The sequence below is a fragment of the Lytechinus pictus genome, chromosome 19 (genome assembly GCF_037042905.1).
Source record: "Lytechinus pictus isolate F3 Inbred chromosome 19, Lp3.0, whole genome shotgun sequence".
NCBI classification, from domain to species: domain Eukaryota; kingdom Metazoa; phylum Echinodermata; class Echinoidea; order Temnopleuroida; family Toxopneustidae; genus Lytechinus; species Lytechinus pictus.
In genome coordinates, this window is record NC_087263.1 from 8881651 (window position 1) to 8953739 (window position 72089).

At 36.3% G+C, this 72089-nt stretch overlaps 2 protein-coding genes across 3 annotated transcripts; both read left to right on the plus strand.

Annotated features, from left to right (window-relative positions):
• Nucleotides 1–9532: 9532 nt before the first annotated feature.
• LOC135157666 (uncharacterized) lies at nt 9533–20428 on the plus strand. Its single transcript, XM_064114062.1, has 2 exons — nt 9533–9676; nt 20201–20428. The coding sequence occupies exons 1-2, from the start codon at nt 9533–9535 to the stop codon at nt 20426–20428; spliced, it is 372 nt and encodes a 123-aa protein (XP_063970132.1).
• A 10239-nt stretch (nt 20429–30667) lies between these two features.
• LOC129282405 (lengsin-like) lies at nt 30668–44006 on the plus strand. 2 transcript variants are annotated; one of them, XM_064113921.1, is made up of 3 exons: nt 30668–31121; nt 39990–40105; nt 41215–44006. In XM_064113921.1, exons 2-3 carry the CDS (start codon nt 40012–40014, stop codon nt 42537–42539), a joined length of 1419 nt encoding a protein of 472 aa, XP_063969991.1. In that variant the 5' UTR covers nt 30668–31121; nt 39990–40011; the 3' UTR covers nt 42540–44006. The 2 variants fall into 2 exon arrangements, with proteins under 2 accessions (XP_063969991.1, XP_054774276.2); XM_054918301.2 differs by having other exon boundaries at nt 30668–31067; nt 39992–40105.
• Nucleotides 44007–72089: the final 28083 nt, after the last annotated feature.

The following is a 72089-nucleotide window of genomic DNA, read 5'->3' on the forward strand; positions in this document are numbered from 1 at the left end:
ATTAGATTAAAAAACAATAAACTGAACGAAACTGTAATCTTCCTCGGATGAGACCGCTGGCAAAAACCAGGAAACTAGATGTATATTCAGGGCAAGATGAAACTAGAAAAAACCCTTTTCATTTTTTTTTTTTTTATTTATAAAATGCATCCTGATGACTAGGTGGGAAGATATCCATTTGTCTGATATTGCTTTTGGATTAAAGCCTAAGTGTTATTTCAACTGACTAGGGTTATCTTTCCATTAATATAGCTCTGCTGATTAATCTCGAAACCGTTCCTCCATTCAGTCCTATTATTCTTTTTTCTCTTAACCCCCTTTCTCCATCTCTCTCTCTCTCTCTATCTCTCATTTTCTCTTTCTATATCCTCTTTCCTACTATTCCTCTATATCAATTTACATTTTACTCTCTTTCGCTGACTCGCCTGTGTCTTTCTGGGTATAAAGGGCTTTTCTGTTGTCCAAATTAACTTCGTTTTTCTTAGTTAACTTGACATTTGGGAAATCTCTGTTCCATTTCATAAAAGTCTGTGTAATCTTTGAAATTACTTCGTTCTACTTCACGTGGGAAATCATTCCCTTTAGAATAAAAACAACACCTTGGTTTCATAGGCGACCATAGACCACAACCCATCTGTCCGAGCCCCCTCCCCCGTTCTCACCCTTACATCATGAAAATCCCTCTTTACATTTGTTTCCCCCTCTTACTTCTTTTTTACCAATTCAGGCTAATAACTGCCTCAATACATTTCAACCTTGTAAAAAGTATGAATTTTCGTTTCTTCTTGCATTTACATGAAGCCCCGGCCAAAGCCCACGCTGCGGTGATAGTTCCTGTTCACTACTCCACACGAACCATCAGGTTGATTCTATACAAATTGTACCGTATTCACGGCATAAAGATGAAAATAATTCGTATAATATTTTTTTCATTCAAATCACCCGGTATTTTTAACATTATGCGAACGATCAGCAACTAGTTCACTTCTTTTCTATGCTTCTATCAGTCTCAAAATCGATGATTTCTTCACGCGGATCGCAAGTAACGTCGCGTTCACGCACACTTGCCATTGCGATGTTTTGCGATCGGGTGAAGAAACTCGCCCGATATCCCTTTTCCCCCCAGTTACTACTTAGAAATGCATACACTTGCATTTTCTTCAAGTTCATTGAATTGCTGAATTTGAGTTAGTCACGATATATCCATATACCCAGGGCATTCGTATAATTAGATAGGTCGCCCGATTGTCACCCAAACTGCGTCCAAATTGATATATCTGTATATATTACAAACAACCGTAATTTCCTCTGGATTGTGGGAGTCACATTAACAAACTTATCTTCTTTTTTTTTAATCTCGCGAGCTCCCTGAAAAAAGCTGACAATTCCCTGATACAAATTATTTTGGTTACCTAAATTACCTAAATACGCACCGGAAACAACATCCTCATTGCAAAAGCCACACACCAGCTCCTTACTTTGCTTGGTCCTTCAATATGATTTCCACTACTCTCATCCTACCTCTGCCAAAGAAACAACCATTTCTTTCTTTTTTTCTCACGGGTTACTGCTGTCACAGGGGAAATACAATAAAGGGGTCGTTTTTAATCAAACTCGCAACTTCTTTGACTACAATTATAAACAGCCTCGTTTTCTTTTTAGAGCTATCTCTCTCTCTTTCTCCCTATTTATATTAATCTATTTATTTGTTTTACATCATCTCTCTCTCTCTCTTTCTATTTCGGGGTATCATATTTTCTTGTCTAAACTTTCATCTAATATTCTTTTCGGCTTCCATGTTTAGATATTCCTTTTCACCATTTCCCGCCTTGGACAAAGTCGGACTCGTCTCTGGAGAGTCAACACATGCTTCTCTATCCCTACTTAACCCCAGGCCATCCGTGTCGCATGCATTTACGGATCCCATTATGTAATTAAGCAGTCTGCTGGCCGGCGGTGGGGTACAGATTGCGCTGCCATGGCAACGCCTCCCCTCCATCCTATTGTTCTCCGGTCGGTATCTGAGAGTGATGACCGAAGAGGAGCACAAAGTCATCAGGTAATCTATCACTGATCGCCGCCTTGAGTGAAGGGAGCAAATAGCCGCTGATTGTCCTCAAATTGAATGCACTTAGGCAACCTGTAAGCCAGTGTGTATTTTAATTGGGCTTGTATCGGCTACATGCGGACTTGATGATTTTTCAAATCACCGCCACTTGAACTAACAGATCTACAGGACATTCTACTGAGATACTTAGATTAATAACGAGTAGTTAAACGATGTAATAACATAAGGGTAACTGAAACTCGTGATGTAAACACAGTAAACAAGTCTGAACCCAAAGTCGGAAGAAGGGGGTCCGCCTATAAAACGAGTTTGGAATTATGTGGGTGTATATTTCTACCTTTTTCGCATTCGAAATCAATTTAGGCCAACTTGACCAGAATTATAAATCGGTTGCGCTGATTTGTTGTATTTGCTTTGAGAGCAACTCTTTAAGTAGCGCTAACGTTGGGAATACTGTCAAACAAGGATGTTTCCTTTGTGTGATCAATCACATTATCAACTTTGTTTATTATCATTTGTCCACGCAGAGATTAAAAAAAAAAAACTCTGCGTGGACGAATGAAAATAAACAAAGTTGATATTACAAAAGCATGACTGTAACAAAATTAATATGTAAGACAAAAAGGAAAGCATTTTTAGCAAACTGGAAATGTTCTGCAATTTAGTATTTGTCTATGCATCACTAAGCTTCTAGCACACAGGAAAGGTTCGTACTATCGCATCATTATACCAGGGAAGTTCCCTGATTATACGAACCTCACTGTTCATAAGGATTCTTGAGCTCGTAGAGATTTTTTTCGTAAGAATACCTTATGATACGCTTTCGTCACACGTTAGGTCATGTTACGACTTCTTTGTTCGTAAGATGGTCATTAACTGCGACACACAGTGCCCTCAAGTCATATTTTACTCAACAGTTGCGATTTTTTATTTCCCTACGGCTTACAAATCCCTTTCAAACTCCTCACAAACGCAATGAGTAGTTCGCATGAACAACTTAATGCGTTATTGCGATCATCGTACGACCTTCCTGAGAACATCTTCCAAAATGGTCTAAACTTATTTGCGCGGCGTTCGTGGGAGTTCCTAGTGGTTTTGTGACCGATTTATTATACGATTGACAAACATCAGCACACGATTTCCTCTTCCGAAAGTTCGGATAAACTTTTCTACAAATTTTCTGCAAATTTTATACAGTCAATTAGCAAAACTATACGACTGGTCAACAATCTCCCTGGTATACATGTTGTAACATATTTGATAAAATATTCTTTGAAAAAAAAAGATTTGTGGTAAGTTGCAACCTTTCTTTTTTGCAGTTTTTTCACTATCGTATAAAATGAAACCTTATTTTCTTCCTTTATTCCATCTACTTACATGACTAAATGACAAATCCTCGCTTCCTCATCATCAATCATGTCAATAGCGTGTATCTGCCCAACTGATTATTCTGTTCCACCGCGACATTTACCATAGTGACCACAAGCTACTGGCGTTCAGAGGAAATACAAGGGTAGCGTCTCAAGAAGCGATTTGCTACTGATTTAAACTGATGAATTTAATAATAAGCTACTGAAATCAGTGCATCTGATTGGCTGAGAAAAAATCATGTTAGATAAATCACTGACAGGACACATTGTGAAAATTAACCCTGAAAATAAAGGTTGCAAGGAAATGAAGAAAGGTTCGGTTTCGGCGAACAGCTTCGTCTGTATATCTTTCCCCACGATGTCATGAAATCCTGTTGACATGGTTGAAGCAATAAACCCGTTGCAGAAGAGGACTCCTGAAAAGTGACTGCTAGTACGTTCTGGCCAATGGCACAGATATTCAGATATACTTCCTTATGCGAATATATTGACATTTCTTAACAGTATAAATATGATCTACGCTGGGAGAAGTCAAGAAATAGGAATGGCACTTAAAAAAGTCTAAGTCCGGTATTCCGAAGTACGGTTTAACTTTGATCACGGTTACTCAGTTCAACTTATAAGAAGCCAAACAATTAAACGCATTTACGCAATATGTTTCCTATCTTTACCTGGCTCTTTCATCCTGTTTAATAATGGTAAGAAACATTTCAGTAATAATTCCCAAACAGTTATAAATAATGTGGGTGTCACATGAGATGACATATTAGCTGGCACTGTAAGAGTAACCTGTCACATATACATGGTTAAACCACAATTTAAAACCATAATTTGAATTAAACCCGAGTACAGATTGCGGCCCTATGGCTCGACCTGTACGCCTGCGAGTGGAAGAATCACTGCACAAACCTTTGAGGCATTTTTTGGCATGCTTAGATTGTTTTGTTTCAAGCAAGTAACGTATTCAATAAATCATTATCTCACAAGGGCACTTCCCCAAAGCTGCCTCAACCATTATTGCAACCCCGTTCATAATAATCACACCAAAGTCCAGCATGTCCAATGGGACTTCAATTAGCGAAACACATGTATTTCTTAATGGGGATTACCACTTCCCAGCCATCATGACCATGTGTTACGATTGTCCATTGTTGGAATATCAGGGTGCCGAGCAGAAGCGTAATGAACCAAAAAACTCGAAGGAGTCAGATTTGGCAGATAGACCGAAAGATATAAAATTTAAAAAAAGATGCGAGCGAGCGAAACTACCGATCCAGATTTTGATGTTTTTAATACAAACATATTATTTGGGGTTTAATTGGGACATAAGAAGCAGAGGATAATATAGCATGTCTCTCTTTCCATTTCCCTTCCTTTTTTGTCTCCATTATGTTTCGGGTCATGAAACATTTGGTCTCTATATTATTCGATATACTGTAGTATATTTTCGCCATCTTCTTCTTCATCTACTCCTCCTCAATTCCCCATTTTCTCCTTAAATCTCCCTTTTGTCATAAACTTATTCTGATTATTCTTTTTTTGTATTCGTCTTCTCCAGATTCCGCTAAAATATATATTTTTGTCACCTCTACCATCAGCCTTGCACCTCCCCTTTTTTACCATATTGAATATATATTGTGTAACATGATATGCAAGCTACTTATGCAGATTCATATTGCTAAAATAATTTCACCGGATGCATTTTACAGTTCATCTTATTCTAATTTCATTTCAAACGTTACGTATCGTATACAAGATTGTTCAAATATAACCATTATCCTGAAAGTATCATTGTAGATGCCGATTTCTTCCTTGTTGACTTATTGATGTCTATATTTTGTTATTAACTTGTAAATTGAACATTATTTAGCGTGCTGGTTACCATAATTTCCTTCTCCTCCCCCCCCCCCCCCCCTCCTTATTCTTCCATCCTCATCCGCCCATCTTGTTCTTCTTCGTGTTTCTTCTTTCTCTCCTTGTACAAATCGTAGATATAATCTTTTTCAAACTCATCCCTGAAACTCCTTCTTCTCGAATACACTATCCATCAGTCCATAGTCATTTGAAACCCGCCATGACTGTATATAATATATATTCAAAACACATTTGGGATTTCCAAGTTTTCGTGGCCGTCGACTGCACTGCACCTAGTGTATTGGGAAGTGATTTCGAGGGGCCTCCATGATCTCCATTAAGGTTTCTGAAAATTTGAGAACACTGTAAGATATCCAATCTAAATGATTTAGATCACCAGTAACAGACTTGATCTCTTTAAGTGGAGGATGGTTAATCACAGGAGACAGTCGAGATGTGAACGGGTAAATTAAAAGTGCCACGTTGGAAACATTCGGAGATGAGAAATGCGTGCTACCGAGTAAGGTGATGTAATCAAAGCAAGTCATATAGTAATTAATTCAAGAAAAGAGAGACAAGTCTTGAAGTTTAAAGAGACACTTAAGAAGGTATAACTATTGGTTTATAGTGCTAAGGAGTAAGCCCAAACATTTCTTAGTATGGTTAATAAAATGCAAGCTATTTTTCGAACCAATTATCATGTTTACAATAAAATTAATGCACTGCTTATCGATGAGAAATTAAAAGCGGCATAAAGCTGAATGCCTAGATATTTATATATAAAACATAATATATATTAATATAGTAATATATTATATATTAAACATATTTAATGCATTATTTATTAAACATATTTAATGTATGAAATATCAAACATGTCTAATGTATCATATGTTATACATATAACGTATATATAAAAGAAAATAAAATTTGGAAAAGTAACAACTCAACGGGTTGGAATTCATGTCATTTCAGAGGTTCTTTGTGAATTAATGTTGTTATTTTTCCTGGCATTTATTCGAAACTAATACAGTGATAAATATTTTATGTTATAGTTTAACAGGAAAAGTTATTAAAATTATTAGCAAGAGGAAAGAGATAACGGTTGTTTGTATAATTCATATGAACGATCTTCATCTCTTTCCTCTTTCTAATAGTGTTTTAATAATTTGTCTTGTTCTTTTTTTGTTCTACCGACTTTAACTTGTCAGTCACGAATGTCGTTAGCTATGTGTGTTTGTTATTATCGAATCGTTTTCTTTTGGTAAGAATTAAGATATTGTGATTGGAGGAGTAAATCAATAAATACACTGTAAAAAAAGGATTGGGTAAAATTTTAACTAGCACGGGGGTAATTATGTGTCTAGTCAATTTGGTGCAGTATGTTTAAATACCCAATGCGGGAAGCATATTGTCCACTAAGGTTAAAAAAATAAGCAGCAATTACTTTAGAATGGGCAAACTTTTCTTCATACCGGATAAATAAAAATGCCCAAAATAAATACCCAATGTTGGTTGGACACATAATTATCCTCATGGAGCAGTTTTACCCGATATTTTTTAGAGTGCGCATTCGTGTTTCAGAACCTTTTGTTTTGTTGTTCTCTCTCAATAAGAGATGAGCAACCATTTATAACGAAACTCTAAATCAAAATACTATACTTTATAACACGGTGTCACAACGAGGGATAAAATATGATATTAAATTAAAGAGTTAAGTGATTCTATAATCTGGCAGAAATTTAATTACCTTTCAAGAAAAAATAGAATTTGAAGATTACGCCCCATCCGCCCCCTTCCTCAAGAAAACGAAAATACTAAAAGCATAATATGTACTTACAACTTAATTTTATAACAAAAATTACATATCTCAAAATATATATACATAATCATTTTGTGCAACAGCATGCCAATATCAATTACTTTTGATGATACCATGTCAATTAAAAAGCACAGTTTTCTGTCACCTTTGTCGTACTTTTTTCCTGAATCGATTTTCTGCACTCTAATCAGATCAAATGCTGTTCGATTATTGTTCCCATATATGCATAATTCATGTCAAATCATATCCTCGAGCTACATGTAGCACAATACAGATCGATGTCATGACATCATTTCTAGACAATGTCCCAAACATATTCATCAAAAGTTACCCATATAATCAGACTAGTACATCAGCCGAGTTATATCAAATGAAATTAGCTCATGTAGACATATTTTGAGTAATGTACAGAGTAGACGGAAATATTACAATGTACACCCCCGCCCCCACAAAAAAGATGAATAACTTGATAAATCGAATGGGAAGAAAATCAATGCAATAATACATTAAACATGATTGATAGATAATAATTTTATGAATAACTGTCATAAACAATCTACTTTTTATGAAAGCTTACCTTTAGCAAGTTTACATCTAGTGAAGATGAATGGTGTTTTTCTTCAGTTGCTGATAGATAAACTTACTTGGCTAAGCAGATCCACGTTAAAACATTTTGTTTGAAATTTGATAACCAAGTAGCATTCCGTTAAATTAAACTTCTGTCAGCATAACATCTTTTCACACGTTCCTCCCGAAAATTCGGAAAGTTCAAGATCGTCAGGTGTCTCCAACTGCACGCTGTTCAAACTAGACAGACAATTAGTTGTGTTTAGTAAGTGCCTGCGAGTGCGTGTCTAAACAGCACTGAGTGTGCTCGACGGTCTGCCAACAACCAGACGGAGGAGATTGATTTAGGGACGGTGCGCGCCACACGAACGAGCGATGTTTCGACTCGATGTCAACCGCCCAGCGAGCGACGATCGCGTTACAATGCTGATAGTCGGAAACTCTACCGTCTCTACGCCAACTACGAACATATTCACATTTTCCGAATCGGCATTTGAACGCCACCGCACACACACTGCAAAATCACTCCAACCTTAGCGCAAGAGGGGTGGACATCCGTGTATTTGCGCAGGTTCGCAATGCGCGTGCAAATGTACGACCTGCGCTGTGTCGGTACGGCGCTTTCAAAGGGTGATCGCGGGTTGTTTGAACTGATTTCAATCTCGGATAATTAATTGCTGGCCATGCTCATCGCGCAGCAGTTTTCTCTAGTCATCTAGTCATCAAGAATGCTGAAGTGCGATGCTTTTTCCCCGGGAACGTAACTTAAGTTTCAAAATGTTCTCGGCGGTGGGGAGACGCTGTGGTTGTGGGAATCGCCATTTGATAATCATAATGATGAAACGCGAATACGGAAAGTATTATCAAAGGGGTGATTAGGGTGGGGTCACGTTGTGAAATGGATAGCCGGAAGAGGACTATCAAAGTAAAAGAGAGAATACACTAGAGATGGCGAGAATAATCCACGAGAGTGATCTCCTAAACTAATATGCCCTGGATACTTGACAGAGAATCGCCTTCGCCGTTCTTTTTACATCATCAGTTTCTTGATAATAGACGGGTTCAGTGTTTGTGGCGGGTAGAGCAATAATATGATTTCTTTGGGATTGCCGGCTTCATGTCGATATAATTGTATACAAAACACGGTATAATTACTTTAGGGCAGTACTTGGTCACTGTATGGATACAATCATTCAGCTTCTTGCAATCATTGTTTAACTTGAATCCAAGACAAGCGGTATATAGTGATAATGATAATAGTTATAATAATAATGATAATATTAATAATCTTTATATATAGCGCAAATCACAGTTAAGCCTCTTAGCGCTCTAAAAAGATTGAGAAAGAAAATAAAAAATTATCGTATTGAACTTAAATATATCATTATACAAATTTGAGACTGAACTTAGAGAATATGGAACTAAATATAATGTACCAATATCAAGAAAATCAATCTTTTTCTCTGGTAACCGATGTAAATTGCGAAGTAAAGGAGAAACAGATTTTCGAGACCGTGTATTAGTGATAACCCTTGTAGCAGAATTCTGTATGCGCTGCAGTGTACTGATCAGTGTGTCGGACAAGCCATACAGTAGGCCATTACAATTATCAATATGGCTAATTACAAATGCATGAATAGGTCTTGCTTTACGTATCCTGATTAAAGTGACACCTAATTTTCCAATTTTGTGTAAACCATAAGAACTGATAATCAACATCTTGTTTATATGACTAGACAAGCTTTCATATGGACCTAGCGAGTCCCCCCCCCCCCGGGTTCAAGTGAGGAATGGCCAACCTGGCAATGTCTTAATCGCCTACGGTCTGGGACAGGACGGTGCAAAGTTCTTATGCAGAAATGGGGATACAGCATAGATGGGGACATTGCTTCCGAGTGTGGGGAGGATCAGACGATGCAACACCTTCAGGTCTGCCCCTCCTACATTGTACCAGAGTCGTGCACTGCCGAAGATCTGGAGTCCTTTAACCCCAAAGTCAGATCTTGTACCCTCCACTGGACAGGTCTTATATAGTGACCCGAGAAGAATAAGAATGACTAGACATTGTCAATTGATTATAAATCCTGGCTTCATTGCACTCTTTGATGGTTGCAGACTGAATCGAGTGTAAGAGACAGAAGAAAGCGAACTTCTTATTTGATGACGGGAAGACAAGTGAAAAAGTTCAGTTTTTCCTTCATTGATTGGAAGTCCATTTTCAAATGACCATGCTGATATTTCCTGCAGGCACAATTCTAGTTTATGAATCATATTCCACCAGTCATAACGATTAACTATGGCATAAAGCCGAGTGTCGTCAGCAAACATAGCATGATCAAATCCATGTGCCCTGATGATAATCTTCGTGGGGTGAGGAGCACATCGTAAAAAGAAAGGGGGCCAACACTGTACCTTGCGGCACTCCTCGTAGCAGTACTTGGCTGGCAGATTTCTTGTCTCCAATGACAAAAGACTGAAAACAACCAGTGATGTATGATTCAATCAAATTAAGCAGCACCTGCCAGTGAATCAAAATCTGCTGCGCAGCCGACGGAGAAGGATACCATGAGATGACGTGTCAAAGGCTGCCGAGTTATCCAACATTAGAAGAACTGCCTCTTAGCCACAGTCTAATCGAAGGAGGAGATCATTGCAAACCTTTAACAAAGCTGTTTTACAACTATTGTTTTTGCGATATGCGGATTGCATGTTATGATTCAAGTAGTTCAATGACAGATAAGACTGTATCTATCACATCCAATGGCTTTAGATGGGAAATTTAGATTAGCAATTGGTCCGTAAATATTCAGTTCATCAGCCAGCATTCAATTCACTTTTCTTCATAAGTAGTTTGTCCTGAGCATGCTTCAAGGAATCGGGAAGCAATGCTTGGTCAAACGATAAATTGGACCGAGCACATCCTTGCACTGCTTTAGAAGTTGGGTGGGGATTGGAGCAAGTTCTCGAGTTGACGAGGGAGAAGCACTAAAGGAATTCAAATTACGATATCAGACATCAGATTATGCTTTTGTTAATCTTAACAAAGTTATGACTTCTAACCCCCCCCCCCTCCCTCCCCCCCCCCCCACAAAATTGCATGAACGATGCCAGGATGCTTACAGGGCAGTTGCCTTGGCGTGTATCAATATTTTATTTTTCTTTATTCTCGGCTCTGTCATTTTTTTTTCATTAAAACGATGTACAAACTTAGTGGACCGTGGACGGCTTCTCCCTGCACCCTAAAAATCAATGACGTTTGTATGGGGATCATGACTATATATTAAACATACAAAATCGGCAAAGAAAGTGGTCTACAGATGTCAAAAATGGGAGGCCTTGAAAAAAAAGCCGTAAAGGACCATTCTCATAAAGATATGAGAAAAGTAATATTTGATCCCGGGGCCCTGGCCTGCATGACATGTGCCTTTCCTAACATGCTAACTGAGCTTTCAGGGCTACCGATATCGAGGCATTGTTACCACTTTTAACCGTCGGCGTAGCGCATGCTTTGGCTTTTCATTGAGACAGATCATTCTCCCAAAGCCGGACAACGGATTTCTTCTTTGGAAAAAAAATGGGTAATATTTCAAGGATTTTTAAAAAAACAGGAAGGGGGAAAAAAATATTTTGACTGTTTTGGGACATAATTATAGCATATAATTTTGAGTTTATCTTATTTGCTGATGACACCACAATTATTGCATCAGTTCATAATCTTTTTAATTTAATAAACAAAACAAATAGTGAACTGATTAAAATTACTAACTGGTTTAATGCAAACAAACTAATTGTCAACTATGAAAAAACAATTTTTTTATATTTCTCAAACAAAAATACTGTTCATAATCAATTGAATATTTCCTTAATTATGAATAATGTCAATCTTACAATGACCAGAAATGTTAAATTTCTTGGAGTCACCCTTGATGATAAGATTAATTTCAGTGAGCATAGATTGGAAATATGTAGGAAAGTATCAAAAAGTATAGGCATTTTATTTAAACTTCAATCTATTCTTCCCGAAAAAAAATATCTGATAATGCTATACAATTCTTTAATCCTTCCTTATTTACAATACTGTAATATAGCATGGAGAGGGACAGGTTCAACAAAACTTGAACCCTTGCACACACTTCAGAAAAAGGCTTTACGAATTTGTACATCTTCTCATTTCCTTGCCCATTCTCAACCAATATTTTTTAGACTTAAAACGTTGAATATTTTTGATATTCATACTTGCCAAACTGCTATTCTAATGTTCAAACTAAAAAAAACAATATTACCTAGCAATATCTCTTCATTTTTTCAACAAAATAAGCATATTCATTCTTACATTACCCGACAAAGTTCAAAATTACACTATTCAAAAGTAGAAAATGATCGCTCGCTGAGATTAATCCGTCATCAAGGTCCTCGGATATGGAATACTCTGAATGTGAATGTTACATCATGCAGCTATTTAAACTCTTTTAAACAAAAATGTAAATCAAGCTTGCTATCTACTTATAGTCACTAAATATATTTTTTTTCCTCTCTAATAATTGGATAATATGTATGTACATTGTGCTTTACCGGTATTTGATGCGTCTCACTCTTTTTTTTTTTCATTTACAAATTTTAGAGTGACTTGTTCCAGGCACAATTGACTAGGCACAAATACCTCCCCCCATGCCTGTGTGATTGACTGTGTGGTGTGGATGTGTTTGTTTTGTTTTTGCTTTGTTACTCTGTTTAAACGCTTTTTTTATCATCTTCTTTGTGTACACAATCTACAAATTTTTTTTTCCTGGGGGGAACATTTAACCCACAAGCTTTGCTTTTTAGTTCCCCCCTTTTTCCTCATCTACTATATTATTGTACATGAATTATGAAATGCATTTTTTCTGCTCTCTTTATGTATGTAAATATTTAATGACTAGAAATGCATTTATAATGTTATGTGTTGTAAATATGAATTTGATTTTTTTACTAATATGGAAATAAAGACATTGAATTGAATTGAATTGAATTGAAATTGAATTGAATTATTTTAATTCTTTTTTGGAGTTGGAACATGTAATTCCCATTGCCTTTAAAGTGACGTTTACGTGTCCATGCATACATACGTTGAATAACATGTACTTTCAACAGACGATTCTAATATAAAAACTCAGATTTAACTGTTGCAGGAACTCAAAACCTCGATCGTGTTCCTATTCGTTATATAAACACTACATTACGGATTGCCAAATCACTACTCAAAAGGAAACTCGACGATTGCCAATTTTTATCGTACAATCGGTGTTCATCACGCGGGCAGTCACCTGTATGCTGGTGAAAGGGAAAGGGAAACTAATCATGAACAGGCTTCAACCACCCCCCCCCCCCTTCCTAGAAAGAATTTGATGCCATTTTCTTGATCATCGAATAGATCATGCTTGGTAGTACACTTGGATATCGCAAAGCAGATTGTTGTTATATTTTTTATAGAATCTGATAAGATCTAAAGAGCCCTTACATCATCGTCTTCATTACAATAGCCTTCCCTGTTGGCCTACCTTTATCCAAAGTTATGTCACTTCTGGTTACTGAACCACGCTAAATTGTTAGTTACGTAAGTGACCAATTAGTTCTGGGGGAGTATTCCTGTGTAATTAAAATATTATTATTTGGAATGATGAATGTTCGTGAACAAAAATAGTATAAAAAGCACATTGGATCCCCCACGTATAGGTATTCCAACAATATCGTAATTAGGTGACCTGAGCCCCGTTGCAGAAAAGTTACCCTATCAGTAAATTTGCTATCCAATGGTAACTTGCATGGAATCCTTGATTCTGATTGGCTGTTGGTCATCGTTACCATAGTGGTTACCATTGGATGGCAAAGTATATTAGTAACTTTTATGCAACGGGGCCCAGACATAGCTCAGGTAGTAAATTTTCTACCAAGCTGCTAGAGAACACGTTAAGACCCTTCTAGATCGAATTCTGTGAAAGATATGGTATTGAGGTAAATGTGTCGCATTTAATCCCTTTCCCCTCCTTTTTTTGGGGGGAGGATCTCCTGCATTTTCATATGTCGTGAATTCCCCCCCCCCCTCATCATCTGTACGACATTGCACTATCAAACTAGATGCACGTCCCATAGACGAAACCGACTTTAGGCCTGTATGGAGTCGGTTTCGTTGTTATGACTGTATCATATTACACACAAATTACAACAGTCACCAGGGCTCCGTAACACAACGGTTAGCGCTTACTCGCTAATTTGAAAGAGCAATTCTGATTGGTTCCTGGTCAGTCTACTGAGCGAAATGCGCATGCAACGATGGTCCTGATAGGTCAATTTATTTAGCGATTGAGACTTACCTTTTTTGTTACGGGACCCTGGGGAGACGCACTTTTTACTTGTGACACGGCAAATAATTGCTTTCACTGACACCAGCATCTTGTGCAAACCATTTTTATCTTGTTAATAACTTCGAAACATCACCAGATACTTCAGCTGTAGTAAAGGATATTATGCAGCATAGACCCTCAAAATCCTGCCGTTCTCTTTTCCCCCCGCTCCTTTTTTTTATATTTCGTAAGATAGAGCAAATTCCCCACACATTGGTAATTGTTCTAATTACAAATCATTCCCGAGGGGTAGCTTCTCATCATGCTATAAAGCACTGATATGGCAAGCAAGGCCCAAAAAAATCAGTACACAAAATGAGCAGTATTTCGTTAGGTAAATTAATAACTACATATGCCAACCTTTGCAGTTAACTTTCCGAATTGGAGTTTTGCATGCATTAGGGTTAGTTCAAATATGTATGTAGACAACAGAACACTTTATGCTCACGTTTTAATCCCGCAGTATATTTTGGACGTATATCATATACATGTATTTGGTTGAGTATTTAATACATTTAAAATTGAGAGCGGGTATAGAAAAAAATGTAATTTGACATGCCAGGCATCTAGATGGAAATCTCGCCAAGATTTTAAAGAAAAAATGTGATGGCTGTTTTGGTTAACTATTGGTATGATTATTTTAAATGCTTTAATTATGATTTTTTTTCCGATGCTGGAGCCGGGTCTGTCTTCTAATAACGCACTTTCCTCCAATGTAGCGTTAAAATACCTCTGCACCAAGAGTGATGGCCTGAAATCGATTAAGCTATTAATGGCATATTTTGCCTGCCATACAGCTGTGACATTTATTCTGCATGGTCAGTCTCTTTTCACATTATGTACCTGACATGTGCTGCATCCTGAAGAAATAGAGCATGCTTTTAATGGGGCTCTCCCATTGGGGCTCGCGGTGCTGATTTTTTTTCGGTTGATTTCAGTTGAGATTTATCGTTTGTTCATCTTCTGTCAGCCAACAGAGGGCGTTAATATCCCCCGGAGAGCACCGTGTTTTTTTTTTTTTTTTTTTTTTTTTTAATGAATTGCCCAAGTTGAGTGAAGAAAATAAGGATTTTTGTGAAGGGCCAATATCATTTGAAGAATGCTATAAAGCGGTAAAGGAAATGAAATGGAATAAGTCACCAGGTAATGATGGTTTTACAGCTGAATTCTATTTTACGTTTTGGCCAATTTTAGGGAAATTTATTGTTGAAGCATTTAATGAAAGTTTTGATACAGAAATGTTATCAAACTCGCAGAGACAGGGAGTAATTACCCTAATTGAAAAGGATGGAAAAGATCATTTGTATATGAAAAACTACAGACCAATAACACTTCTTAATGTAGACTACAAAATATTGTCAAAAGTTTTAGCTAAAAGGGTAAAAGAGGTACTAGGGGACATTATTCATTTTGACCAAGTAGGGTATGTTAAAGATAGGAATATTGGAGAGGCAGTGAGGTTAATAGACGATGTATTCTTTCAATCCTTGTATCAGCCAGTAGGATTTGTAATTGCTGTAGATTTCGAAAAAGCATTTGATTGTATATCACATAGACTTCTATTTAAAGCATTGGAATCTTTTGGTTTTGGTAAAGTATTGTGCTCTTGGGTTAGAATTCTTTATAATGATGTTAGTAGCTGTGTGATGAATGGGGGACACTCAACTGGATATTTTGAGGTTAAAAGAGGAGTAAGACAAGGAGATCCCCTCTCTCCTTATTTATTTATTATAGCTATTGAATTACTTGCTAATTCTATTCGAAATGATCCGGGTATTGAAGGGATTGGGTTTGGTGAAAGAAAAATAAAACAAGTATTGTACGCAGATGATTGTACATTGTTTCTAAAAGACACGTACTCAGTTAATAGGGTGAAGAAAGTCTTCGGAGAGTTTGAGAAATTGAGTGGTTTGAAAATAAACATGGATAAGACAAATTTTATGTGGTTGGGGGAAGAATGTGATAGGCCGGTTTTACCTCTGTTTGGACATAGAATGCAATATATACAAATTTTAGGGGTATATTTTTCACGAGACTCCAAAATAAAAGATGACCTAAATTATAAAGAAATTTTGAGTAAAATCAAAAGATTAATTGGATGGTGGATGCAACGAGATCTGACAATGTTTGGTAAAATTAGATTGTTAAAAATGCATGTATTTTCAAAATTAAATTATGTTTCTTCTCTTATTTCAGTTCCTCAAAATATCTTTAAAGAAATTGAAAAGATTTCTTTTAATTTCATTTGGGGTGGAAATGACAGAATAAAACGGAAAATTCTATATCAAGATTATTGTGCAGGGGGACTCAAAGTAACTAATTTTGAAGTTTTCATTAAAACTCAGAGAATTATGTGGATTAAAAGGCTGCTATACGGTGAGAAATATTTAGGTTGGAAAGTAACCTTTGACTACTTCTTTAGATTATTGGGAGGCCGGAGTATATTTCTTTGTAATTATGATGCAAATAAAATAGACTTACAAGGTATACCAATATTTTATAAAGATATGTTGAAAGCATGGCAAGATTTGGATCAATGTAGAAACTTTGAGGAAAACAAGATCAATCCTGTGATTTTTAACAACAGATTTATATGTCTTCATAATAAACCGTTTTTTTGATGTTGAACTCTTTCGGAAAGGTATATTTCAAGCATCAGATATTATTGTAGGAGGTCAACTAAGACCAGTCTCATATTTCCATAACCGGGGTTACACTGCTGATAATCTGCTGATGATTCAAAGAATTTTTTCTGTGATTAAAAAAGAATGGATACAAAGTGATTTTATAGTTATAGATAGTGAAAATTTTCAAATAGAACTGAAGATCTTTGGTTACCTACATAAATTTATGGATTTAAAAGCCAGATATATATATAATTACTTTATTGAGCAATTTCAAAAAGAGTACACTCTAAAGGTTTATGATGGACATTGTGAATATGATCTTGGAATAGGGGAGTTGAAAGAAACCTTTACAAGATTGAAGAATGCTTTTATATGTAGTAAACAAAGGGAGTTTCAGTACAAACTATTACATGGGGTAGTGTATACAAAAGAAAAGCTCTTCCAATTTGGTTTTGAGTCAGACAATTTTTGTTCTTTTTGTAAACAACAGGTAGAAACATACCAACATTTATTTTTAGATTGTTTAAAGGTTAAACAGTTATGGAAGGAGGTCATCAAAAAGCTTCATTTAAAGGAAGTTAGGATTGATGATTGGAAAACAATTTTCATCGGTCTATCTGGTAAATGTGTGAGAATACATGCAATAAACTGTATAATCTTTCTGCTAAAACATATAATTTTTATTTCCAGAGAAAAGGGCGAACCACCGTCCGTACAAAAAACAACAGATATGATTAAAGGTTACAGAAAAGAAGAATATAATATAGCCAAGAAAACAGGGAATTTGGGAGTACACTTAAGAAAATGGGAACAAATTGGTGCATTTCTTTGACTTATCATTTATCGTATTCTATTTTATTTTATTATTTTTTTTTTCTCAATGATACAAAGTTACAGATCGACAGACCAGAACGGATGTGCTACCTGTTGTATGATGTGTGTGCGTGAGGGTTTTTGTGTGCGTGTATGTGTGTGAGGGTGCGTGGGTGAGTGAAAGATTATATATATTTAATCTTCCTCTTAAAGGAGCATAGAGTTTCATGAAAAAAGTAGTTTATTTGACTTGACATAATTTTAAAATAAAAAATATTGAAATAATTTTATGCTATATTATGTACTTTTGGGGGGAAAAAAAATGTTTCACATTGTCATAGAAGAGAAATTTGGCAGTTTAATTTCATTTGTAATAATTTTTAAAAATATTTGTAATCTCATTGATATTGATATATTTATTTGTTTGATTGTTTATTGATTGTATAGATGCAAAGAATATTTATTTATATGAATTGTGATTGTCAACTTATTGATTTGAAAGAGGAAGAAAATAAAATATCATTCAAAACAAAAAAAAGTGTTTCGACCGCGTGGGCGCACGCCTCTAATTAACCCTCCGTTCAATTTATTTTATTCTCATTTTCAGAGAGTGAATATAACAACAAGCATATGCATAATATACTAAGCAGAATATAACGTCATCATAGATACTTCAGTTACAAATAATACACAAAAGTGATCGGTAAATAAATAAGTCGTAGTCCCAAAACACATTTTGATAATCAAATAATTGAAAATTACAAGTCATAGTTGACATATATGAAAATGAAAATGACGGACTTAAAAAAGCAAAGTTTGTATCGGTAAGCCCCTCAAAAACAGATCATATGTTGAAAATATCCGATCAAGATGGTAGCCTCTCATTAATGGTGTTTTTGTGAGTGATCGGCATGTGACGAAAAGGAACCTCTGATCCAGGTATATGATATACCCTGAGGAACCAGTAAGCATTAGCCATCATTCTGGTTAATAAAGAGAGCATTCATATACAATGGTGCTAAAAATTAAGTAAATCCACCAGAAATTGAAATATATAAAAGTGTTCAAATTTTGAAGTTTAATGGTGAAGTGAGGTGATAACATATTACATCCAGTATAGTTTGATTTTCTGGGCTCGCCAGACATTGTACATGTACATTAATTTTTAGCATTGTTGTCTACATTCAACATTCAGCATGAACTAGTGCATTACAATCACTAGCGTACCTAAGGCGTACCAGGGGGGCAGACTGCCCCCCCCCCTGACGAGTCACAACTCATGCAGGGGACGTATCCCTGCCCCCCCCCCTGACGAGTCACAACTGATCCAGGGGACGTGCCCTCCCCCCTTTTGAGAAGCCAAATTAATAATTTATAATGTAAAAATGCAATGAAAACAGACGTGTACCCCCTCTACTGAACCTGAAGACTTTTTTTTTTTTTTTTGCTTGTCAATTTTTTTCTGGTAAGAAATCCTTTTTTTTGGTTGAAAACCTTTTTTTTTTTTTGCTTGACAAATTTTTTTGTGGTAAGAAATCCTTTATTTGTGGTTGAAGACCTTTTTTTTTTTTTTTTTTGCTTGTCAAATTTGTTTGTGGTAAGAAATCCTTTATTTGTGGTTGAAGTCCTTTTTTTTTTTGCTTGTCAAATTTTTTCGCGGACGAAATATCCTCCAAAAAATTTGCCCCCCTTTTGGAAAATCCTAGGTACGCCAGTGATTACCATGGACCTTTACGTCCATTGGTTCAATAACCTTTTAGCATCCTCGAAGATTCCAATATATAGATCCATGAATGTCATTACATTTACCTCAAGAAAATGAAATTTCTGCTAGATACGGCAAAGGATCGTAAATATGGATCATGGGATTGGCTTGTTTTGACAGATGGCGCTATAAAGATCCGGGCTGAAAGAGGAGAAGCGGAGAAAATTCGTTGCTGTTGTTGTTCTTGATCCTGCGGTTCATGTTTTTGTCAAAAATAGATAAAGGAATAGAATGAAACAGTCATGAAAGGAAAAAAGGTGATTGATTTGTTTCGTTCTCATCCATGTTTATCTACATATAGCAATTTCATTTCATTTATTCATTGAAATACTACGAACATTCATCAATCTTCCTGTTGGAAAATGATATAGCAATCCGTCGAAATTTGGCTGTTAGTTTGATGAAGTAATCACTGACATTACTGAGGGAGTCTTGCATGTCCAATGTTGTTAAATCACATAAAACACTTATACACTCTAAAAAAAATATTGGGTACAAATGATTCATGAGGGTAATTATGTGTCCAACCAACATTGGGCTTTTTTTTTGGGGGGGTGGGCATTTTTATTTATCCATTGTGATGAAACTGTTGCCCACTCTAAAGCAATTGCTGCTTATTTATTAACCTTACTGGACAATATGCTTCCCGCAATGGGTAATATACTGCCCAAAATTGGTTGGACACATAATTACCCTCGTGCTTGTTAAAATTTTACCCAATATGTTTTACAGTGTACTCGATGATGATTGATAGACGGCATATACCATATATTCTGTGCATGACTGTAGCCTATATTTTTTTTTCCAAGGTTTGTGTGGATTTACGGGTGATAATTATCATTTGGGGGGATTACTGCAATTTATGCGACGCATGGATATCCAACATCTGCACTATCAGTGGCCCTTTTGAGATGATAAGAATAAAAAGAACTAGAAGAAGTACAAGGAGAAGAAGAAGAAGAGGAGGAGGAGGAGGAGGAAGAAGAAGAAGAAGAAGAAGGGAAAGAAGAAGAAGAAGAAGGAGGATGAGGAGGAAGAGGAAGAAGAAGACCACCACGACGACGACGACGAGGAAGGAGAAGAAGACAGCCAGAAGAAGGAGAAGGTTAAGGAAAAGCGGAAACAGAATGTAGAGAACAACCAAACAAAAGAAGACAAATAATTTAGAAGACAAAATGCAAAAAGCGGGTAAATAAGTAACGCCCAAGCCACCTTTTCTTCAAGAACCCAATTGCCAATTTGGCGATGGTGACTGGCAAAATAACAAGTAGGTCCAGATGAGGATGTTCATAACCTGATTAATCCACCAATTCCTCCAAGCTCAAATATATAGCTCCGATTCCGTTGCTTGTTCATATCAATGTGCGCATTGCTTGTTATGGACTCTGATCGATGTCCCTGGCCGTAATACCGGATGACTTGAATAGCCAGACCACTGGGAAATTGTCAGGTATAAATGATGTGGATATGTTTCCACCTATACAGTATGTGCCTCGCATAAATTTATTCATGGAAATAGCATGATTTCATTACGAATTTAAAGGTAAATTAAGAGAAGTTGTTAAAAAAAAACGAGAAAGTCTTTAAGATGAAGGCTCACTGTCGATCTACATCGGTTTACGTGAAGCCAACTTTGTAACCTTATACCTCGTTTCGGAAATATGGTTAAAACACAATATCCTAGAATATTTTTTATTTTCGGTTGCGGGACCCCCCCCCCCCCTCCCGACACACACACATGATTGTACGCCTCAGTTATTGTCTTTATTACTGACAAAAAAATAAGAATACGAAGAAGAAATAAGTTCATGAAGTAGGGGAATTTCTTTTGGCATAGCTTCGCATCATTTAAAGGGAAAGTTCACCCTGACGAAAAGGCTATTGTAAAAATAGAAGAAAAAATAATGATAAAAATTATTGGTGAAGGTTTGACAGAAATCCATTAAAGATTAAGAAAGTTATTAGATTTTGTATATGTGACGTCACATACCAGCAGCTGCCCTATATGTTATGTCGTATAAAATGCATAAATTTCAATGTTTTAAGGATTCGTGATTATTCTTCTTTCGGGAGAGGGTGTGAAATAATTTGTCTGTTGATATACTAATATGCTTTTCACACTGCACTTTTTTTCCTTAACCCCGGGAAATTGGAGGGGCTAAGGGGGGTCTTAGCCCCACCAATTTCCCGGGGTTAAGCTTAGCCCACTTCGTTTTCACACTACGTTTTAGCAAAGTGGGCTAGCACGGTAAATAGTACGGTACTATCTGGCCCTGCAAAAAAGCAGGGTTAGCCGGCTTATTGTGGTGCTAGCACCGCAATTGCGGTGCTAAGAGAATGCAGTGTGAAAACGAACAGGGCTAAGGAAAGTGGGGCTAAGCATTTAGCCAATCACGGAATTCGAATTGCACATTAATCACGCTCTGTATGGTAAAATCATCAATATTCATGAGCTGAGGGATAGTCCGGGGTTAATGCATTATCCCCGGCTGAGCAGATAGTATGGGGTTAAGAAAGACAGTGTGAATCAAAAAAAAGATAGTATGGGGTTAAGGATAGTCCGGGGTTAAGGAAATGCAGTGTGAAAAGCATATAATAGTACAATAATACCGATTTTCATTATTTAATGACATTTCGTTGTTTTTTTTTAATTCACAATACATCAAATGGTTGAATTTTTCTTATAACTTATCATTGACGGATTTTCCTAAAACTTTCACCAATACTTCGTATAATTTTTTTTTAGAAAATGTTTCTGTCAGGGTAAACTTTTTTTTTTCTAAATAAGAAAGGGAACATAGCACTGGACCATTTGAATTGTGTATTAATCTGGAGAAATTATACCTCCCCATCATTATCCTTCTTGAACGGAATATAAGGGTGGATATACCGTTCTTCATGAAGCTTTAGATATTTATCACTAATATCCTGTCTTCAAATGCTCTTATCTAATGTCAGTCCAAACTAATTCCTTTCCAGTGTTATGTATAATTTGTATGTAAACAGCAAAAAGGGGTGTTGCATTGGAGTTTGTCAGTCGTCGTAGAATCGCCGATAGAAATGGTGTATTAATGTGGAGTAATATTATATCCCTACCATTATCACTTATCCCTTTGAATATCATCCTACTTTTAACTTCTGATGTTTATCAGCAATTTCCTGATTGCAAATGCTTTTAGAATTGGCGATGTTTCTTTTTGATCAACACACTCTTCTTTATAATTGCTTTGGGCTATCGGTATCATGGGCATAGGGAAAGTTAAAAACAATTTCCCTGAAGATTCCTGTATGCTTTACATTCCCTAAAGTTTATATGTTATTAGAGAAAGAGGAGTAATCTCCTGATTAATATCCGAGAATAAGCATGATAAGGGAAGCAATTTAATTGTTTGAAGAAAACGAAGAAAAAAAATTTGTAGAAACAAAACCACTTTGTTCTTCGTGACATGAAGTATTTTGGATATATTTATAATTCTGTGTTATGTTTTTTTGTATTTCCAGAAGTGAACAAACTATTTTAATGTATATTATTAAAGAAATAATTGGGGAAAATAACTCCAATAAAGGATTAGAGGATGACGAGAAGTAGGAAAGACCATTCTTATTTTGATACGACGGACCGTCCTGCTCATTGTGTAAAATTTGAATATACTAAATTACTGAAAACTCTATCGGAGAAAGGGAGAAGACATCCCCTATAAACCAATTTGAATAGCTGGACTTTTGATATAAATTTTCCTTTTTTTCTGTTTGACTTAAGTTTCACTTGGAAAATATATTCAGAGGAGTGCGCCCTGCATGCGAGTGAAAATATAGAATGAGATAAACGCCATCTATCGTCAAGTGCAAGCGATTACTGGTGGTATCAAAGGCTTAATTCATTTCCCATAGACTCGTGTGTTAAAGTGGCACTTAAAAAGAATTCATAAAAAATAAGGAGGAAAATCGAGGGTTGAATGTTTACTACCAGTGCATAGGATAAATGTCTGACATTCCATATCTGACCAGAAAAGGGTACCTCGACCGGCTCATTTTAAAAATCAGCATTTATGAAGACTACACCTGACGGGATCAAATTCATCACTTGAGAGAGTAAAATGGCCCTAATTCTTCCGCCAGTAAAAAAAATAGTTCCAAAGTATTGATATATCTTTCCTATTTCGAAAAAAGGAAGTTCAGGAGGTACCCTCCCTAGAATCAGTGTTAGATTGTCAATCATATTCATTCGTTTTTGTCAATCAGCAATATCAAATTTAAACATTGAGCTATGGGTTGGCTCGAATGAATATCTTTCGCCAGCCAATTCTAGTTAGGCCCGTGTAACCTTTATTATATGACACATGAAGGTTTCTTTTTAAATTGCATTACTAATTGCTTTTCTTTAACATCTGTACACTCACTTTATAACACAGAAATGCATGAAATAAACATATGTGTTATGTAATGACCAATTTTAACATTACTTCTATATGTCTAGTGCCCTATTAAAGGATTTACACACATCCTACCTGCCTTTATATATAGTTCAACAATGGATACCATGTAGGACCCAAAGTCCTATAATGCAAAAGTGTAGATATGCATAGTGTGCATATCTGGATGCAAGAACTGCCCATAATATAAATACCAGATTTACATGAGTTAAATGAGATAACATTAAAAAGAGATGATAATTAACATACAAGCATAATATACATTCACATCTTCCTATGACAAGGGGTGGAACAGAGAGAGAGAGAGGGGGGTTAGATGTCTTGCATTCTAAAGGGGTGGGGGCTAGAAATAAGTAAAAGTTAGAAAAAGATATCAGTCAGTAGCACTCATTCTCACCCCTCCCCCGCAGACATACTTACTATGCTTTTCTCTACCATCCTTCCTCCCGCCTTCCTCTTGAATCCACCATTCTTCAGTTACATTCTAAGGTTCTCTCTTCTCCATCCCTTCCCCACGAACAATTTTCACAATTTCATGGACTATCTAATGTTTAGTATTGTAATGGGTGCTATACACGAATACAGCAGTGCTCGTTGGTATACGAAAACATGAAACGCAGAGACTAACGTTAGCCTACACAGCCTCTAGCCTCGGTATACAAACACAGAACTACTAATCACAATTCGTTACCTGATAAACCCCTCTATAGCCTTGCACATAACCATTAAGTTCAGTTTTTGGACCTCTTGATGATTGAAACATGCATACTAGTGAAAATAATTTGCTACTGAAGAGTTTGGGCTGGTATTTCATCCACTAGGGAATTCCCCTCGTAATAGGCTATAGTCTTGGTATAGGTATCTTAGGCCTAATTCATTTCCCATAGACCCGTGTGTTAAAGTGGCACTTAAAAAAGGAATTCATAAAAAAATAAGGAGGAAATTCGAAGGTTGAATGTTTACTACTAGTGGATAGGATAAAATGTCTGACATTCCATATCTGACCAGAAAAGAGTATCTCGACCGGCTCATTTTAAATCTAAATCAGCATTTTAATATGAAGACTACACCTGATGGGATCAAATTCATCACTTGAGAGAGTAAAATGGCCCTAATTTTTCCGCCAGTAAAAAATAGTTCCAAGGTAGTGATGTATCTTTCCAATTTTGAAAAAGGAAATTCAGTAGGTACCTCCCTAGAATCAGTGTTAGATTGTCAATTATATTCATTCATTTTTGTCAATCAGCAATATCAAATTTGAAAATTGAGCTATGGGTTGGCTCTAATGAAAATCTTTCGCCAGCCAGTTGTAGTTAGGCCCGTGTAACCTGGTGTCCGTGGCAAAGTGAAGATGGGGTAAAGGAGACAGACAACTTATGCTACTGTCACAAATACTTACGATCGCCGTAAAAAAAAAAACGATTTTTCAACATAGCAATACATGGTATGATGAGGTCGTTTGTACGGTGTTCGTATACTCTAAAAAAGGAAGCGCAATTGTAGCACTTAACCCTTTCCAGGCCGAAGTTGGCGTCGGAGGCCCCCACCCTCAACGATTCGCGCAATATTTTCGCCGCGCAATTTTTTTTTTATGACCGCGCCGCTCGCTGACTTTTTACTTTTAAGTCTTACGCAACTTTTGAGACCGATTTTGCGACGCGGTTCCGAAATTACGCAACATTTTGTAAGTGCATATCAGACCGAAAATTGCTCAAAAACGTGATTCGTGTACAAAGTCAATGCAAATTGTGTTTTCAAATGGATTTGTTTTATGCTTTTTTATGATCTCAAAAGCGTCCCGACAAAGTTCATTGAAAAAAACAATGAAAAACAAAAGGTAAAAAAAAAGAAGGAAATACATAGGAAATTGCAAAAAACAATATAAGACATAAGAAATTGATATTAGATCGCAATCGTTGTCATGTACGTTTGCTAAAAACACCAAAAAGAGTTGAAGATTATGTCCCAGACAACCTGCGTGCCAATTTTCGGCGCGATCAACGGCCGAGATCTCAAGCCCCCCCCCCCCCCCCCCGGCCATATGAATTCCCAAAATACCCCAGCATATATAGGGTTTAAGGACAAGTCCCTCCCCCCCCCCCCAAAGAAAAATTGATTTGAATAAAAAGAGAAAATCCAACAAGTATAACACTGAAAGTTTCATCGAAATCGGATGTAAAATAAGAAAGTTATGACACTTGTTTCGCTAAACAGTTACATATATGCACATCCCGGTCGGTACGCAAATGAGGGGACTGATGGCATCACTCACTCGCTATTTCTGTTGTATTTTGTTATATGAAAAATGAAATATTCTAATTTTCTCCTCATTGCCCTTCGAAACAATTTTTTATATCCTTCTGAACATGTGGAATTACCATTGTTTGACATTTTATGGTTCAGTCAAGTTGGGTCCGTATTGTCAAATCTGTTAGGATTGAAATAAAAATTTATTTTTTATTTCAAATAATAAAAAACAGAAGAAATAGTGAGTGAGGGACATCATCAACTCTAAAATGTGCATATAATTATTTTCTGGTTTTATTGTTTCTAAATAGATGGGAAAAAAACAGATATGGTTATCACTCATTATTTGATTATAAACATCCGACTACGGGCCCTTACATACGTGAATCTTGAATCATCATTGTACTGATGATTGCAATTCGTCTATAGAATCATCGTACCATTGCAATGCATTGGTTCACTCGAAAATTATTATTTGAATTCGAATTCCTGAGCGAAGGCGGTATTGTGTCCTTGGTGACTTGTCAATCTAAGCACTGCATCGCAAATACAAACTACAATGAGTGCATTCTATGGAAGTACATGAAAGGTCACACAAGCTCCGCCCTCCAAAAGATGTTATGGAGGTCAACCCTTTCAGACGTAAAATTCGTACCGTAATTTGAGTGAAACTAAACTGGAATTCACCTCCGGAGTAGAATTTGTGATTAGCGTCCGTGATTCTAGTTTGGTTTCACACGTGCTGAAAAAAAATCGTCATTATAATTGTTTTTCACTGGAATCATCATTCAAATAACTATTTTGGTACCTTGTGAAAGGGCGGCGACCTGGCACAATCCATGCAGCAAGAAATGGCCCATTGAAGTGCAACGAGCTGACACAACGCCTGACTACCTGTTCATGAACATGGACTGGTTCGTTAAAGAACCTTTAATTGGCCTCGATGTAAAAAGAAGTATAGAGCATAGGAACCAGGCAATGGCAATGTATTTATTAAATCCTATTTAGAGAATATGTATGCCAAAGGCGTTCCAACAATATATAAGTAAATCGCGTGCGCCGATATAAATGTCCTCATTACCTCTTTAGTTTTCTTTAGTTTTCCGTGTAGATACGACCAAAACGTCAATTATGGTTGTCACATATTTGATTTTTAATAAGTCCGTCTTTGGGACCAGGGCAATTCTCATCAACCTCCAGTAACAATACAATAATCCTCCATGGGTAGGACCTTGGTTGTGTACTTTAGGGAATGCCGGTTGTGTCGCTGGCAGCTCGACCCTTGGACAGGTTTAAGGCTTCATTCACAACTCAGACCAGCGCCGAACGATTATTAGCCTACTCGTGCGCCGCTGGAATTTAGTCATCGCCCAACGATTTTTGTAGAAGACTTATCGGTTGCCGCGAGCAGTGCCCTGTCGATTACCCACTACTAAAGGCCAAATGTGGGTCAAATCGGGGAACTTTCCTGTTTAGCGTCGAGCTGTAATCGGCTGACGACCCACCGATTCCCTGGCGATCTCCCACCGGCCACCGGTCTATGATCCAACGAGTTCAATTTTTTTACCTAAATCGTTCGACGGCGACCGCTCGATTATATCGGCGCCCCAGACAGCGACCACCCGGGCACGGAGCGTATTTAGGGCGGCGAGTGAAAAGTGAGCAGGCACCGAAAGAATTTTAACCGTCAAAATCTCGAGTATGTGTAATTACCAGTGGCATCGGTTTATTTAGTCAGAAAAATAGATACCCAATACTCTTGGAGAGTAGACTAGTCGTAATATCGGTTGATAACCGTGATGAAGCCCCTATGCTTTCAATAAATCCTGCTAGCTCAGTGAGTAAGACGACAGTCTGCCTCGTTCTGCAGCGAGAGGTTCGAATCCAAGTTCCAACCGGAAGGAAGAAAAAGAATACAAAACAAGGGGGTTTTGGAGCAGTTTTTTTTTTTTAGTGGAGGGGACATAAGGAAGCGTTTCCATAATTTTTCATGACCAAGACAAGGACGGATCCAGCTCCCGAAAAAAAATTTCACCCATATTTTCCCCGATCGGCCCCTCAAGTTGATTTTTGTTTGTTTCTTTGAAGGGGTTGTCTCAGTGGCGTAATGGGCCATACATTTTGAGGGGGCTTGATACGGCATATCGCGTCTAATTAATAAGAAGTTGCAAGCGAGCGAGCAAAAATTTTGACATTCTAATTACAAAAATCAAAGATTGTGATAGATTTTGACATAACATTTGAAAAATTGTAGGCCTATATTTCACACTTATCCTTTCCTTTTCTCCCCATTTTCTTAGTCGTGAAAAATTTGGGGGGGGGGGGCAAAACGCCGATGTCCTAACGAACAGCCATTTCTTAGCTTTATTTCCGGGCTTTATTCTTATAAAACATCATTTAAATAATGTAATATTCTCATAAGCCCTATTTGAATAGTGCGAGCGCTAAGCGCGAGCTGAAATTTTTTGGAATTTCATGTATTTTGTCCTGGAAATTGAATATTCTGGGCGTATGTACCTAGGTAATTACTACGAGCGCGAAGAACGAGCAGAAATTGTATATGGGTTTTGGCTTGATCGAAAAGGGACCTATTAAGGACGATTTGCGGATAGACATTAAAGACGATACCTTCATACATATTTCAACTTTTAGATAATGCGAGCGCGAAGCGCGACCTTAAAATGTTTTGCCATTCCGACCTAAAAAATTGACATTCTTAGCACTTTTTGAAATAAACGGTATGGGTATAAAACTATGCAATTGATGCGAGCGCAAAGCGCGAGCTGAAAAATTGAGATTTCAGACCTAAAAAAGGGACGATCTATTCATGTTTTGTAAATAATGTAAGTAAACGGTGTAGGTATATAACTAAACAAGTGATGCGAGCGCAAAGCGCGAGCTGAAAAAATTGAGATTTCAGACCTAAAAAAGGGACACTCTATTCATGTTTTGTAAATCATGAAAAAGGAGAGGGTAATTTAGTATCTTCCTACATTAATAATGCGAGCGCAAACTGGATAAATTTAGCACGTTTTGAATAAAGATCAAATTGCGTATCTCAATGAACATGTGTGCGTGTGTTTTAGAGTTAGACAGAATCTAGGCATTCTGAATACATTTAATAAGGCGAGCGCGAAGCGCGAGCGGAAAATATTTGATATTCCGGTATGAAAAGGGTGAATTTAAGCACTATCTAAAGCACTGTGCAGGGAAATTGTGAAGTGTATGTTGATAGCACTTAATAAATGATGCGAGTGCGAAGCGCGAGCTGACTATTTTTATTATTTTGACCTAGGACCTGGACATTCTAGGTTTAAGGACATTTTGTCATCATATGAAAATGGTGACTATCTTCCTATTCCTCTTTCTAAGCGCGATATAAAACTTGTCGATAGTCCTTTCTGAAAAAATTTAGTTATTAGGAATTCATGAAAATTTTATTATATTTATTAATGTAATAAGCCTAATGAGTGAGTGAAATTTGTTGACATTGAGGCCTGGAAACTGGATATTTTAAGCTCTTTTGTAATCATAAATAGGATTTATGAGTTGATATATTTTAACTATTAATGCAAGCGTAAATCGCGAGACGAAATTTTTGATAAACTGTCATAAAAGTAGTTTTAAGTAGTTTGTTACAGAATTAATATATAAAGAATCTTATGGAATAAACAAAGACAATATGTAGGCCTACTTGGCAAATCAAATAATGCACGCGCACAGCGCAAAAAGCTGCAAATGATATTCACACCATAAAACGGACATTTTACATAGCACTTTAAAAAAATCAATTTGTAAATCAAACAAATAATAAAAGCTCGATGTCCAAGCTAAAATATGTTTTGTATATTGACTTGAAAACTTGATATTTTAAGCAACATCTCAGCCTATTGAGCAAGATATGTATCTCATCGAGCAGGCTGTGCGAGCGCGAAGCGCGAGTGAAAATTTAATAAAGTGACATGAAACATATATTTTTTAATCATTTTCTAAGTCTTCCCCTGACCTTATTTTATTCACTCGTCTCCCTCCTCTTATTTTTCCTCTTTTTTCCTCCTTTTTTCCCCTTCTTTTTCTTCTTTTTCTTTCTTTCCCCCCCCCCTTTTTTGCTCCGGGCCCCTCGCCCCCCCCCCCCCCCTGGATCCGCCTATGCAAGAAATAAACAACAGAAAAGTATTTTTTTTTATTTTTTTTAAGTGAAATATGCTAAGATTTTCAAAATATGTTGAAATCTATCACGTTTTTTTTTTTGGGGGGGGGGTGGGCTCTTGCTTATAAATTTCTGGCTCAATTACGTCACTGACTATAATCAAACAGAACCGTTCTGGTGAAAGACTGGTGAAAGCCGTGCGGGGTATGTAGAGTTTTCGTGGAATGGTGGACTCGAATGCAAACATAATTATCTCAATGTAATACGAATTGGGAATGATTAGTAGAACATTGTTTCTTAAAGCATTTATTGCCTCATGAGCAAGGGGGTGGTTAGTCTGCTGGGCAAACCCTTCACTCGAGTTAAGGGTCTGAATGTGCAGCCTACTGACATGCCTTGTGTACTGAAGGCCCTCTCGTTCAGTATTGGAACAGCAAGTTTTGTATGTGCTAGTCTTTGCGTGGAGGCACACTTGTTGATCAAAGTTCCAATCAGGGTCTGTGCCTGCAAACTAGGGGATGGTCACGGTAAGGAATTGTATACATCGCCTAAACGGATTTAGCCGTAAGGCAATTTGGATTTGGTGTTGGTATTTACGGAGATTTCTTTGTGGGAGCTATATGCATGCTTCCATTGATTATCAATGCTATGACATGGCAACGGACGTGGCTCATTGCATTAACCAGTTAACTATTGGGAATGATGTTGTTCTTCTTTCCCGGAATCATTGTCTCCTTGAGTTAAAGCGCTCTGAAGTTGGATTGCACGCGCTGACGCCAGGAAAAGACACATCAAAAGAAACAACAGCAGTTCAGCCAACAACCGGATGGGGATGAGACATACAGTAACCTGATAGTAACCCTTGTAACTGGAAAGAACATTCTAGTTCTCGTTTAAGCTGGAAAGGACAACTCAAAACTTCCCTTGGACGGGTCTTATCCTCACCATATCGTTCTCTGCGATTATTGATGGTAGGATCAATTCAAATTTTCTTCATGAAATTTTCTGTACAAATTATCTTAAAGAGATAAGAAAATAAAGCAGCTTTTTCACTATACTTCATTCTAATGATTGTAAATTTCACTGCAGGTCCCGTAGAAGACGATTTTCATCAGGTGTAGACTTATATTGTTTTTTCAAACAATGATTTCTGCAAATCGTTACAAAGTAAAAAAAAATAGCACGTTGTTTAAGCCTGTCACTCTAACAACAAGTTGTTGGGGGCCCATCCTGGTTTAAGTCACCACTCCATGCATTCACTGCCGTATATTTATTCAGCGGCGGTGACTTCTTTCCTCTCCCATTGACTTTGCACACAACGAGCGCACACACACCGACACACACGAGAAGAGAGGTGACTTATTTCAGGATAAGGCTCAATTGTTTATAATAATTTTAAACAATCGTTAGAGTGACGGGCTTAAACAACATGATTAAACTTTAAACCGCGTTTTTACAGTGTACTTTAATGCAAATCATATAATAGATGGCATTTCAGTTGACAGGATTCGGAAGACCATACGAAGTTATATCCATAGTAAAATCCCTTAAAAATACCAAAACGTGTGGTCATGACGATATTAACTCACTTATCTTAAAACAAATAATCTCTTTTATAGCTGAACCACTATGTCATATTTTCAACTTATCATTGTCTCTTGGATGCTATCCGAATTCTTTCAAATTAGCACTGGTCGTACCAATATTCAAAAAGGGAAATCGTATCCAATGTGAAAATTACCGACCTATATCTATCTTACCCTCTTTATCCAAAATCTTAGAAAGAATAATCCATATCCAGGCACTCTAGGCGACACCCCAATACTTACCCGTGCTAATAAACTGGGACTCCACTCACGCGCATTTGGGCCGCCCTAGCTTAGAACTAAGCAATATTATCTAGAAATTGTTGAGTTGTAGTCATGAAATATGTTCTATTAAATAAATTGATAATGTTTAATCGGTACTCACCGGTTCTTTTGTTGCATTTTCAGACCATTTCTCACAATTCTTCGTAAATATTTGCGGCAAATTTTGTCGCCATAGACAGCTTAACATCCATCTTTATTGATAAATGGAGCGCCCTTTACGATAGTTGTTAATGCCGCGGAGAAATCGTTAGGCATTTTGGCCTGTGTTCAAGGCGTAGCTGTTCTATTTTTTTTTATAGGTATGAGATCGAAATCACAGCGAGTATTTACACTCTTCCATAATGATTCCGAAAGGGAGGCGCAACACCCCCCACCCACAGGGGCGCAAATTCCAGGGGGACATGTCCCCCTCACCTAGAATAGTATAGGGGGACACATTATGAAATGTCATCCCCCTACTATTTTGGGTCTTTTCATTCAAAATCGAAATAAAATATGTATTTTGGAAGAGACGATCTTACTTTTGGGGTGCCCTTTTTTTTTTGCTTGTTTGCTTATCAAATTTATTTTGGTCAAGATGACCTTCTTTTTGGGGTGATAAACCTTCTTTTTTGTTTTTGTTTGTTTGTTTTTTTCTTGTCAAATTTTCCAGCCCCTGGTCCCGGCTACCTTTGGGGAGAGATTTCCGCCCTTGCCTAACAGTACACTTGATATTGTTTGCGAATCTGCGTGGGCGTCGGGGGCTGGGGGATGAGGAAAAGCGGTGAGACGAGAAAAAAAAATAGAAGGAAAAAGAGGACAGAAAAAAAGTGAACGAAAGAAAAATTAATGGAAAATAAAAGGGAGGAGGAAATAGTGAGAAAAGTGATGGGTAGGTCGAGATTTTATGTGTCCGTGCAAAAAGAAATGAGCAGAGGTTGAGATGTTGTCTGTTTGGGCAAATGTCTGTCTGTTTGTTGGACTGGCGCCTGTTGCAAAAATTATTAAGCTGATGGAATCAGAAAATTCCAACTGCTTCATGTCATACCGACAGTGACAGGATTAAGCGGTTGTATATATAAATCACGCTCTAAAACTGTGTTCTTTATTAAAAAGTTGTCCTTCATATTCATTTTCGCAAAAGAATATCAAGTTTTTAATTAATTGTCTATAGTTATCCTGTTTATGATAAAAATACTTAGAAATTGGGTTAGGTTAGGGTTATCAAATTATCGGGGCAGAAAATATATTTTTTCAGTTCGCGCGTCGAGCTGGCATTAGTGATCAGTGAGATTATGTTTTTAATGACATTCATTCTATTCACAGCAATATATTATTAAACATAGCCGCATGAATTATAGATAGGTCTATAGTTATCAGGTGAATAATTTACCGCTACACACTGATCATGCGGATACTGTTTTGTAAAGGGGAATTTCACCTTGATAAAAAGATTGTGAAAATATAGGCCAAAGAAAAATAATTTCAAAACATCGGTGAAGGTGTTATTAAAAAAAAAATGGAGTTAGTAGAATTTCGAATGCTTGATTTGTGACGTCATAAACGAGCAGTTGCTCAATATTCTATGTAATACAAAATGCAAAAATTTTCCATTTTTAATGGTCCGTAATGACCCACTTTTTTCTTTTTGGAGAGAGTATGAAGTTATCTATTGATATACTGAATGTACAATAAAATTCATTATCACGTATTTCTTGGCATTTCATTTACTTTTTACCATAATTATATCCGATATAGCTGCTCGCAAAGGCCTACGCCGTCACAAATAATTATTTAAAAAATCTCACCTTTAATTTTTTTTTGGTGGGGGATGGATTTTTCCTGAACGCATACCAATTTTTCAAATTATTTTTTCTGCTATTTTCATAATTAACTTTAAATAAATTCACCTATGCACTACTTAATTTTTTCAAAGACAAAATAACAAAATTACATCTAGTCTTCATCATCACCATCATCACCAACTTCATTCTCATCATCATCACCACTACCACCATCATTATCATCATCATCATCATCATCATCACCGCCACCATCACCACCACCATCATCATCACCAAGATAATTTTCATCATCATCATTTTTCTTTTTTTTTCTTTTTTTTCCCCTTCCCTTCTTCTTTTTTTTCCTTCCTATTTTCCTCCCTTTTTAGAGGGGCACACCACCGAATAAATATGTTTGTTGTTGTTGTATATAAGTTGGCGGATGCCTCATGAAATGAAATAAAATAGAAAATAAGGAAATGGAAAAAGTAAGAAGAAGGATAAGAAGAAAAAAAGAAAGCCAAACAAACAAGACAAAATAATATCAAAATTTTGTAATAAAGTCAGTCAGTTTAATAATTATGTTTTCAATGAAATGAGACATAAAAGAATTGAAACAAGTAAAAAGGGCTACATCATAGTTAAAAGAAATAGAGGGAAGCTCCGAGACAATAAAAAGTGTTAAAAAAAATCAGAAAAGACTTTGAAACACTCTGAACACGAGTATAATATATAAAAAAATTGGGAATAAGCGAGGACAAGTAGGTGAGGGACCCCCCCCCCCCTCTCTCTCTAGTTATTTACTCAAACTCGCATATACAAGAGAAGAAATTCTTACTAATCAAAATATTGCGAGCAAAAAGCATGAGCTGACATTTTTTTTTATATTCAAAACTGATAGAGAGACACATTTTGAACAATTCATGAAACATAATAATCATTCATTATAGTTACCAATCGGATTGCGACAAGATCTGAGAATTAGAAATTCATTAAAAGCATAAAATTGTATAACATTAAAATAAGACGGGCGCAACGCATGAGCTAAAGCTTTATATACCAATTAAAAATTTGGACATTTTTAGCGCTTTCGGTAGTCATGAAAAAGATTCATATTTCATGAAAGCTCAAATCCCGAGGAGGAATATTTTTTATTAATTGACTTAAAAAAGGCTGTTCTAATTAAGCCCCATTTAATATTTGATTACAAGTCTCGTTAAACAGTAAAAGAGGAAAAAATAAAGCATATTGTGTTCCTCAATTCTCTTTCTCTTTAACCCAATTTGTTTTTTTTTTTTTGTTTTTTTTTGGGGGGGAGGTATTTTGGTTAAAAAAAAAGAGAAAAAACGATAATTGCTGGCTAGTGGGTGTATAGTGGTAGGGACACCCCGCCCCCCCCCCCCCCCCCGTAGTTACGCAAACATGGGACCAAATGATCCTAATCCTACTTGTTCCAAGGCGAAACTTGTGCAATCAATTAAATGTTATTTTTGAGAAAATTAAAGCTTGCGCTGTTTAAATTCAATCTCTTTTACCTAAATTTGCGATGAATGCTAGCATTATGAAATATATAATTATCAACGTCTGGCGAAAAGAATAACCAACCGATCAGCTGACGAGAACGCGTATCACGTGATCTGCATATCAGCTTCGATCGCGAGTCAGAAGTGAAGAGCAACTGGCAATAAAATCTGGAAAAAGTCGTCAAAATGTAAGTTCCCCTTCATTTCTTTCAATTTTTTTTTTATTGCTAACAATGCTTTAACTTTCTTTAAAAAAATTTTAATGAATAGACAGTACGATAGCTCGTACTTGTGTTATAATACACAAATAATCATCTTCACAAAGATTTCTGACACAAAATACTACAGATGTCGCCTATGAGGTCCATACATGTAATGTTTGGACCTCATTGGTACTAGGAGTGTATCCAGGTATATAATTTTTTAGACAAAAACAAATTACTTTGCACCGCCCAATATGGTTTTAGGAGACAACATTCAACTGAATTAGCAGTTTTGGACTTATATGATAGAATAACCAAATCCCTTGCAAAAAAACAATATATAACTGGATTATTTTTGGACCTTTCAAAAGCGTTCGACACGCTCGATCATTCAATATCAATACATAAACTTGAACGTTATGGTATAAGGGGTACGCCTCTTGCATGGTTCAAAGATTATTTAGAGAACAGAATTCAATACACTGAGGTCGACTTAAATAAATCACAAATTTTAGAACTCCAGTGTGGCGTCCCACAAGGATCCATTCTTGGGCCGCTTCTTTTTATAGTATATATGAACGACATTGTAAATTCTTCCAAAATACTTAGCTATGTGTTATTTGCCGATGATACGACATTGTTATATTCTCATCATGATTTTAATAAAATGATCGTCACTATCAATGTAGAATTACGTAAACTAACCAACTGGCTACAATGTAATAAGTTATCTCTCAACCTCAGTAAAACCAATTATATTATATTTCACAACCCAATCAAAAAGATTATTGAAGACCAGTGCCAAATCTTAATAGACAATACCCTAATTGAAAGGAAAACTAATGTTAAATTTCTTGGCGTTGTTCTCGATCAACATTTAAACTGGAATTTGCATTTTCAGCATCTAAGAACTCATATTCCTAGAATGATTAGTATAATGTTTAAACTTAAAGATACGTTAATGCCAAAGTCTATTATACTATTGTACAATTCTTTCATATTATCTTATTTATCTTATGCTTATATTGCGTGGGGTTGTGGAACCAAAAGAAATGTTAATTCCTTATTGCTACTGCAGAAAAGAGCCGTAAGAATTTGCACAGGTTCTCCTTACTTAGCCCATACTGATCCAATTTTCAAAAAAATTAACATATTAAAAATATCTGATATCAATATCTTACAAACTGCAAATTTTATGTTCAATTACAATAATCACTTGGTTCCAAGCAATTTTGATTCAATGTTTATACGCAATACCCAGGTTCATGAACACAATCCCAGATGTTCTAACAATTTTCATCTTAGTAATCCCAAAACAGTACTTGCTTATAAATCCATTAGACATAGAGGACCTGATGTTTGGCACTCGCTGCCTTGTGAAATTAAAAAATGTTCTTCGCTTTATTCTTTTAAACGTAAGCTAAAAAACACATTATATCATATTAAAGTGTATTTTGATAATTTATATATTGTTACACTGGCTTCCCGTTCCCGATGGGGGAGGGGGGTTAGGACATTCGTATATATATTTTTTCATCCTGTTCATGTCATCATTTTAACCTATGCAATATATGTATTGCCATGATGGCACTCGGGGTCTGCCTCGTCAAGACCTTTCGGTCTTTTGCAGTCTCCCAAATTTCATTTTATATTTATGTACGTTTAATTGTTTTGTTACTATGTATTTCTCTGATATTGTATCTTGTATTTTTATTGAATGGAATTTGAATAAATTGAATTTGAATTTGAATAATTTGAACGTATGTCACCGAACCGTAACTTTATAATAGTTTTGAAGCAGAATGCATTTTTTAAAGAATATGCCGTAAATAAATGTTGACTATTTATACACTGTCGTGTCAAAAAGCAGTCCCACGCTTTTAAAGGACATATTAATGTTGGTGACCGTTCTGATGTGAAATCATGTACTCAAAATACACATATTTTTTGTACATCAGAAAGGCGCAACAATGAATGACAATTTAATCCATTTCTGAAGAAGTACAAACAGGTGGTCACAGATACATTGTTGCTTTTTATTGTGAAGTGTGATACCATCAATTTCGTGGGCATCAAAGGGCTGGTGGTCAAAACTTAAAGGGATGATCCGGGCTGACAATATATCTAGATTGATTAGAGTAAAATTCAGAAAGCAAAATGCTGAAAATTTCATTGTTATTGAATTTTAAAGATTTGCCTTATTCCGGTGAAACAGTTTTAGTCATGTCTTCATGAATATTCATTAAAGGTAAATTCCAGTTTTGGGAACGATCTCAAAATTACTTTTAACAGAATTTAATATTATGATCACCAAAGTGTCTGTTTGTATGAATAGAAAATATGTGCCAAAGGATTCTGGAAGAAATTGTGTAATTGCTGAGAAATAAGCAAAATAAGCGCGGATTCGGTCACTTCCGTCGGGTCTTTATTCCAGCAATAATAATACACTGTCCCACGTGTGCCTATCTGTGTTGGCGATCTTCAGTGTGATCGTTTTTTAGCTAGATATTAGGATTTCACAAAGTTCAGTTTATGTAACTGTACCAGCTCTAGATCCACGATGATATATCAATACTTTACCTTGGTTTTACAGACTTTCTCCTGAAATCAGTGTTTTACTGCAACTACGTTCATTTAGCTTTAAGTGGGCTGATGATGTCACATCCCCACTTTCCTTTTTCTTATGCTGTCACATGAAATTATAATTGTTTCATTATTTTCATAAATGTGAAAATGATTTATCTCCATTACGATGAAATAAGTTGCAGCAAGAAATAACTAATGCACTTAATCAGTTGTCAATCCAATTATTTTTTTCTTGATAGAAATTTTTGTAATACACCTAATTTCATGTAATAAATTAATACAATTTTCAGCCCGGAGCATCCCTGTATTAAACACTTTGAATGATTTATGAAATGAAACGCGTATGGATGTGGTTTCATATACAGAAATCTTCTCACATGTGAATGCCTGATGACAATTTTTTTTTTTTTAAGTTCTACGAAATTCTGAACTAGACAATGTTGGGATTTGGGAAATTGGCCCACCAGTAAACTTCAATGTTTCGTCACTAAGCTGCACCTTATGACAGACATGGAATCCCCAGGGGCGGATCCGAGGGGGAGGGCTGAGCCGGCCCCTGCCCCCTATTTTGGGGCAACCTGGCCAAAAGTGTCCTTTTTGACTTGAGAGAAGCGCTTAAAAACACAAAGAAAAGTAAATTATACCAATGTAATTTATGGCCTCTTAATGACCTCAGAAACGCTGAAATCGCATATAAGGGTTTATTTTTTTTCAGTTATTTCTGGGGGAGGGCCACCACAGCCCCTGTCAGGACGCACCATTTGTGCATATTACGGGGCCTCCCCCCTCCTCCTTTCAAAAATTCGTGGATCCGCCCCTGATCCCTGTTACTTTAATATTGCAACAGAAGGCTTTTTTTTCAAAAAACAAATTGATAAACTGTATTCAATTCCAGAGCATTTGCACCTTGTAGCAGCAATAAGTAGGGGCTTCCATATATGTTATGCAACGAGACAGATGCTCCGCGATGTCAGTACAAACGTTTTGTTTTCCACCTCCCCCCCCCCCCCCCCTCCCCTCCCCGTTAGAAATAACCATAAAAAATGCAATCAAAACCATTTGGTCTGTAGTAGTAATACAGTTTTATAGACCATGCAGACAGTATAGATGAATTCGACTTAAACACGTTCAAAACAATGTAATTTTCACTTGTCCATAATTTCCAAAGAAGAATTCATCACTTAAAGTTACTTCATACCGTCTTCACACTGGCCATAAACACCGCTACAATACCGGGACTGTCCCGAGACTGTAGCGGTGTTGACTTCAGTGTGAATTCTCAGACCCGCAATAAACTACCCCGGGATAACCTCGCCTCGCTATATCCGCAACAAACTTTCGCTAGGCAAGCCATAATAATATCAGCGGGACTAGACCAGCGACTGTCGCGGTGCTGTCCACTTGGGATATGTTTACTATAATGTGGGGGCGTCAAGATCTAGTGGTTATGACTCTCGCCTTTCAATCTGAAAGACGTGGGTTCGATTCCACCCCTATTTCCAGTGTGATTTCCAGTGTGTCAGATTCGGGTCACTCACGGGGTCACAAGCCTGCTGCCCGCACGTGTTTTGTAACATAGGTCATAAAAATCAAATGCTTCTGTGTAAATGGATACATGAAATTTATCCCGGGACTGTATCGTGATAACTTTGAAAACCATTGTGAATAAAGATGCGCTGTTCAGTCACTGCACAGATCATCTTTTTTTCAAAGTCTGAAATGTGTGTTTTAATTCCATATAAGTTAACAAAATATAGAAATCAAACCGCGTTTTTGTAAACCATTATATTCACATACTACTTTTACTTTACCTTGACATACCAGGCTGCGTACTGCGCAGAAGCTCACAAAACGGTTTACGATACTTCATGAAATACTACACTCGATGTGCCACAGTCGAACAATATAAATTTATATTTGTGTCATATTTTCCATCTTCTCTTCCACAGCAACGTCGTATCATTTCAGAATGGGTATCGGATGTTCTTCCTTTCACTGCCAAAAATCAAAACGATCTACGATCTTGGATCTTTCTGAGAACAACAATGAAAGCCGAAAAGAAGGTAATTAACCTCATTGCCGTATCTATATGGGGGCAGGGGAGGAAAGTCCATCCAATGTTCTCAATAACAGGCCAGCTAACCTGGCAAATGATGTTTTTGACCAAGATACATGAAACCACATGATAAAACATTTTGTATACGACGCTTGCCATTCCACTTTTATAACGTCAACTTATCCTCACACCATGTATGTGTGTGTGTATGTATGTATATATGTATAAGGTCCTCGGAAGTCTGCGCAGTCCCCCTTGTCTGTGCACACGCATATCTGCACGATTTTAGTAAAAGAAGTCCACAAACTTTACACGTTCAATACATAGAACGATAACCAATTTAAAAATCTGACTCAGAATGGTAGAAAAATAATGAATTCCCGTCATTTCATGTAAGCTGCCTAAAAATGCAGTCCTTTTTAATCAAAATCCCCGAATCGTGTATAAAGTGAATGCGTGCGCAAACATTGGGCATCAATTATTTTGTTCAATCTGAAAATGTATGGCCGAGATTTTCTTCAAGAAAATCATATTTATTTGACGTTTTATGAGATATTCGGCACACTTACTCATGAGGAACATTATCAACTGTGTTTTCTTAACGTAAAAAGTTAGGTGCACAGACATGGGACCTACCTTCATATGCATGTCTGCTTGCAATCTGTGATGTCTTAATGTACAAGGCACCCATAGTCTTCATCTGGAATATGTTGTAGTTGTTTAAACCTCCTTTCAAAAATATTTGCAAATCTCATTAATTGGGGCGACTTTGTCATGAGAATAAGTTGAACTAGCGCCCGTTTTACCCCTGAATTCCCTTTAGACGTATTTCATCCAAACGGAAAATAGTTTGGAATGAGAGTATACAAAGTTAATGCATCTAAAAGAGATATGATTTTAACGGTTCAAATCACTAAATTTTATTGGAGCTCTGGCGCGCCGCTTCTTTGCATTTATATTTCAAACTTTATTGACAGTTGATGAAAATACGGCGTAATGTATTTTTAATGATCTTGTGTATTTTTCTCTAAATCTTACCACGAATCGTCTCTGTGACTATCGTAATCAACTTTATTTTCCTATTTTATATCCTGCCTCCAATTTACATCTTTACAGATAAAGTTCTTCATTCGAAAGAATTGCTTCGTATTGTAAACGATGTCAAAGATGAACGAATAAAGGTACTCCGCGTGGAATTCACTGACATCAATGGCATCACGCGATGTAAGATGGTAGCCGTAAACACTCTGGAAGAAGTGTCTTTGATCCTAAGGAATGGGGTCCTCTTTTCACCGATCTGCTTCATGAAAGATCCGGTAGGAGAAGGATTCGAATGTAATTTCAAGAAAAACTATTGGTTCTCTGATATGTGTGCCCTTCCAGATCTGCGCACCTTTCGGATTATCCCTTGGCTTGAGGATACGGCAGCTGTCTTAACAGTACTCTATCACATTAATATGAAAGACCTCGTGGTTGAGCATCCGAGGAATGTGGCGAACAGGCAACTCCAACATTTGAAGGGTTTGGGTTTATCACTGATGAGTGGCTATGAATTGGAATTCCGTCTTTGCGGCTCCGAAGGTGAACAACTAGTGAAAGACAGGGTTGGATTTTGTGCCAGTAGCGTCCTCCTTGTAACGGCCAGGGACTACATCAAGAGGTTATTTGACTCTTTGCCGCGGGTCGGGGTAACTGTGGATGCTATACATTCTGAGAGCCCCGACGGATCTCTTGAAGTATCGACGAAACCTTCATTTGGAATAAAGGCTGCAGATGAGGCCGTTATCTGCAAGGATGCATGTAAAGAAATCGCTCTCTGCAACGGATATAAAGCACTATTCATTGCCGATCCCGATGGCACTGGGAGTGGGTTTACACTTCATTTGAACCATTCTCTTTGGGACAAGTCTGGTAACGTGGTAGTCAACGCTACAACTGGTGACCTTACTGACACGGCTAAGCATTGGATTGCTGGTTTGCTTGCTCACGCACGGGCGTTGACACCCCTCATGGCTTCCACCGTTAGCGGGATCAATATGTTCGGTGCTTACGAACTGGTCGATTCGGTAGAACCGTCATACGTTTCATGGGGCAAACACAACCGCTCGGCTACTTTCCGCGTCAAGAAGAGCGATGGACCAAGTGGATCATACATAGAAAATCGGCTTGGAAGGATTGATGCAGACCCATATCTTATTCTTGCAGGTACCGTTGCTGCAGGAATGGATGGTATAATCAACAAGATACCTCTCCCAGATGAATGCACGGGAAACGCCCATACGGAAATCCCTTCAAACACACCCAAAGTTCCCTGTGATATGAAGGAAGGTCTCGCTGCTTTGGTCCAAGATAAAGTCCTTTGTGATACTCTCGGCCAGGAATTCATTGACCTTCTAGTTGCTGCGAGAAAACACGAAATTAGAGTACACAACGAAGACTAGGGAGAAAATTAGTTTCCAATTGCATCTTTTGTAACATAACTCTTTTGTGAACAAATTACCAAATACAACATGAGCACTATACACTTGCATGCCGGAAAAGTGGAGGCAGAGAAAATGAAGTAGAAGTAGAAAGTGCCCCCCCCCCCCCCTTTCTCAAAAGAATTCTATACCCCTTTTATTTTGGCTAGTACATGTACATGTATATTCGTTTACGGTTATTATTTAGGATATGATAGTTTTCCCATTTCATCAATTAAAAAAAAAATGAATACAGTACCAGTCACCTTTCTTTGAATCACTATTGCCTGTTTCGGCCGGAGAGCAATGGATTTGGTCCACTGATTCTATTGTTCTCTGGCTGAGGCAGGTAGTGGTGAGTCTGGGAATTGTGACTGGTAGTTTATTTTATCTTTGAACAATTTTGTATTAGCGATAATTCTGATTTTAAATGTTATTGAATTCACTCATTACTGTACAGGACCCAAGTTACTCTTTTATCTATTATGTATATATTGTTATTTTATGTTAACAGGACCAGGCTGAAAAACAGTCAATCTGAGCCTGTTATCCTGTATAAAGATATTTCAATAAATAAATAAATAAATTTAGCACAATATCGACCATTGACCGTAAGAAAACCTAAGATAGGGAAAGTGAGATGATTCAGGTTCCAAAAAGGTGGATTTTTTTCTTGATTCCTTTTATCCTATCTATCTTCACAAGATTAACAGATGAAATGTCTTACTACAAAAATATAGACTTTGAATTGCATGTTTGTTCACAACATTCGAGTTATATATGTATATGTCGGGCATACTTATTTATGTTGCAAGCGAATATCGTGGGTGGATACATGCAGCTTAGCTGCCTTGGTTTGGGACAGGCTAACTTGATAACTGTGAACGGTGGGTCTCCCTCCCCGACCAAGCTATAAGTACCAAGGGTTGGTCTGTAATAATAATAAGTAATATAATATTTAAAAGAAGATAAGTACACAATATTACAATAATTTGAGAAAATTGACAGTGTACAATGAGACCAGTCATTATATGTATTTTATAAACGTGGATAATGGTTTTGATAGTTCTGAAGTATCATTAAGAATCGGAATTGATGGAGAAAGTTCATTCGTTAAGCTAATACAGTGAATAAGATTGTAATCAAAAGAAAAGGTGGTTTAGAAGAAAAAGTGGATGGGGCATTGTTTTGGCTAGGCAAGGAGTTTACGAACTGGTTGTAAACTAGGTATACAGTGCAATGTACCGTTTATTTTTTTAGGAAACCACAATTAAATTTGAAGCTGAGAAAATGTACATGATTGATAAGTATGGGTTGAGTAACTTGGTTGACTGTACATGCTGTATGTATACACAAGACATCATGTAAAACAGTATAAATAGATGATATAATCTTGGAGTATTATCATTAACAAAAATGGACAATTAAATTATAAACCTGAAAATGAAATTTATGTGTTTTAAAAAGAGTATTTGAATAATTGATTGCACTAGAAGTAGAAAGTTGGAGATAGAAATACCAGTACAAGTACATTAATGTTAATGTAAATTACTATACATGTTCGCAAAGAACAATAGGGAGAAATCAGTTCAGACTGATTTGTCTTTGTCTATTTTGTTTTTACATCCTAAACTACGAACACAATCGTCGTGTTGGTATAAACTGGTAAGAGACTTACGGTTCTACCAATTTACAAAATCCTCCATTTTTTTCCTAAAATGTCCCGTTTCTATATATACGATTTACACGCACTGTAATCTTGCGGGGTCCTCGGACAATAATTAATCATGCATGTAAATTTTCATCGGCCTATCCTTTGATCACAAAACTATTTTCATATCACTGAAGCAGAATTCACCTAATATTTATTCTCCCCACACGTTTGGCTGTCTCAGGCTTGAAATATTTTCTCAATTTGCATCATTGTGAGTCTTTTGTTACGTGATCTACACAGACCTCTTATATACTGTTTTGGCTACCTCATTGCATACATATCTCATTGTTCTGTATAGTATTGCTAAATGAAATGAATGCTATATTTTACTCCAGTCAAACTGAATCATCCAGGCTTTACAATTGCGTGGTAAAATTATCTCTGATCATGATAATCATTAATATTTTGCGAATGTCTTTATTTGTCGCCAAAATGTATCACAGGGTTAACATTTCTATATGCTTGGCATATCCTTTTTTATGCTATTTCAATATCATTTCTCATTTGGGAATACTGTGAATAAGTTTCGGTGTTTTTCTTTGAAGTATTTTGTACGAGTTTGCTCATGCTGTGAATCAATCCTTAAAATAAGTATTGTTATCACTATCTTTATTTTTTTAATTTTGGATGGATGGATCTCTAAATTTATACACCAGAAAGTACCATGTTTCTTGTTTGGTTATTGTAAGTCCATGATTTGAATAGATTAACATAATATTTCTTGTTATCCAAATTAAGCGTGTGATTTTTTTCGTTGTAGTAATTCCGTCGAGGTTGAATTTTGTGTATTATTTTGTATTTTCCCCTTCTACTTCATGAAGAGGGGGGCTCATACAACCCATGCCCCTCCCCCCTTCATGACATAATCACCTTCATTCTTGAGTAACTTAAGAGTGAATACCTTTATTTCAAAAAAAATTATTATCGTTTTTTTTTTTTTTTTGCTTAACAGAACTTTTCCTTAATACGCGAATGGCTCTCCTTTTGAAATGTATCCACCCCTAAACAAAAGTATGCGAATATTTTGACTGTTGCCGTACTTTATTGAGAAAACAGCGCAATTAGCGAATGTATTTCGTCGTGTGCATCTAGGTCGAAGGTTTAATTGTCCATGTAATGGTGATAGGTGAAAGTCTGACATGACATAAACTATTGCATTAAGAACTAGCTAGCATGCATACATCATTCATCGTAGCAGTTATGACAAATACAATAATTTGATAACATATTAAATAGGGTTATGAGAAATAATCTACTGATTTGATATACGGAAAATTATATGACAGAAATTCCATAAATAGGATTTATTCAGTTGATTTTTTAGAGTACATAATAAAAATATAACTGTAAACAATGTGAGTTTAGTTCTCCAAAATATTTTCTTTCCATGAGTTGCGCAAAATATTTTGCATCAAATTGCAATAACGGCATGCACCCTCACAAGACGATAATGGTAAAATATGTATTCACTTAATCGTCGCCAAATGGTTTAACGTCATATGGGCTTTCCTTTGCCGAAGTCCGAACCATAGAAATATATACTGATAACGCAAACTAGTAATATACAGTGCGTCCCGCAAAAAACGAAACCGACATTTAGCGATGATTTATATTGACTTAATCATAAATAAAATAAACAAATGACCTACCATTGCAAAGCTTAGAATCTCTTCTTTCATCTGATATTACTTAGATTATTCCTCATTCACGCATGAGTGAGCAAAAACAATTTGAAGAAAGGATACCAAAAGTCATTTGGCGGGGGGTATCTGAGTTTCAAAAAGAAAATCACATGCCTAAAAAGTTCAATATTTTCAATTTAATTCACTTTATTCACGTCCATTAAAAAATATTCAACAATAACATACAATATTAGATGAACAATAAGAAACAATCAAAACAAATCAATGTGACAAATAGAAAGAGTAGAACCAGCATGCAGTGGATGTAGGGTATTAGCAAAGGCCAAAGACCTATCGAGGCCAATCCCCTTTGGTTCCGCGCATTGGTTAAATAAAACAAATTAATGGTGATTAATCAGTTATAACATCGACATAAACAAACAAAAGAAAAACATTTAAAAAACAAAGAAAAAACCACAAGGCAAGATATGATTTATATTTACGTTTAAAAGTCAATATAGAGGAGCAAGTTTTAACTTCAGATGACAAATCATTCCAGATGACAGGTCCTTCGTATCCAATAACAGTTCTAGAAAAATTATATGTATATTTTGGCAGATAAAAGTCATTGATATTTCTTGTTGAATACATATTTATACTACAGCTCTGTTAAGGGTGAAAAAATCATTAAAAATATCAGGTAAAGTCCTTTTAGAATAAGAATACATAAAACAAGCAACAAAATAGCGATGTAAATCATATATATTCAAAATTGTAAGCTTCCAAAACAATGGGTCTGTGTGGGCAAGTAATGTTGAATTGGTGATTATTCTTATTGCACGTTTTTGTATATTAAAAATATTTCTTGTAGTAAATAAGATGCGGTGCTTCCCCATATTATATTGCAATAGGTTATATAAGGCAAGATCATTGTATTATATATATTAGTGAGAATAAAAGGTGGCAATGTGAACTTTAGTCTACTCATAACACCAACAGCACATGACATTTTATATGATATTTCATTAATATGATCTTTCCACGTAAGGTTATTAACAATCTTAACACCAAGAAATTTTAATGAAGTTACCTTATTCATTTCTTTGTTATTGATATGCAATTTAATCAAGTCTTGGTTAATTTTCCAGTTTTTTGTTTTAAAAATTATATAATTAGTTTTTTCAAGATTTATCAATAATTTATTGGCAAGAAACCAGGAATGCACTTTACTTAGTTCAGAGTTGATTAAAAATCCTACGTTTGAAGGGTCATTACTGGCAAGAAAAAGGCTTGTATCGTCAGCAAATAAGATAAAAGTTAAAATATTGCTAACGTTTGGCAAGTCATTTATATACAAAAGAAACAATAAGGGTCCTAGTATATCTGCTCTTTTATTTGATATCTTGATCACAAAAAATGGTCAAGAAGTAAAAACGTTATGTTCCCTCGAAACAATGCTTGTATTTCCATAATTTCATTAAATAAACGTGTTTTCACCGGTTTCCCATAGAAGCTATCGCACAGTTGACAAAAGATTTAATGCATGGCTGATCGTCAACGAAACGGAGTGTCGAGTGAGTTTGAACGCTAGCCTGTAAAACCTCTTCATTTTATGAAATTATTGAAATTCAAGCCTTATTTCAAATAACCAGAAATTTGTTATTTCTTGACCATTTTCTGTAATTGAGGTATCAAATTTAAGAGAAGATATTGAACTTTTTAAAATGTGATTTTCTTTTTGAAACCCAGATACAGCCCGCCAAATGACTTTTGGTATCCCCTCTTCAAATTGTTTTGCTCACTCATTCGTGAATGAGAAATAATCTAAGTAATTTCAGATGAAAGAGGAGATTCTAAGCTTTACAATGGTAGGTCATTTGTCTATTGTATTTGTGATGAAGGTATGATAAATCATCGACAAATCTCGGTTTCGTTTTTTTTTGTGGGACGCACTGTATATCTCTATGGTTCTTCTGTTCCATGATATTGACTTGGTGCTTCCCTACCATGTATTCCCGTCCGTCATTCACCCTGCTCATCTCCGGATAGCCATCAATATGAAAGCTCAGCTAGTTACCAGCACCCATCTCACCCAAAGTCGACTGTGCAAGATCTCCAGACTAGTTTCCGACCCAAGTTGTCCTGCTTGCCATGCACCTGCGGAAACTGTCTTTCACTTTGTTAGTGAATGCATAGCCTATACCCATCTTAGAAATTATCTTTTGAAACATTTTCAGGAGGATGCCATTAAAGTGCTCTCAAGCTTTTCAAATACAGACTGCTATCTTCGTGTTGCAAGAACTAGACTTATCCTCCTTGGTGTCATTGGCAATGTCTCGTATCAGTTTCCTGACTTTAATCATGTTACTCTTCAATTTGTGTTTAATATACATTTCTCAAGACAGCGCCTTGTTGATCAAGCTGCTGCAAACAGTGACTAATAGCTCATTATTTTACCATGCTGTACTGCAACTAAAGGCTTGCAGTTCTCCGGTGAACGGAGGAATTCAACACAGAAGAAGAAGAAGGTCCGAACCGACTGGCGCCTATAATCTGGAGAGATGGAAGAGCGCCATCATCGTCAACAACTCCTACTACTACTACTTTATCCCGGCATCTTATTACATTGTCTGAAGGAAAGGATTGTAACCATGTATTAGAGCCAATTCATGCTAAGCATGTTTATATTTTATGGGGGAAAAAACAGTAAAACTTGATAAAACTATAATACTTTGCTTCTTTTTACGGAAATGTTTATTAAAACTTATTGACACTGTGATATGCATTTTTAAGGAAACATTTAGTAAATTATGTTGAACACTTTAATATTTTGTTCTTTTTATTTAGTATATACTTTCGATAAGAATGTTTTTAACTGGAAGCAACACTTTATAATCGCATCTTTTTCTCTGCCTCCTTCATAACCAATCCGTTGTATAATTATATCGTATTTGTTGTACGTAATTGTTTCAAAAGATGTTTTATCGTTCACTCATATTTCAAAATGTACAACAGAAAAAGACTTCTACAATTGTTGGAAATGAAAATAAACGAGTGGAATTTTTTTTTAAATGTGTTTCTTATTGAGCAGGCGAAGGTCGTCAAAGTGCGCAAAATTGACAAAAAAAATCGAAAACACGGGCGTTGCCTTAGCGGTGCACCGCTGCAGCCGGCGTTGCTTTAGCGTTGGTTTAACGGTAGCGAGCGTTGGTTTTAGCGGTGAAACCTCCATACCAACGCCAAACCAAAGTTCACCACCGCAATGGATCGCTGCTTCAACTCCCGACACCGTTCCAGCAATCCCGTGTACGCTCGTAAAACGCATAACTCTACCAAAGTTTGTGCAACGGTTAATCACCGCAGCGGTGGTCCAGCTTTCAAGATTTTCTGCGTCCACAAACTTGCGTCGAGTGGTGCCAAACTTTGACTGGGCGTTATTGGAGCGGGGATGAACTTTGCGGGAGCGGAACATCGCCCGCTCCTCACAGCTCGCAATATTTTGTGCAGCTCAAAACTTTCGGAGCGGTAGGACGGACCATCAGCGGTGGCCGAGCATATACGGCCAACTTTTATTAAACGGTGGTGATAGGCAACGAGCGGTGAGGAATTTTGTTTCGCCGCTCCAGCAAAGTTCCGTGACCACTACTTTACCGAATTTTATTCTTCTGATCCGCATTCAATTCCTATCATTTAAGAGTGGTTTCATGACCTCATCTAACGTTTGAACTTTCAACACGTCCAGTTACGATATTGATGTTTGATGTCATCCAGCGATTGGCTTGGGACATGAATAAAACGAATCGTCATACTTAAAATCGGTTTCATGACATTTGCTACACTGCAAAAACTCCGGTGTTGATTTAACACCAGCTCTGAATCTATATATGTCCACACCAGAGAAGTGTTAAACAACACCAGTTTCGTTTTGGACTAACACCAGAAAGGTGTTTATACAACATCAATTAGTATTAAAACAACATAGGTTTGATTCCAAACTGGTGTTGTTTCAGTACCTCTCTGGTGTGGACATAATATAGATTCCGGGTTGGTGTTAAATCAACACCGGAGTTTTTGCAGTGTACGGCGACACGTTAAGCCAAACACAAATCCTAACCATGCTAACCACACTCTAAAAAATATTGGGTAAAAATGCTCCATGAGGGTAATTATGTGTCCGACCAACATTGGGCATTTCTATTGGGCATTTTTATTTATCCAATGTGATGAAAATTTTGCCCACTCTTAAGTAATTGCTGCTTTTTTTTTTACCTTACTGGACAATTTGCTTCCCGCATGGGTAAAATATTTCCCCAAATTGGTTGGACACATAATTACCCTCGTGGTGGTAAAAACTTTACCCAATATTTTTTTACAGTTCACCAAAACTAAATAAACCCTAATCCTAATCTTCACAATATTCCTAACCAAAAACTATACTGCAAACCTAGTCTTATGCCCTCTGAGATATTAAGACAGGAGCATATGTCGTGTCACCTTACACCAGTCAAAGCCTTTTCGGGATCGTACATCCATTTTCTTTATTATTTCACTTATTTGTTTATTTATTTACTTATTTATTTATTTAATTATCAATAAATGTTGTATTCATTTATATATATTATTTATTTATTCATTTATTTATTTATTTATTTATTTAGTCTATTTATTTTGGGGGTAGTGCAAATTATGAAAGCTTGAAGCCATATACCAATGCAGGGGTATTAATGAGTAGCATAATGAGCCAAAAAAGGGGGGCTGGTATTTTGGTTGGAGCAACAAACAGGTGCAAGCGAGTAAAATGTTTATCTTTTTTTAGACCTATAATTTTTTTTTTTTTTAGATTTGGCATATTAAAAAAATAACACATAGTTTTTCCCCCTTTCCTTCTCTTTCTCTTTCTCCTAATTTATTTTTGGGGGTGGGGTTAAAAGTTTTCTGGGAGGTACATATCCCTAAACGCCTCCAACCATCTCTATAAATGCCAGTTACATTAGTAAATCATGAGTATGACGTCATCAGTGTTTGATGTGATAGGTAACAATGTGTTTTGAATTGCGAAGCAAATGTACTTTGGTTGCAGTACGGCATCGATCTCATCAAAGAAGTACCCGTATGTTGTAAGAACCAGAGGACTTCAAGTCATTTCGATTGCTCGGTCGTCTGATTTCAATATTCGATTTTGAGGATTTACAAATGGTAAGATTCCGATGAATGAAGAGCTGCGTTTTACGTGCACTCAAGTTTTGTTACGATCACTGAGAGAAGAAAAAACTTAATCTCCTTATACTTTCACCTTTTGGCAGTAAAGTAAAGATAGAAGCAAATGTAAAGTAGTATTAATAGTGGAAGAACTACCATTTTAATAATTGCCATATAATGTTCTGTTGGAATTGGCATTTCTTGCTGTATTTTTAACGTTTTAATCCGGTTGAGAAAGAGGTGTAGAATATTTCATAATACACCAAAAAAGAAAGTACACTCCGACATCCACTAGGAAAGAAATGTTGAAACTGTCATAACGCTAACCCTAACAAAAATACACACCAACCGTTGTTATTTGCTGTTATTTAACCGGGAACATTTTTATAGGGCATTGCGCTATGTACAATTTTGAAATGAATTGATTTTATACAAATTATGAAAATCTGTTTCTGATTATGGTGCTATAGGGAGATTGAAAAAAATACCTCATTATTCTTTTCATTATTTATCAAACTCTAATTGTATCTCATTTAATATAATTGGAATATTGTATGGGAGGATTTTCCTCAACACATCTCAATATATTTTTTCTGTTCCAGAATCGAGCAATACGTATCATTTTAGACTCACTCCCTTTTCACAAACCGATCAGCCGATCAGACCTATATTTTTCAAACTTATACAAATGAAAATTCAGGATATTTATGAATAGCAAGTTGCCATCTCTATGTTTTCCATGCACTCACACAGTTTATTACCTAAGTTTTTAAACAACTGTTCTCAACTCTTCCTTACACAACCAGTCCGTCAAACCGTAATCGCGTCCCTAATTTTTAACTATGAGTTTTCTCGTCCCACAATTATTTTAATTGAAATTTAAACTTGTTTTCCATAATTCCACTTTGGCGAGTTAACATCGCGAGTTATGGCGAGTTATAGCGAGTTGCCAAAATGAGGCACTCGCGCTAACTCGCATAAAGCTCACCATGAAACTCGGGATAACTCGCGACAACTCGGCATGGCTCGGCGGAGCTCGTTTAAGCTCGGGACAACTCTCCTTGAAGTCGTGAGCAGTTTCAAAATTTTTGAACATGTTCAAAAATTTTGCTTACTCGCTGTAACTCGTGCTGAACTCACCTAAACTCGTTATATACTCTCAGTACTCGCAATAACTCGTAAGAAGTTCGAGATAAACTCGCAATAACTCGTAATAACTCGCCACATCTGAGTATACGCGAGTGCGTTCCGAGTTTTCAAGAGCGAGATACGAGCATTGCGATCGTTTTACGAGTCAAGTGGAGGTGCCCACGAGATTAGCGTGACTTTAGATCGAGCACCCGAGTTACAGCGAGTTTCGTATGAGTTTATTCCGAGTGCGTTGCAAGTGCTCAGAGGCATGCCAGCTGAATGATAAATGTCCAGTGATCTATATTTTCCCCACATATAAACCCCTCAAAAAAAGTTTGGAAATCTGAGTTTGGCCATTAATTTCTTCCAATTCCAAAATTTACACATTGCATTGTGACATCATTTAAAATGTCATTCAATTTTCTTTAAAATGCTACAATGCTTGTTATGATCATGCCATCACGAAAGAGCAGGATTCAAAAGTGCTGGATGAAGTCTGAATTGAAAAGCTGCAAAACGAGCAAAAAAGTTTGGAAATCTGAGTTTGGCCATTAATTTCTCCCGACTCCAAATTTTACACAATGCATATTTGATATCTTTCAAAGGATCATTTGATTCTCTTTAAAATGATCACATGCTTGTTATGATCATGCCATCAAAAAAGAGCAAAATTGAAAAGTGTTGGATGAAGTCTGAAGTGAAAAGCTGCAAAACGAGCAGAAATAATCATGAAGGGTATACAGAACATGATTGTTTTGTCTGAGTCAATAAAGATGAAAATCCATTCAAATCAAACCTCTGCTTTTTCATTTTATAATGTTTTGTTGTGGTTTATGTTTGTTTGTTGTGTGTTTGCTTGTGGAGAGGTCTGTATGATTCCATTTGAATGTTGATGTTAAGGTGCATGAAAACAATTGCTGAGAATCTCACTCATCATCATGGAAGAAAAAAAAACAGTGACTTTCAATATTGTATCATTTTGCAACTTTTGAATTTTGATCTTGCCCCACATTTCAAGGCACTGCACCTCCATGTGAGCCAAAATCATATCATGGAAAGTATCATTTTAAAGAAAATAAAATGATCTATTCATTGATATTAATTTAACATTGATATTTACTAAAACCGAGGCGGGATTATCGATCAAACTCAAAAGAAACCGCTTAAAAAACCTTTTCATCACCACGGAAAAAGGAACAGTGACTTTCAATATTGTGTCACTTTGCAACTTAATTGTGAATTTTGACCTTGCTCCACATTTCACGGCACTGCACCTCCATGTGAACCATAATCATATCATATAGGGTATCATTTTAAAGAAAGTTAAATGATCTATTCATTGATATTAATAACCATTGATATTTACTAAAACCGAGGAGGGAGTTTTGATTAAAGTCGGATTTCCAAACTTTTTTTGAGGAGTTTATTTTAAAGTGAGAGCTCATTTTAACTGACCCACGCAATGTACACGTACTTTTAAAAAGGCTGTTGCCACTGCATTATTACAACTTTCAAGAAATAAGGAGAGAAATATGCCTCGATCAAAAAGATCCAAGAGTTGTGGCCATTCAGGTAGGGAAACAGCGAAAGAAGATGACATTCAAACAAGGGTAGAAGAAGTGCAGGAAGAGACAATTGAAACGGAAGAGGAGGTCAATGACGAGCAGAGCCAAGGTAAAAGAACAAGACATCAAACTAGACAAGGTCCAAGTGGAGCGCCTCTGGCAGTCTAACCTGCATCACGCTATCCAATATAGTAGCAGTGCTGACTTTGAAAACTACTGTAAAATAATTATTCACAAAAACACAATTCATACAATGATACAATACTACGTTCATTGACAATAAATGACATTTGACCTTGATCATGTGACCTAAGACTTGTCAGTGATACTTGATTACCCCTATATCCACATTTTATAAACTGTATCTAAACTTTGAAAGTTATGACAGCAATAAAGTATTAATCTCCAAAATGGCCAAAGTTCAATAACCTTAAAAGACCTTTGACTTTGGTCATGTGACCTGAAACTGGCATGAGATTTTCGGTGTTACTTGACTACTCTAATATCAAAGTTGATGAATCATATCCATAAGCTTTCAAAGTTATGATGGTAATTCAACAAAACCCCCAACATGGCCAAAGTTCATTGACCTTAAATGACCTTTTACCTTCGTCATGTGACCTGAAAATCGCACAGGATGTTTAGTGATACCTGATTACTATTATGTTCAAGTTTCATGAATCAGATTCATAAACTTTCAAAGTTATAATGTTAATTTAACAAATACCCCAATCGGCCAAAGTCCATTGACCCTAATTGACCTTTGACCTTAGTCATGTGACTTGAAACTCAAGCAGGATGTTTATATACTTTAATAACCTTATGTCCACGTTTCATGAACTAGGTTCATATATTTTCTAAGTTATGATGACATTTCAAAAACTTAACCGTAGGTTAAGATTTTGATGTTGATTCCCTAAACATGGTCTAAGTTCATTGACCATAAATGACCTCTGACCTTGGTCTTGTGACCTGAAACTCAAGAAAGATGTTTAGTAATGCTTGATAAACCTTATGGTCAAGTTTCATGAACTAGGTCCATATACTTTCTAAGTTATGATGCCATTTCAAAAACTTAACCTTCGGTTAAGATTTGGTGTTGACGCCGCCGCCGGCATCCATCTTTGAGTGCCAAAAATGTGCATATCCCGCCCCTTGGTCGAATGAAACTCTTATCACTCGTAACAAAATCTTTATAACTCGTTCATAGCTCGCTTTAAGTCGTATAAAGGTCACCGCAACTCGTACTAAGCTCGGCCTGACTCGTTTCGCGCTCGGTTCACTCGTACAGCGAGCGTAGTGAACTCGATGTTAAGTCTTTTGTCACTGAAGCAAATTCCAGGAAAAAATGTAAATTTCGCGCGAGCTTGTGCGAGCTAAGGCGAGTTAGAGCTCGCGTATGACTCGCAACTCCAACTCGCCAAAGTGGAATCCTTGCTTACGATCACTAGCGTACCTACGGGGGGAGCAGGGGGGCAGTCTGCCCCCCCCCCCTGACGAGCCACAACCCATGCAAAGGACGTATCCCTGCCACCTGACGAGCTTGAAAGACGTTTTTTGCCCCCCCCCCCCTGACGAGCTTGAAGACCTTTATTGCCCCCACCCCCCCCCCCCCCCCCCGACGAGTTTGAAGACCTTTTTTTTTTTTTTTTTTTTTTTGTCAATTTTTTTTCTGGTACGAAATCCTTCAATTGTGATTGAAAACCTTTTTTTTTTTTTTTGGCTTGTCAATTTTTTTGGCGGACGGTTTTGCCCCCCCCCCCCCCCTGTGGAAAATCCTAGGTACGCCACTGCTTACGATCCTTATCATCTAAAATTATTTTCGAGTTTCAGGTCACAAGACCAAGGTCAGAGGTCATTTATGGTCAATGAACGTAGACCATGTTTAGGGAATCAACATCAAAGTCTTAACCTACGGTTAAGTTTTTGAAATGTCATCATAACTTAGAAAATATATGAACCTAGTTCATGAAACGTGGACATAAGGTTATTAAAGTATATAAACATCCTGCTTGAGTTTCAAGTCACATGACTAAGGTCAATTAGGGTCAATGGACTTTGGCCAATTGGGGTATTTGTTAAATTAACATTATAACTTTGAAAGTTTATGAATCTGATTCATGAAACTTGAACATAAGAGTAATCAGGTATCACTAAACATCCTGTGCGGATATCAGGTCACATGTCCAAGGTCAAAGGTCAATGAACTTTAGTGATGTTCGGGTGATCTGTTGAATTACCATCATAACTTTAAAAGTTTATAGATCTGATTCATGAATCTTAGATATAAGAGTAATCAAGTATTCCTGAACATCCTGTGCGAGTTTCAGGTCACATGACGAAGGTCAAAGGTCATTTATGGTCAATAAACTTTGGCCATGTTGGGGGTATTTGTTGAATTACCATCATAACTTTGAAAGCTTATGGATATGATTCATCAACTTGGATATTAGAGTAGTCAAGTATCACCGAACATTTCATGCCAGTTTCAGGTCACATGACCAAAGTCAAAGGTCATTTAAGGTTATTGAACTTTGGCCATTTTGGAGATTAATACTATATTACTGTCATAACTTTCAAAGTTTAGATACAGTTTATAAAATGTGGATATAGGGGTAATCTAGTATCACTGACAAGTCTTAGGTCAAATGATAAAGGTCAAATGTCATTTATTGTAAATGAACGTAGTATTGTATCAATGTATGAATGGTGTTTTTGTGAATAATTATTTTACAATAGTTTTCAGAGTCAGCACTACTTCTATATTGGGTAGCGTGATGCAGAGGCGCTCCACTTGGACCTTAATTGTCCAGTTTGATGTCTTGTTTTTTTACCTTGGCTCTGCTCGTCATTGACCTCCTCTTCCGTTTCAATTGTCTCTTCCTGCACTTCTTCTACCCTTGTTTGAATGTCATCTTCTTTCGCTGTTTCCCTATCTGAATGGCCACAACTCTTGGATCTTTTGGATCGAGGCATATTTCTCTCCTTATTTGTTGAAAGTTGTAATAATGCAGTGGAAACAGCCTTTTTAAAAGTACGTGTACATTGCGTGGGTCAGTTAAAATGTGCTCTCACTTTAAAATAACTCCTCAAAAAAAGTTTGGAAATCCGACTTTAATCAAAACTCCCTCCTCAGTTTTAGTAAATATCAATTGTTATTAATATCAATGAATAGATCATTTAAGTGTCTTTAAATGATACCCTACATGATATGATTATGGTTCACATGGAGGTGCAGTGCCTTGAAATGTAGGGCAAGGTCAAAAATCAAAATTAAGTTGCAAAGAGACACAGTATTGAAAGTCACTGTTCCTTTGATGAGTGAGTATTTTAAGCGGTTTCTTTTGAGTTTGATCGGTAATCCCGCCTCGGTTTTAGTAAATATCAAGTTGAATTAATATCAATGAATAGATCATTTAAGTGTCTTTAAATGATACCCTACATGATATGATTATGGCTCACATGGAGGTGCAGTGCCTTGAAATGCGGGGCAAGGTCAAAATTCAAAATTTGCAAAATGACACAATATTGAAAGTCACTGTTCTTTTCTTCCATGATGATGAGTGAGATTCTCAGCAATTGTTTTCATGCACCTTAATATCAACATTCAAATGGAATCAAACACACCTCTGCACAAGCAAACACACAACAAACAAACATAAACCACATTAAAACATTATGAAATGAAAAAGCAGGGGTTTGATTTGAATGGATTTTCATCTTTATTGACACAGACAAAAACATCATGTTCTGTATTGACCCTTCATGATTACTTATGCTCGTTTTGCAGCTTTTTACTTGAGACCTCATCCAACACTTATTAATTTTGTTCTTTTTTTGATGGCATGATCATAACAAGCATGGGATCATTTAAAAGAGAATCAAATGATCTTTTGAAAGATATCAAATATGCATTGTGTAAAATTCGGAGTCGGGATAAATTAATGGCCAAACTCAGATTTCCAAACTTTTTTGCTCGTTTTGCAGCTTTTCAATTCAGACTTTATCCAACACTTTTGAATCCTGCTCTTTTCGTGATGGCATGATCATAACAAGCATGGTATCATTGTAAAGGAAATTGAATGACCTTTTAAATGATGTCAAATGTGCAATGTGTAAATTTTGGAGTTGGGAGAAATTAATGGCCAAACTCAGATTCCAAACTTTTTTTGAGGGGTTTATATGTGGGGAAAATATAGATCACTGGACATTTATCATTCAGCTGGCATGCCTCTGAGCTATTGCAACGCACTCGGAATAAACTCATACGAAACTCGCTGTAACTCGGGGTGCTCGATCTAAAGTCGCGCTAATCTCGTGGGCACCTCCATTTGACTCGTAAAACGATCGCAATGCTCGTATATCGCTCTTGAAAACTCGGAACGCACTCGCGTATACTCAGATGTGGCGAGTTATTACGAGATATTGTGAGTTTATCTCGAGCTTCTTACGAGTTATTGCGAGTGCTGCGAGTATATAACGAGTTTAGGTGAGTTCAGCACGAGTTACAGCGAGTTAGCAAAATTTTTGAACATGTTCAAAAATTTTGAAACAGCTCACGACTTCAAGGAGAGTTGTCCCGAGCTTGAACGAGCTCCGCCGAGCTCTGCCGAGTTGTCGCGAGTTATCCCGAGTTTCATGGTGAGCTTTATGCGAGTTATCGCGAGTGCCTCATTTTGGCAACTCGCTATAACTCGCCATAACTCGCGATGTTAACTCGCCAAAGTGGAAACCTTGCTATTAAATTCCAGTTGCTAAGAAATCATGCGAAGAACTCGCTTTTGCTTATGCAGGGCCTAACCTGTGGAATTCTCTTCCACAGAGTTTGACTGTGTGAGACTCAAGTGAACACATTCAAGGGCAACCTGAAAACATCAATATTGTTCAGACATTATGTAAATAGCTTTTGTTGTTGTTCTGCTCTGAAGCGCCTTGAGCATCTAATCAAGATGGAAAGTGCATTATACAAATCTCATGTATCATTATTATCATCATTATTATTATTATCCCTGTATCAAAAGTTTCCTACAGTAACTATGTTTAAAACGAAATATGTAAGTCATCTGATCGATTTCTATATGTTAGTATATATTGTTATCCATTGATACTGTTACATATATGATTGTGCGATTTTGATGTAATATTTGTTTAGTGAATACGGGAAAATAAATGAACTGAATGGAATTTTTTAAAGACGTTTTTACTCTTCCAGTGTCAGAAACATATTTTTCATGTGCAATGAAAAGAGTTTACTACGATTGATGTTTTTCGTACTGATATTGGCATATATACATGTATGAATACACACATACGTGTATGTATGAAACATAAACTCAAGTCATCTAACCTCAACTGTCCTATATTTAGGGTTATATTTTCGTACCTGGAATTTTTTCGATCCCAAACTGATTTTGCGTGCTATGTACATGCCATACAGACAGTCTTATTCTCTAATTTAAATGACTGCATAAATGAATAACAGTAATGTAATAAACAACTTCTACCTTTCTACCTTTGGAGCTGTTCTTCGTATCATGTCACTTTTCTTTCTTGTCTTTTATATGGAATAACCACCATCAATTATATTTCAACATTGATAAATATTACGAGCAGAGTACATGTGAAATGTGTCTTAGATGCAGGGGCGGATCCAGGATTTTCCAAAAGGGGGACAAATTTTTCGGAGGAAAATTTTGACAAGCCAAAAAAAAAAAAGATTTTCAACCACAAATTAAGGATATTTCGTACCTGAAAAAATTTGACAAGCAAAAAAAAAGGTCTTCAATTTCAAAAAAGGGGGCACACCTCGGTTTCAATAATTTTACATTACAAATTTTAATTTGTCTTCTCAAAAGGGGGGCACGTGCCCCCTGTGCCATCACCACCCCCCCCCCCCCCCCCCCTGGATCCGCGCCTGTTAGATGTAATCTGGATTCAACTTGACCTGGAGTTGTCGTTATTGAAAAATAAATGACCTGGGCTCCGTAACACAAAGACTAGCGATCAATCGCTAGATGAACTAACCAATCAAGATCAACATTACACGCGCATTTGGCGCAAAATACTGACCAGGAGCCAATCAGAAGTGTTCTCTCATATGTGTTATTCATCGCTAATCTTCGCGTTCGGGAGCCCAGGAATTATCAAGGAGTTCAAGGAGTTGGAGGGTGTACATTTGATATGCTTACTATCTTGTAGATACCTGTATAAATGTTTTAAATCATATAAAGGTGAAAATTAAAACAGTAGCTTAATCTTGAGTTTAAAAACCTTGATTAGTCTGCTTATATTACTAATTACATACTCCTTATGAACACTTTGAAATTCTAGATTTGAAATTGAAAACACGTACGTGGCACTTTTGAGAGTATAAATTCCTGTCTGTAATCCCCAAAATACAAGGAAGGGTTGAACAAAGATGTTGTACACGGATTTGTATAAAAAGATTATTAAAAACTAAGAGTAGGTCCAATCTTAGCTTAAAGATTTCCGTAAGATTCGAAATCACATTACGAAACTGATCCGTAAAAGTAAGAAGGAATAATTCAGTCAGGTTTTCAATGAATATACTCACGACTCTAAAAAAGATTTGGCGTGAGTTAAACAGAGTGAACACTCAAATTGTTCATAATTGTCTGGGAATGATAACTGAAGAATTATGAAGCATTTTTCTTCATTATGAAAACAACAGGAAACAAAATGGTAAACATCAATTATATATACAATATAAACAGATTTATTTTTTTTTCATTTTTGGCTCCCATAATTCTAGCACAGATTTAGACCGTGATCTAAGTTAAACCCGACTTAAAAATACGAGCCGTTAACTTCAAGTCAACTATCTGCATTCACCGATAACTCCAGGTAAATTATTTGATATATTACGCATGTTACGAGTACATGAGAGATGAGTCCTGGGGCCTTTACACACGTGAATCTTGAATCATCATTGTAATGATTGCAATTCATCTTTAGAATCATCGGACCTTTCACACGCTCACTCTAAAACTGGGATTCGAATTCGAATTCCCGAGCGAAGGCGGTATGTGTCCTTGGTGACTTGTCAATCAAAGCACTGCATCGATACGATGAGTGCATGACAATTGTATCTACGGAATGCCTTGAAAGGACACGTAAGCTCCCCCCCCCAAAAAAAAAAAAATATATATATATATATATAATAATAATAATAATAATAATAATAATGATAATAATATTAATAATAATAATAATAATGATAATAATAATAATGTTAAAAATAAAATAAAATGAAATAGATAGAACAAAAATTAAATTAATGTTTTGGAGGTCAAGCCTTTCACACGTAAAATTCGTACCGTAATTCAATTGAAACTGAACTGCAGTTCACCTCCGTAGTAGAATTTCAATTCGTGATTGTGATAAGCGTTTGTGATTCTAGTTTGGTTTCACACGTGCTAAAAATTCGTCATTAGCCCTACTCAAATTCTGATTTTTTTACCATGTGAAAGGGCGGTTAGATGTAATGGAAAATCTGAATTCAACTTGACCTGGAGTTGTAATTGAAAAATAATTGACCTGGAATTATCACGGAGTTCAAGGAGTTGGAGGGTGTCGACTTGATATTCTTAATATCTTTATACCTGCATGAATATTTAAAAATATATAAAGGTGAAACATAAAACCGTAAACTTAACTTGAGTTTATAAACTTTGATCAGTCTGCTCTTATATTACTAACTGCACTGTAAAAAGTATTGGGTACAAATTTAACTCGCACGAGGGTAATTATGTGTCCAACCAATTTGGGGCAGTATTTTACCCAATGCGGGGAGCATTGTCCAGTAAGGTTAAAAAAATAAGCAGCAATTACTTTAGAATCGGCAAACCTTTCATCACACTGGATAAATAACAATGCCCAAAAGAAATGCCCAATGTTGGTCGGGCACATTATTACCCTCATGGAGCATTTTTACCCACTATTTTTAGAGTGTGTACAAACTCCTTATAAACGCTTCAAAATTTGAAATTGAAATTGAAAAGACATGGCACTTTTGAGAGTCTAAATTCTTGTCTGTTTGTTATAAGCCTGTCCACATAAAACAAGGAAAGGTTAGACAAAGATATTGTACACGGATTTGTATAAAAAGATTATTAAAAAATAAGAGTAGGTCCAATCATAACTTAAAGATTTCCGTAAGATTCGAAATCAAATTACGAAACAGATCCGTAAACATATAAAGGATTACTTCAGTCAAGTTGTCAATGAATATAATCACGACTCCAAAAAGATCTGGCGTGAGTTAAACAGAGTAACAGGCATAGATGGACGACGAAAGGCTGTTCCCTCTAACGTTAAAGCTAGTCTGCTGGGCAAACCCTTCACTCGAGTTAAGGGTCTGAATGTGCAGCCTACTCATGCCTTGTGTACTGAAGGCTCTCTCGCTCAAGTATTGTATTGGAACAGCAAGTTTTGTATGTGCTAGTCTTTGCGTGGAGGCACACTTATTGATCAAAGTTCCAATCAGGGTCTGTGCCTGCAGACTACGTTAAAGCCGCTGTTCTTTACTTTTTATTATTATTAATATTGGTAAGAATTTAGTTACAAGTTCAAACTGCTCAATTCCTTTGGAGGCATCCTGACTGTCTTTCTGTATTTAAATCTAAATATATTGATGAAAACACCATATAAAAATGCATTTTAAATGTAATGTACAGCGTGTCTCTAAAAAAAGTAAACCCAACTTCAACGGCAAATATTCAGAAAACTAAAAAAATATTTACACATTATTTTTTCATGGTTAGATAGTCCAATAAGTCCTCTGTCCAATTACATCACTTAGGTTATCTAACTCTCATGCATGACTGAGCATGATTCAACTTAGTGAACTGGTGTCAAATCATCACTGTGGCAAGTTATTTCTTGTTATTGTCATGCATTCAAGGCCTATTTGAAGTTAAATGTTTGTCACATGTTAGGCCTATGATTAAATCATCACTGTGGCAAGTTATTTCTTGCCATTGTCATGCATTCAAGGCCTATTTGAAGTTAAATTTTGGTCACATGTTAGGCCTATGATTACATAACAACTTCAGCAAAGGTTGTTCCTAACACAGGCACACTTCACATGCTTTCCAAACATGGTACAGTTGACAATTGAGCAGAGAGTATTCCTGGTAACTCGATACCAGGAAACAAGAAGTTTCGTGGAAGTTCAAGAAGCTTTTCGGGTGCAGTTCCCCGAGAGGCAGCATCCAACAAAAGGGCCATCTGGTACAATGTGAGAAAGTATGCTGATCACGGAACCAGTTTAACTTCAAATAGGCCTTGAATGCATGAAAATAACAAGAAATAACTTGCCACAGTGATGATTTGACACCAGTTCACTAAGTTGAATCATGCTCAGTCATGCATGAGAGTTAGATAACCTAAGTGATGTAATTGGACAGAGGACTTATTGGACTATTTAACCATGAAAAAATAATGTGTAATTATTTTTTAGTTTTCTGAAAATTTGCCGTTGAAGTTGGGTTTACTTTTTTTAGAGACACACTGTATTACTGCGAATAACAACTATATACTCAATATTGATTTAAAACTTTTATGTATAGCGGTTCCTTATATCGCAAATTCTCTGTTATGTATTCAATGAAAGTTCGAAAAAAGCGCTTTTCCTCTTGATTGGAAACTTACTTATAGTAGAGCGGATAAGCCGAACAATTGTGCAAATTATGACTAAAGCATGAAACTTTCACAAGTAATAGTATATGCCGTAAGATTTATTTTAAAGATGGGAGGTAAATTTTTAAATGCCATTTTTGGCCGTTCCCATGGCAACGGATTAATTTCTCCAAAATGACATACATTCCCATGTAAATGGTAAATAAAAACGATATAGATGACCAAAATGATAACTTTCAGGCTCCCAATTAAAAACATATGAAATTTAGAAATATTCAAGATCACCAAGATAGTTCCAATTGGTCCGTTGCCATGGCAACGGCTTGTTTTTCCCCAGAAAAATAAAAAATTTGATTAAAAAAGCGTTGTAGAATATGATTTATCTTTAATTTCCCTAATTCTACAATGTTAAACAAAGATATTTTGGTTGCTAAATGTGTAAATTACATCTCAAGTCATTGCCATGGCAACCAAATAACATCTAATTTACAAAAATAACATGGTTGACAAGACAATGGACAGGTGGAAAATACAATTAGAATTGACTTAATCTGTATGCTTAAGTTTTGACCCCCTCATTTTAACAAAAAATACAGAAGTTTTCTGCAGGAGTTCTTTATAAAGATTAAAAAATATGTTGCCTTGGTAATGCTTGAATTTAACTTAAAAAGAAACAATTTTTTCAAAGAGCCCGTTGCCATGGCAACAGCTTATTTCCCTCTAGAAAGGTAAAAATATTGATAAAAATGTAGAATACATGTATGATCATCATTCCATTTTCCCTAATTTTAAGGTACTAATTGAGATATGTTTGTGACTAAATTTATAAATATAACATCTTAAGCCATTGCCATGGCAACCAGATAACATCTAATAAAAAAACCAAAACATGGATGACAAGATTATTGACAGGTGAAAATACAATGAAAATTAACTTAAAGTACATGCCTAAGGTTTGACCTACTCATTAATTTAGGGGAAAATAATACAGTGAGTGTTCTGCATGAACTAATTAGAATGATAAACATTGATGTTGGCTTGGTAATACTTGAATTCAACAATAAATATCAATGTTCCAAATGGCATGTTGCCATAGCAACGGATCATTTACCCAAGAAAAGTACCAGTTTTGATTTTAAAAAGGACTGTATAATCTGATTTTTCTTTCATTTCCCCTAGTTTTAGGGTAAGAATGGATATGTTTGCTGTTAACATGCAAATAACATCTAAAGCCATTGTTAAGGCAACCAAATAACATCTAATTTGAAAAAAAATACCATGGTTGACATGATAATGGACAGGTGGAAAATGTAATTTATAACAATTAACTCAAGGTTTGACCCAGTCATAAAATTTTGAACAAAGATGACAGTGTTTCGCATAAGTTCATTAGAATGATGAAATTTGAGGTTGCCTTGGTAATGCTTGGATTTAATGATAAATATCAATGCTGCATATGGCCCGTTGCCATGGCAACGCTCCTTTTTTCCCCGAGAAAAGTACAAAATTTGATCGAAAAACAGTTTAGAATCTGCATTTTGTCATATAAAATTTCCCCTAATTTTAGGGTGCAAAGCATAGATAATTATGTTTGCTGTTGATATACAAATAACTTAAGCCATTGCCATGACAACCAAATAACATCTAATTTCAGTGGCTTAATTTGGTTTCTATGCAATGGTTTTAAGGGTGAAGTAGTACATTGGGACTAGTTACAAGGACAGCCAGTGGTCTGATGTGTCCAAAACCCTAAGACGGCTTCCAAAAATGGAGTTTGAATGGCTGTTGATATATAAATGGACATAGCTCATTTCATATCCGTCTGGGATATATGATGTTGGTGTCTAGACCATGGTTTCAATGGTCGAATAATACACTATGACAAGTTAAACGGACAGTCAGTTGTCCAGTATATCAAAAAATTCAAGATGGCTTCCAAAAATGGGGTCTAAAATTGCTGTTGCTGCATTAAAAAACGTAGTTTGTTTAATATGCCATGGTTAAATGGGCAAAATAATACATTAGGACAAGTTTCAAGGACAGCCAGTGGTCAAGTATGTCCAAAAATCCAAGGTGGCTTCCAAAAATGGAATATAAAATAGTCCCTGTTACTAACAAATAGACATATTTCGTGTAATATCTGCCAAGGGCATATTATTTTGAAATCTAAACCGTGGTTTTAAGTCAGTAAATACACCATGTACATTGGAACAAGTTACAAGGACAGTCAGTAATCCAGTATGTCTAAACATCCAAGATGGCTTCCAACAATTGGAGTCTAATCGCAGTCTGTTACTTAAAAATTGACATAGTTCATTTAAAAATGCACCAAGGAAAAATGATTTTGGTGTTCACACTTTGGTTTCAAGGTTAGAAAAATACCTTTAGACTGGTTACAATGATATCCAGTTGTCCATTTTTACCTTAAAAATCCAAGAGGGTTTTCAAAATGGCATCTAAAATGACTTCTATCACTCAAAAATTATCAGAGTTCATACAACATCTACCTTTGAGAAACATTTTTGGTGTCTACACTGTGGTATGAAGGGTCCACTATTACATTATGACAAGTAACAAGGATTGTTAGATTTCAATTTTGTCCAAAATCCAAGGTAGATTCTAAAATTACATAAAAATGGGTGCTGTTACCAACTCTTATCTGCTTGCATTTTGAATGTAGGCACCAAAATTACTTCTCACAACTGGATATTATATCCACTTCAAAGAAACAATCGTCATTTTTTAACCCATTTATGGAAGCAATCTTGGATTCTCAGGCAAAATGGACAATTGTAACCAGTCCGAAAGTATCATTTGATCCTTAAAACCCTAGTGTAGACACAAAATAACATCCCCAGGTGTATTTCTAATGTACTATGTCCACTTTTAAGTAACATTAAAAACCCCAATTTTCAAGCCATCTTTGAATTTTTGGACACAATAATGACACCTGACTGTCCTTTCAACTTAACGAAATGTACAGTATTACTTGACCCTTTAAATACTAGTGTAGCCACCAAAACCATATCCCCAATGTATATAATTAATGAAGTATATGTCCATATTGAAGTAACAACAGTCAATTTAGACCCCATTTTGGAGGCCATCTTGGATTTTTTAACATACCAGTCCACTGACTGTCCTTGTAACTTGTTCTAATTCATTAAACCATGAATTTATGATTATGGTTCAGACATTAAATTCATATTCCCCAGAACAAACTATGTCCTAGTTTATTATTTGACTCTTGAAACGATGGTTTAGACACCAGAATCACATCTCACAGGCGGAAAGAGAATGAGCTATGTCAATTTTTAAGTAACAACAGTCAATTTTAGACCCCATTTTTGTAAGCCATCTTGCCTTTTTTAACATACCAGACCACTGACTGTCCTAATGCATCACTTGACCCTTTAAACTATGGTTTAGACACCAAAATCATATTCCCCAGACAGATATTGAACAAACTATGTTTATTTGTAAGCAACATTAGACATTGTTTTACACCTTTTTTAAGCCATCTTGGAATTTTGGACATACTAGAGTAGGGGAGACCGGGGTTAGTTGGAACATTTTTGACAAAAATGGCTGTAAAATCCAAATAGATTTTATTCGAGAAACAATCAATATATCAGCTTGAAACATATATCTCAGGGCTTCAAATGTACCCCATAAAATTTTTAACTCTATTATGGTTACTGAAAAAAAATCCACCTTGAACAAGATTATCGCAAACGTTCCAACTTACCCCCATATCGGGGTAAGTTGGAACATGGTATGGGGTAAGTTGGAACACTGCATGGTCAATTAAGAATTATACTAAAACTACTTAAAACTGTAATATTACATGGTTTTAGCCTATTTGCTTTATCTTATTCAAGTTCAAAATATTAAAGTGTGGATTCGTTGAACTTTATGTAAGGATTATACTAAAACTACTTAAAACTGTAATATTACATGGTTTTAGCCTATTTGCTTTATCTTATTCAAGTTCAAAATATTAAAGTGTGGATTCGTTGAACTTTATGTTTTCTATTATACAGCCACTCACGCAAGCAGACTGTGTAGTAGAATTCCGCATATTTGGGTGCGTTTGAGTTTACATGCAATTAAGTGTACTATCAGCAATTTCATGTACTTCTGCATCAAATTTATAAGACAAAAATTGATTGTTTTTATTTTTTCCATAATTAATTATGCAAATAATTTTTTTTTTATGTTTTTGCCTTTAACTATATTCATTAAGCTAGTAGAATTTTTGGTGAGAGTATCAATTTTCACATTTATAACAAATATCCACCAAAAAATGCAAAAAATATAGTTTCTTATGTATTTTTTGTTTTTCCGAACTTTGTTTTTTCCGATGGACTTTTTCAGGAGTCTTTTGCGATCATAAATAGCATAAAATGAATCTATTTGAACCAGCAAAATGAAAAAAAAATAATCATACATTTATGACTTTTGGTTGAAAAACACAATTTGCATTGACCTTGGACATGGAATCACCTTTTTGAACAATTTTGGGTCCGAACATGCACATACAATTTGTTGCGTAATTTTGAAACCGCGCACACAGGCATCACAAATTTGGTCTCAAATGATGCGCAAGACTTGAAAGTAAAAAGTCAGCTAGCAGTGTAATAAATTCGAAAAAAAAAAAAAAAATTCGAACGACGGCGTAGTGACAAAATTTCTTGAGGGGGGCTCAAATTGACCCCCCCCCCCCCTTTTGATAAGGGTTAACATTGCATTAGGTGCCTATAGGCCTTAAATGCACACTCAGACCTAACTGATAAACAAAACAAGCATGGTATACAATACATGTTCAGAAGAGTGTGAAATACTTTTTTTTCTTCTCATATCCAATATTTTCATTCATAATTATGTTTGGGGTAAGTTGGAACATGTTCCAACTAGCCCCTTCAATTTTGTTCCAACTAACCCCGGAGGCTCATTTGACGTTTATAAGCTTACAGCACAAAAAAGGGACTTCACCATGGCATATTAATAACCTCATTTTGTAGCTTGGTATAAGTGTATATTATACCCCTAAACTGGCCAACTTGATCTGTAAACTTCTCTGAGATAATCAAACATTTCTGAACAAGAAAAAAATTTACTCAGAAGGTCAAAAAACAAAAATTTGTTTCTAACTTCACCAGGCTTGTTGCACATGTGTTTTCTGTAATATGGTGGATGGCCGTTGATAATGACAATAACTTGAGGGCAGTATTGCAGAAATTTATTTAAAGACGTTAAAGTATACATCCAAAGAAAATTCACGAAAGTGATGATTATAGACAAATTATATATGAATGGAAAGGTCTTGTCTTTTTATACACAAATATGTCACTAAAAAGTCTTATTGATGTCGTGGAAATGCAAGAAATGAAATTATTAGAGACCATTCTAAGCCCCCCAGCCGCCCCCAGACCGACAGTTCACGCACTGAAAACAGTCGAGAATAATGACGTCACACAATCATCGAGCTCATCATCCCTCTGTGCATAATACACTGAATCACCTTACTGACCTCTTCAATATCTTCCGAATTTACCGTTTTCTTCATGTAATGTGACATCCGAATTCTGTTTTCGACAACTTCAGACTATAAGGGAACCAGAACTGTGTTATTTTGCCCGTTTTTTATTGAATTGTGAACTGGAAAGATCGATTTTGTCCACTCGACAGTCTTCGTTGTGTTGCTCTACTAACTATTGAAAAACTCCAAGCTGCACGGTCCCATTCACTTGCTCCCGATGCATGTTGCAGGCTACGCTGTTTGATCCAGTCAAAAGTCAAGGTAAGCATGTTTGGAAACTGTACTTGTTCTGACGATGCATTCAGGTCAGATGACAGATACAGATCTGATATAAGTTTAGAATCATGCATTTTGGCATAACTACTATTAAAATTAAAAAGTTTTTATTTTAGAAATAGTGTTTTTGGGTTCATTACATGCCGCCACGCACAGAAAAATCAAGCCATTGAAGTCGTGTGTTGTGGACCCAAGAAGTGAGATCCCAGACGCCTCCAGGCTAAGCACGCGCGACCCACTAGTTAGAAATCCACTGCCAAACGCGGTTCGTGGTGCGAGGTTAGTAAACTTAATACGTGTGAGTGGCACAATTCCAGCAGATTTTTTCTTCAGATTTCTAAAACTGGTCAGGACTCAGGCAGGCGATTAAATTATTTAGGAGCACTGAGTGGTATGGACCATGGCTGAAAATCTGCTGTTTCAGAGGAATGTTTAAGTTTTTATTATACACAGAATTATATCACCATGATGCCGATGTCATGAAGCCAGACAAATTTTCAGCAGTGATTACCCTGATTCCTGGCCAAAATCACTCACACGTATTGCGAGGTTAGTATTAGTATACTACTAGTACGTATTGCGAGGTTAGTATTAGTATACTAACCACGAACCGCATTTGGCAGTGGATTTCTAACTAGTGGGTCGCGCGTGCTGGGATCTCACTTCTTGGGTCCACGACTTCTATGGCTTGAATTTTCTGTGCGCGGCGGCATGTAATGAACCCTTGGGTGGGCCAAAATTAGAGTCTGGTGTTTTTTTCTGATTAGAGTGTTGCTGCATATATGTATGCGTAATGCCTTCAACAATGAAGATAAATGCAATCTTTGTAATGACACAGAGACTCAGAGAGCACCGTACCTCAAGTGATGTTCGTGTAGTCTCCACTTCACTACTGGAGTACTGCTACAGCCTACACTACGCTACACACCTACCCGGGTAGGTGTGGCGTACATGTACGGTAGTGTAGCGGTAGTGAAGTGGAGTGGGGCCTACACAAACGTCACTTGAGGTAGAGCACCAGTGTTCTGAGTGGAACTTTTCAGGTGTCTAAACCTACTATCATTTGTTGTTGACCGGGAATTACATGCCACCGCACGTCATCAATCATCACGATAATTAAATTCATACTTTGATTTGATTATTTAAACTATTTATTTTTTTCTCTCTTCTACACACAGATCTGCACACTTGCTGACTCTGGTGACTTCTGGTCTCTGCTTGCTACCTCAATCTGGGAGATTCCATCATGTCCTTTTACTATGATTTGGGTATAGCCATTTTTTTCTTCACTCTTTCCAGGACCTACGGTTTGCAAGTTGTGGACTGATAATGATACAAAAGAAAATTTTTCTTTATCAATCTTGGAAACAACTTTGAGCACAGTTTTGGAGAGAACTAAGAAATTTGACTTGGACAGGAATACAGCTGGTCAAAAATAATAACACACAATTTAAACGAAAGAACAATTTTAATGTTACTAGGGCATTTTGCGAGAAATGTTATACTCAATCACACGTCCCAAATCAAGGGTAAGTCCTTTGATTAAACATGTAGTTGAATTGCGATTGCAACTCGACCTTATTACGCTTGAATTTGAATTTAAGACTTACGCTTGATTTGCAATTGAACATAAGTTTCTTGCAGTGCGTGCCCCATAATTATGTTTTGTTATCAGATATTTAACGTGCTGATTTTTCTCGAAAGGTATAATATATTTGTCCTTTTAAACGGCATTTGAATATGGGTACACCTTTTATTTGTTTTCCACAATATTTATTGCATGTATGAACAGAAGTGAAATATTTATTGTGAAGCACTGTGAATGTTGTGTGATGGTTCATCATTTTTGTTATAAGACTGAAAGCCTAGTGGATGTGAGGAAGTGGCCTGGATGAAAGAAAAGTGAACATGTGTCCAATTACTGATTTGCATATTCTAAGACAATTTTGTTTCTGGATAAATTTTGCTATGCATTCCCTACATTAAGAGTAAAGGAGAAGTCCACGCAATCAAAAATTCATTTGAATTTAAAGAAAAATAACAAGATATTGCAGGAAATTTCATAAAAACTTTGATTCAAATTTATATAATTACTATTTTAACAGTTCCGTAAATATAACCTATTGTGATCAGATGAAGAGTTTCCTATCGTCAAATCTGCAAAGAATAAAAAACAAAATGCCACAAAAAATAGAAACGAATGTGATGTGAGTGACAACTCTAATTTGCATATCATTGTTTTGTGTATATGACTGTTTTGAGTAAAAACAACAAGGGAAATTACTCTATTCAAATAATTTTTAGTTGATGTGGACTTGACTTTTAACCCTACCCCTCCCATCCCAAATAAGAGTAGAAATAATCTAATCAAGAACTTGAAAATCAAAAGCAGCAATTAAGAAGCAAGATTTGATAAATACAGGTCTGAATAGAATTTCACAAGAAAAAAAAAGAGAAAAAAAAGATGGGTAGGGACGGAGAAGGAATAAAAAAAAAATACCCAGAAAAAAAAAATCCGAGTTTCGAACCAGGGTCCTCGCACATGACAAAACAATGGCCAACGCATTTGGCCACAGACCATCGCCCTAACAGGAAGGCATTTTTAAGATATCTAAAAGAAAGTCCGCTTGCCGCTGTTTCCTAATAATACTTCGGCAATTCAACTGCAATTTCAGTCATTTCGCGATGGATATTGCCGTGTTTTTTTTGTGGTTCCTGACTTTGCTACTAAATGAAATTTCATAATTTTTGTTCAGTCATAAAGAAGAATGTCTATGCTTTATATTGACTATAACATTAATGTGACGCAAGTGTGATATCTAC

Bases quoted from the DNA above. Each gene is read 5' to 3' on its own strand.
- LOC135157666 (XM_064114062.1), top strand. From the start codon at position 9,533: ATGCAGAAATGGGGATACAGCATAGATGGGGACATTGCTTCCGAGTGT. The intron at 9,677-20,200 runs GTCAGATCTTGT...AAAAAGAACTAG, and splicing joins TGGAGTCCTTTAACCCCAAA to AAGAAGTACAAGGAGAAGAA.
- LOC129282405 (XM_064113921.1), top strand. From the start codon at position 40,012: ATGGGTATCGGATGTTCTTCCTTTCACTGCCAAAAATCAAAACGATCT. The intron at 40,106-41,214 runs GTAATTAACCTC...ACATCTTTACAG, and splicing joins CAATGAAAGCCGAAAAGAAG to ATAAAGTTCTTCATTCGAAA.